The sequence below is a fragment of the Oryctolagus cuniculus genome, chromosome 8, assembly GCF_051225735.1.
Source record: "Oryctolagus cuniculus isolate XC-2025 breed Fujian yellow rabbit chromosome 8, ASM5122573v1, whole genome shotgun sequence".
In the NCBI taxonomy this organism is placed as follows: Eukaryota; Metazoa; Chordata; class Mammalia; order Lagomorpha; family Leporidae; genus Oryctolagus; species Oryctolagus cuniculus.
In genome coordinates this window covers 124,395,009-124,467,097 of record NC_142874.1, presented here as the reverse complement: position 1 = coordinate 124,467,097, position 72,089 = coordinate 124,395,009, and the positions used below count along the sequence as shown (strand labels likewise).

At 40.5% G+C, this 72,089-nt stretch overlaps 2 protein-coding genes across 2 annotated transcripts; one reads left to right on the top strand and one right to left on the bottom strand.

The window, feature by feature from the left end:
* The first annotated feature begins 31,592 nt into the window (after window positions 1-31,592).
* Window positions 31,593-45,597, top strand: ENAM (enamelin). Its single transcript, XM_002717035.4, has 8 exons — window positions 31,593-31,646; window positions 33,139-33,207; window positions 33,316-33,360; window positions 34,065-34,106; window positions 35,602-35,856; window positions 36,819-36,881; window positions 38,229-38,276; window positions 41,854-45,597. Exons 1-8 carry the CDS (start codon window positions 31,593-31,595, stop codon window positions 44,695-44,697), a joined length of 3,420 nt encoding a protein of 1,139 aa, XP_002717081.3. The 3' UTR covers window positions 44,698-45,597.
* Window positions 45,598-55,567: 9,970 nt separating this feature from the next.
* Window positions 55,568-66,874, bottom strand: JCHAIN (joining chain of multimeric IgA and IgM). Its single transcript, XM_008267769.5, has 4 exons — window positions 66,794-66,874; window positions 62,435-62,555; window positions 57,222-57,302; window positions 55,568-56,577 (listed from the first exon to the last, which is right to left on the bottom strand). Exons 1-4 carry the CDS (start codon window positions 66,855-66,857, stop codon window positions 56,367-56,369), a joined length of 477 nt encoding a protein of 158 aa, XP_008265991.3. The 5' UTR covers window positions 66,858-66,874; the 3' UTR covers window positions 55,568-56,366.
* Window positions 66,875-72,089: the final 5,215 nt, after the last annotated feature.

Genomic DNA, 72,089 nt, shown 5'->3' with positions numbered 1-72,089 from the left:
ATGTGTTGTGGAAAACTGCATAATTTCAAAATTTTTGCACTTAAATAAACTCACCTTTTAATTCTACTTTCCACAAATTTTTCAAAGTACCCTGGTAGTGTACTCAATCCCATAACACATGTGAAAAGTACTATGAAGAAGCCAAATATAGGTGCTCCTAGAACCACAAGGTAGAGGCACGTTACACACTTGCAGGTCACTGGAGGGGCTGGGAGACATTAGACGAGTTTTCTCGGAAAAGTTTCAAAGACAGCTACAGAATGAGGCCTCCAGGAGGAAGAAACACAAGCAAAACTTGGTGCCATGTGAGAAATAGCTCATTCCTATGGACTATGACATGGGAAAGGGGGAAGCCGCAAGTGATCCTTGTTTGTCACCAAGGCTAGGAGTGAGTCAGTTAGGGCTATATGCATAACTTATGAGGTTCCCAGACCAGAAATAGTCACCCCTGAAAAGTAATCTCCTATTCCCACTGTCTCCACTCTCTCCTAAGTTTCCCAGCCAGGTCTTAGCTCCTTGGGATTCAGACTCCTCTCCAACTTTTTTTTTTTTTTCTCTCCAACCTTTAATGATGAATCTGGGGAAACAGCCAGAAGAGAGAGCCCTGGGATGCCTCCCAGCCTGGGAAACTTCAGAAGCCTCAGCAGGAGAATGTAGCCTCCCTCTTTTTGGCAAAGCTCTGTTCAGCTCCACTCCATGGACTGGAGCTGCAGTAGACACACAGAAGATAAAGTCAACTTTCCTCCCTATAAGCTCTGGCAAAGGTGCAAAGATAGAAGAATGACTTTCACAGTAGCCAACAGGTACCTACTAAAACCCATCTTAGCATTCCAGATAGTCTCCTAAAAAACAGTAGGGTAAAAGGCATACACATAGGCAGATATGAGTTAAAACTTTGACATCACATCTTATCATTTCTGAGACTTTAGGTATGAAACTGAATTTCTGTGCTTGTGTTCTCACTGCCATATGGGCAAAACCTAGCTCACAGACTTGTTGTCAGAACTAAAAGAAAAAGTACACAGATGAAACTGCTGAATCATAGAAGTTTCCTTCCTTTCCAACTGATCCATTTCATCAAGTGAACTCAGCAAAACAGCAGTAGTAACAATGGCAGGGTAGAATTGTTCCCATTATCTGACAGATTTGTGCTTTTCCATTTACACACAATGCATTACCCTTTTGGTGCTTCTCCATAATTCAGAGCGTGCATTCATGAGGCTCCATATGAGGGTGAAAACTATCATATCCTAGCCACAGAGTGGACCTCTGCTGCGAGCAGGCTGGGCAGTTAATTGTGGTGAGAGCTAAGGTCAATTTCAGTGAAGACAGATATCATATTGTTGAGAGGTTGAATAACCCCTATCTCTGTTACCATAATCATTCTGTATACTGACCCACTGAGCAAACACCAAGGCCAGGGAAAGAAGTTAAATGTTGTGCTCAAGAGGGGCCGTCTTGATTATTGAGAATTTCCTCCAGCAGGCATTTACACAGAAAAAAAATTCTTATACGATGTCCCGTTCTCAGAGGTCTATCCCAGTAACCTTTCTTCCAGGCACTCCGTAGCATCAGTCTTCCAATTTTTTCCTTTCCCTTCCTTTCCACATGACCAGGTAACTTTCTCATACATTCCTGGGTCAGTGTAGTTCTGTATATCAGGCTATCTCTCTTACCACACAACATAGACAACCAGGTATTCTGAGAGGGGTTGTGGTGCATTGACTGCCTAATACCAGTTAATGCCAAAACAGCATGCAGAAACCCGTGAGCCAAGCACCTACTCTTTCCTCTCTGGTAACTGATATGAGACGAAGTGATCATATAATTGATCCTTGAAGCTGGAGCACTTTTGACAATGAAAGGGCTGACATTATTAATGATTGTGTTGGACAACAGGCACAAACTAATACTACCTAGGGTAAATCTGGACACCTGGTCATTCTACTCATATGGAACCCCCCATGAAGATAAATCTACAGATTGAGGGAAAGGCATAAATATTGCAAAGAGGAAGTATGTGGAAGTCTGAACCACTTGCTATGAAATTTACTCATGTCCTCTACACCTGATAAGTGGAGAACCTGGTATCACATTTATCATTTCCATTTACCATGGAATCCTGCTACTTACGTTCAATTTTATGGTTCAGTGAATCATGTATTACCTAGTGCATTATGAACTATTCAAATAGCAAGATCACTTGGCATCCCATAGTGGGATACATTGCTTTATCGGGGTCCAGTAGCAAGGCAAGAACTACTTTTCACAAAGAAGATTCTAAGGTTCTATGTTCCTATTCTCCTGCCAGGCCTGGCCACAAAGGTCCTGTACAGGAGGCTAATGCTTTCAATTCACTTGCCTTCTAGATCATGACGCCCAAGTGACATGGAAGCTTCCATCACAGCATGCACTCCTTTCATGCTGTAACTCCCATGCAAAACCACCAGCCTTTCAAGCTACACAATGGGTGCCATGTGTTACCTTCAAAACACAAGTCCAATGGGCACTGCATTTCTTTATTCTTGTAGTATGGTTCAAGAAGCAACAGCTTGCCCAACTTTAGCTATCCAACATGTCTCAGGCTACTGGACCCCTAGAAATGTCATGACACACTACAGTATTTATTTTTCACCCTCTGATTTGCTACTTCATGTAAATCAAATTCTGTTGCATTGTACCTTTAATATATTAGAGGGGTGTGGTATATAAAAATAATTAAGGACTGAGGACCATATTGTGACAAATTACAAGCTGGTAGAGATAGTCCTAAGGGGAGACACTATAAGTTGGTACTGTCTCTATCATTTTTACTTATTTTTTTCCCAGAAACCTTTTATTTAAGGTCCCAAAACTGTATACATTTCATAAATGCAAAGTTAGGAACATAGTGATTCTTCCCACCCACATTGCCACCCTTCTTCTTCCTCTCTCTCTTATTTTCATTCCTATTTTTTGTTAATATCTATTTTTTTTTTTGACAGGCAGAGTGGACAGTGAGAGAGAGACAGAGAGAAAGGTCTTCCTTTGCTGTTGGTTCACCCTCCAGTGGCCACCGCGGCTGGCGCGCTGCGGCCGGCACACCGCGCTGATCTGATGGCAGGAGCCAGGTACTTATCCTGGTCTCCCATGGGGTGCAGGGCCCAAGTACTTGGGCCATCCTCCACTGCACTCCCGGGCCACAGCAGAGAGCTGGCCTGGAAGAGGGGCAACCGGGACAGAACCTGGCGCCCCAACCAGGCCTAGAACCCGGTGTGCCGGCACAACAAGGCAGAGGATTAGCCTAGTGAGCCGCAGCACCTGTTAAGATCTATTTTTAATTGACTTTATATACATAAGATTAACCCTATACTAAGTACAGAGTTCAACAAATAATATTTTAAAAAACTTACTCAACAGTTGAGACAAGATGTCCCTATCTTTTAAAAGCAAACTGATTTTGAGTTTTCTTACTGATTGAAATAGAAAGAATATTCTAGATCAATAGTTACACATTAAGTACTATAGGCTATCCTGATTTGCTGCAATAAAGTTGCCATATCTGAAAATACATCTGCAAGTGGCATCATTGCCTAATTGAGTTTGCAATAATCCACTATAATTCCCTGTGTACAATCTAGCTTTTTCACCAAACAAGTGAGTTAAATGAGGAGGTGGTAGTTCACTGTCCCTGTATCTCTAAAGTCTGATGATTACAGTAATCTCTGTAATTTTCCCGTAGGGCTTCCTGTCCTGTTGGGAATGAGAAAGAGCACAATTCCAGGAGCTTGCTTGCACTTGGCCCTTCCTAATATAGTTTTTATTCTAATGGCATAGGAATCATTGCGGAATTCTTCCAGTTAGTAGATATACCTATTCCCAATTATACATTCTAGAACTAGAGAAATACCTACATGTTAAGTCCATTGGACCCACTGTTAGATGGATGTGGACCAAGATTCTACCTCTCATCTGATTTCTATAAGCTTTAGTCAGTAAATTATGATGGCTTTTCAGGTCAAGACCACATTCTAATAACCCCTAGAAAGTCTAGGTATTTCCCTTTCCACACCCCACCCTACTCAATCTATTAAATTACCTCAGGTCCCTCTAGAGAAAACTTAGGGATACTGCCATGGTTTATACATGTGGCCACATAGCAGAATCTAGGTCTAGGAGCCAGGTAATACACCACAAATACCACTATGGAGGTTTGAGTTGGGATCCATGACCCTAAGATGCTTTTGTCCTTTTATGTCAAGCAACACTTTAACAAGATGCCCATTTACCTTTTTTCTAGAAATCTATGATCAACTAATGACCACCAAGGAACCCTATCAGTCAAAACCCACTGAAGAGCATTCTGTCCTCTGTTACTGTGGATGCCCCTTGCCTCTGAGAGAAGAGCATCCCCACCTAGCCACCACTGTTCCAGATTCCCATCTGTCCCAGTGAGATTCCAAAGAAGCACCCTCATCAGCGTATCTGGCCTATAGAGAAGGAAACCACAGTGCTTTTAATTTTGTACTGCCTTGGAGAAGGAAAAGTTTTCTGGTCTCTTGTGTAGAGAGAAAGGTGGCCAGTGAATCTGGTATGGTAAACATAATAAATACATGCATTACAGCAGTATGTCAGCTGTGACACACCTACCATTAATATAAAGACAGTAATATTTATGTAGGACCTGAATAAACTTTTTATTTAAAAAGATTTATTTATTTGTTTGTTTGTTTATTTGAAAGTCAAAATTACAGAGGGAGAGAGCTCCGGAGAGACAGGGAGAGGGAAGGAGAGAGAGAGGGAGAGGGGAGGGGGAGGGGAGAGGGAGGGAGAGAGGGGAGAGGGAGGGGGGAGAGGGAGGGGGGAGGGAGAGGTAGAGGGAAGAGGGAGATCTTCCATCCACTGCTTTACTCCCCAAATGGATGCAATGGCCAGGGCTGGGCCAGGAGCCAGGAGCTTCATCCAGGTCTCTCACATGGGTGCAGAGACCCAATTATTTGGATCATCTTCTGATGCTTTTCCAGGTGCATTAGCAGGGCGCTGGATCAGAAGTGGAGCAGCCAGGACTTTACCAGTGCCCATATGGAATGCCAGTGCTGCAGAAGGCAGCTTAACCCACTATGCCACAGCGCATGCATCAGATCACCTTTTTCAAAACTTACAAATCAGTATTAAGATGGCAGGGTAGGGAGGTAGCTTACTTCTCTAGTCTAGAAGAAGATAATTCTTAAAACATGGAGACAGTGCAGTCTCAGGGAAGTTAGGGAGAAAATGGCAGAGGGAACTCCACACAAATTAGAGAGACACTATGGACCTACAGGGAGGGTGTGGATGCATACAACTCAGGTCTCTAGTAGCTGAAGTCCTCCACACCAGCTTTGGAGAGTGAGTTGAGACCAGTCTGCAGCAGTCCAAGCCACTGGTGATAAAGTTGTAGGAAAAGCCTGGAGGCAATCACGCTTGGAGCCCTGTGGGGGACAGTTTACCTGCTAACTTAGAGAAGAAAAATAAGGGAGGGGCATGTTTCTCTCTCCCCAATCACCCTGCAATGGCATCCTGAAACAAGCCAGCAGAGAACAGGCACCATTTTGGACATATGTAACAGCTATGTCAGCTCATGTCTGCACCCAGCAACCAGCCAAGCAGAGATTCCTGACAGAGGACTTGGTGTTCATAACTGTGGTAGGCTTGTGTCCTGGGACTATGAAAACACTGAGGCTACCTGGGGAGGGCTCAGGGTGTGCCTGGGCCTTTGGGCAGTCACTGTCAGAGGCTCCACGTGCTCAGGGCTCCCTGATTCCCTGGTGAGGGACACAGCTGTGGAATCTGGGCTTACTCCAAGGAGTGCACAAATCCTCTGTATGGTTCTCGTGGCAGTGAGGACAAAGATTATATCCACTGGGGCTAGCAGCCAGGCACTGGTGTCCTTTGAGGAGAGGAGGTGAGCTGAGCCTACACCAACGGAAAAAATAAACCTTCCCTCTGATTCAAAAAGAGAGAGAGAGGCCGGCGCCGTGGCTCAATAGGCTAATCCTCTGCCCGCGGCGCCGGTACCCTTGGTTCTAGTCCTGGTCGGGGCACCGGATTCTGTCCCGTTTACTCCTCTTCCAGTCCAGCTCTCTGCTGTGGCCTGGGAGTGCAGTGGAGGATGGCCCAAGTCCTTGGGCCCTGCACCCACACGGGAGACCAGGCACCTGGCTCCTGGCTTCTGATCAGCGTGGTGTGCCAGCCACAGCGCACCGGCTGCCGTGGTCATTGGGGGGTGAACCAACAGAAAAAAAGAAGACCTTTCCCTCTCTCACTATCCACTCTGCCTGTTAAAAAAAGAGAGAGAGAGACAGAGAAATTTACCTTGCCCAACCTGGTTGTCACCTTAACACTCCCTTCGCCCTGGAGCACTGAACAGAGCTCCCTGTCCACGCCTACCACATAGTTCTACTGAAAAAGTAGACACTCCATTAATCCACATAGGCATAGCCCAAAGGTAAAAGCCACCACAGTGAAAAAAAATAAAGAAACCATTAATATCTCCACAAATGTCAAATAATAAATGCACCAATTTAAGACACAAGAATAAGGAAGACAAAATGATAACTCCAAAGGAACACAGTACTCAATACTAGATTATGAAGATGTAGAGATTGAAGAAATGCCAGAAATAGATATCAAAAATTGATTATAGGATTACTTAAAAGTAATCAGAAGCAAATGCACAAATTGTGTAATCTGTACATGACATGAAAGAAAATTTCTCCCATGAAATTGAGATCTTAAAGAGAAGTTAAAACAAAATATTTTTTTTTGACAGGCAGAGTGGATAGTGAGAGAGAGAGAGAGACAGACAGAGAGAAAGGTCTTCCTTTGCCATTGGTTCACCCTCCAATGGCCGCCACGGCTGGCACGCTGCAGCCAGCGCACTGCGCTGATCCGATGGCAGGAGCCAGGTGCTTCTCCTGGTCTCCCATGGGGTGCAGGGCCCAAGTACTTGGGCCATCCTCCACTGCACTCCCTGGCCACAGCAGAGAACAGGCCTGGAAGAGGGGCAACTGGGACAGAATCCGGCGCCCCGACCGGGACTAGAACCCGGTGTGCCGGTGCTGCGGCTCAATAGGCTAATCCTCCACCTATCTATCACCGCTAGGTGGAGGATTAGCCTATTGAGCCGCAGCACCGGCCTAAAACAAAATCTTGGAAATGAAGAATTCAATAAAAAAAATTAAAAATGTAGTGGAAAGGCTTAACAACAGAATAGATTAAGCAGAAGAAAGAATATGCAACTTAGAAGACAAATCACAAGAAATTACACAATCAGACGAAGCACAAGAAGAAGAAATTAGAAAACTAAAACACACTTTTGGAGATCTACAGGATACTATCAAACAACCTAACATACAGGTTCTAGGAGTTCCTGAAGGCAAGAAAAGAGAGAAAGGATTAGAAGGCCTTTTTAGTGAAATAATAACAGAAAAGTTCCCTAATTTGGAGAAAGTAACATCCAAGTACAGAAAGCACACAGAACTCCTAATAGACATGATGAAAAAAGATCTTTACCATGACACATTGTGATCAAACTCTCCATGATAAAACATGAAAAGAGAAGATTCTAAAATGTGTACGAGAGAAATACCAAATTATTTTCAGAGGAACTCACAGTGGACTTCTCATCAGAAACCCTAAAAGCTAGGAGAGAATAGCTAGATATATTCAAAGTCTTAACAAAAAAAAAATTGTTAACACTGCAGAGCTTTCATTTAGGAATGAAGGTGAAATAAAGAAGCATAACAAACAGAAATTAAAAGAATTTGTCACTACTCATCCAGCCTTGCTAAGATGCTTAAGGATGTGCTGCACACAGAAACACAGAAACATAATCATCACAAAGAAAGAAAGAAAAGGGCAAAAAACCTCTTAGTAAAAGTACAAAGGAAATCCAATGTAAAAATTAGGAATATTTTGCTGGCGCCGCGGCTCACTAAGGCTAATCCTCCGCCTTGCGGCGCTGACACACCAGGTTCTAGTCCCAGTCGAGGCGCCGGATTCTGTCCCAGTTGCCCCTCTTCCAGGCCAGCTCTCTACTGTGGCCAGGGAGTGCAGTGGAGGATGGCCCCAAGTGCTTGGTCCCTGCACCCCATGGGAAACCAGGATAAGTACCTGGCCCCTGCCATCGGATCGGCGCGGTGTGCCGGCCGCAGCGTGCCAGCCGCGGCAGCCATTGGAGGGTGAACCAATGGCAAAGGAAGACCTTTCTCTCTGTCTCTCTCTCACTGTCCACTCTGCCTGTCAAAAAAAAATTAGGAATTTTATGAGAAAATGGCACAGGAAAGTCTATACTTAGCAATAGCCACCTTGAATGTAAATGGCCTCAACTCTCCAATTAAAAGACACAGACTGGCTGAACAGATTAAAAAACAAACCCATCTATTTTCTGCCTACAAGAAACAAATCTTAGCAACAGAGATGCATATAGACTGAAAATGAAGGATGAAAAATGATATTCATGGCCGGTGCTATGGCACAGCAGGTAAAGACACCTCCTGCAGTGCCGGCATCACATATGGGCACTGGTTCAAGTCTCAGCTGCTCCACTTCCCATCCAGCTCTCTACTATGGCCTGAGAAAGCAAAAGAAGATGGCCCAAGTCTTTGGGCTTCTGCACCCACATGGGTGACCCCGAGTAAGCTCCTGCCTCCTGGCTTCAGATCAGTTCAAATCCAGCCATTGCAGCCAATTAGGGAGTGAACCAGTGGATGGAAGACCTCTCTCTCTTTCTCTCTTTCTCTCTCTCTCTCTCTCTCTCTCTCTCTCTCTTTTCCCCCCAGAGTGTCTTGGCTTTCCATGCCTAAAATACTCTCATGGGCTCTTCAACCAGATCCAAATGCCTTAAGGGTTGATTCTGAGGCCAGAGTGCTATTTAGGACATCTGCCATTCTATGAGTCTACTGTGTTTCCCGCTTCCCATGTTGGATTGTTCTCTCCCTTTTTGATTCTATAAGTTAGTATTAGCAGACACTAGTCTTGGTTATGTGATCCCTTTGACTCTTAGACCTATCAGTGTGATCAATTGTGAACTGAAGTTGATCACTTGGACTAGTGAGATGGCATTGGTACATGCCACCTTGATGGGATTGTATTGGAATCCCCTGGCACGTTTCTAACTCCACCATTTGGGGCAAGTCCAATTGAGCATGTCCCAAATTGTACATCTCCTCCCTCTCTTATTCGCACTCTTATATTTAACAGGGATCACTTTTCAGTTAAAATTTAAACACCTAAGAATAATTGTGTGTTAATTACAGAGTTCAACCAATAGTACTAGAACAAAAAAAAATACTAACATGGATAAAGTATTACATTGTACATCAACAGTCAGGACAAGAGCTGATCAACTCACTATTTCTCATAGTGTCCATTTCACTTCAACAGGTTTCCCCTTTGGTGCTCAGTTAGTTGTCGCCGATCAGGGAGAACATATGATATTTGTCCCTTTGGGACTGGCTTAGTTCACTCAGCATGATGTTTTCCAGATTCCTCATCTTGTTGCAAATGACCGGGTTTCATTGTTTTTGACTGCTGTATAGTATTCTGTATATAGTATTGCTGTATAGTATAGTACATGTCCCATAATTTCTTTATCCAGTCTATGGTTGATGGGCATTTGGGTTGGTTCCAGGTCTTAGCTATTGTGAATTGAGCTGCAATAAACATTGAGGTGCAGACAGCTCTTTCATTTGCCAATTTCATTTCCTTTGGGTAAATTCCAAGGAGTGGGATGGCTGGGTTGTATAGTAGGGTTATATTCAGGTTTCTGAGGAATCTCCAGACTGACTTCCATAGTGGCTTAACCAGTTTGCATTCCCACCAACAGTGGGTTAGTGTCCCTTTTTCCCCACATCCTCGCCAGCATCTGTTGTTGGTAGATGTCTGAATGTGAGCCATTCTAACCGGGGTGAGGTGAAACCTCATTGTGGTTTTGATTTGCATTTCCCTAATTGCTAGTGATCTTGAACATTTTTTCATGTGTCTGTTGGCCCTTTGGATTTCCTCTTTTGAAAAATGTCTATTGATGTCCTTGGCCCATCTCTTAAGTGGGTTGTTTGTTTTGATGTTTGGAGTTTCTTGATTTCTTTGTAGATTCTGGTTATCAACCCTTTATCTGTTGCATAGTTTGCAAATATTTTTTCCCATTCTGTTGGCTGCCTCTTCACTTTCCTGACTGTTTCTTTTGAAGTACAGAAACTTCTCAATTTGATGCAATCCCAAATGTTAATTTTGGCTTTGACTGCCTGTGCTTCTGGGGTAATTTCCAAGAAGTCTTTGCCAGTACCTCTATCTTGCAGGGTTTCTCCTATGCTCTCTAATAGTTTGATGGTATCGGGTCATAGATTTAAGTCTTTAATCCACATTGAGTGAATTTTTGTGTAAGGTGAAAGGTAGGGGTCTTGCTTCATGATTCTGCACGTGGAAATCCAATTTTCCCAGCACCATTTATTGAATAGACTGTCCTTACTCCAGGGATTGGTTTTGGATCCTTGATCAAATATAAGTTGGCTGTAGATGTTTGGGTTGATTTCTGGTGTTTCTATTCTGTTCCATTGGTCTATCCATCTGTTTCTGTACCAGTACCATGCTGTTTTGATTACAACTGCCCTGTAGTATGTCCTGAAATCTGGTATTGTGATGCCTCCGGCTCTGTTTTTGTTGTACAAAATTGCTTTAGCTATTCGAGGTCTCCTGTGTCTCCATATGAATTTCAGCATCATTTTTTCCAGATCTGAGAAGAAGGTCTTTGGTATTTTGATTGGTATTGCATTGAATGTATAAATTCCTTTTGGGAAAATGGACATTTCAATTATGTTGATTCTTCCAATCCATGAGCATGGACGATTTTTCCATTTCTTGGTATCCTCTTCTATTTCTTTCTTTAAGGTTTTGTAATTTTCATCGTAGAGATCTTTAATGTCCTTGTTTAAGTTTATTCCAAGGTATTTGATTGTTTTTGTAGCTATTGTGAATGGGATTGATCTTAGAAGTTCTTCCTCAGCCATGGCATTGCCTGTGTATACAAACATTGTTGATTTTTGTGCATTGATTTTATACCCTGCTACTTTGCCAAACTCTTCTATGAGTTCTAATAGTCTCTCAGTAGAGTTCTTTGGATCCCCTAAATAAAGAATCATATCATCTGCAAAGAGGGATAGTTTGAGTTCTTCCTTCCCAATTTGTATCCCTTTAATTTCTTTTTCTTGCCTAATAGCTCTGGCTAGAACCTCCAGAACTATATTGAATAGCAGTGGTGAGAGTGGGCATCCCTGTCTGGTACCAGATCTCAGTGGAAATGCTTCCAACTTTTCCCCATTCCATAGGATGTTGGCTGTGGGTTTTTCATAGATTGCTTTGATTGTATTGAGGAATGTTCCTTCCAAACCCAGTTTGCTTAGAGTTTTCATCATGAAAGGGTGTTGTATTTTATCAAATGCTTTCTCTGCATCTATTGAGATAATCATATGGTTTTTCTTCTGCAGTCTGTTAATGTGGTGTATCACACTGATTGTTTTGCAAACACTGAACCATCCCTGCACTTGGTCTGGGTGGATGATCTTTCTGATGTGTTGTTGCATTCTATTGGCCAGAATTTTATCGAGGATTTTTGCATCTAAGTTCATCAGAGATATTGGTCTGTAATTCTCTTTCAATGCTGCATCTTTTTCCAGCTTAGGAATTAAGGTGATGCTGGCTTCATAGAAAGAATTTTGGAGGATTCCCTCTTTTTCGATTGTTCTGAATAGTTTGAGAAAAATTGGAGTTAGTTCTTCTTTAAATGTCTGGTAGAATTCAGCAGTGAATCCATCTGGTCCTGGGCTTTTCTTTGTTGGGAGGGCCTTTATTACTGTTTCAATTTCTGTCTCAGTTATGGGTCTGTTTAGGTTTTCTATGTCTTCAAATAAAAAAAATTTTAAAAAAACATGAGAAAAGATATTCCATGCTAACAGAAACCAAAAGAGAGAGCTGGTGTAGCCATCCTAATATCAGAAAAAAAATAGACTTTAACACAAAAACTATTAAAAGAGACAAAGAAGGGCACTATGCAATGATTAAGAGATCAATGCAACAGGAAGTTGCAACTATTACAAATGAATATGCATTTAATTACAGGGCAGTTGGCTATTTAAAATATTAAGGGACCTAAAGGGAGACATACAATCAAATACAATAGTCATGGGAGACATCAATACCCCACTTTCAGCAATGAACAGATCAACCAGGCAGAAAATCAGAAAGAATACAACAGAGTTAATTGATACTATAGGCCAAATGGATCTAACAGATATCTACAGAACTTTCCATCCTACAGTTGAAGAATGCACATTCTCACCAGTGCATGGAACTTTCTATAGGATTGGCTATATGCTAGACCATAAAGCAAGTCTCAGCAAATTCAAAAAAAATCAAACTCATACCATGCACAATGGAATTAAGCTGGAAATCAGGAGTCTCTAGAACATATGCAAATACATGGATACTGGATAACATGCTTGTGAATGAACACTGGGTCATTGAAGAAATCAAGAGAAATCAATAAATTTCAGGAAACAAATGAAAACAACATTACAACATATCAAACATATGGGATACAACAAAAACAGTGTTAAGAGGAAAGTTTATAGCAATAGTTGCCTACCTCAAGAAATTGGAAAGGCACCAAACAAAAGAGTTATCAGCTCATCTCAAGGCTCTAGAACAACAACAGCAAACCAAACCCAAAACTAGTAGGAGAAAAGAAATAATTAAAATTAGAGAAGAAATCAACAAAACTGAATCAAAAAAAAACAATATAAAAGATCAACAAAACGAAGAGCTGGTTTTTTGAAAAAAAAAATTGACACACCATTGTCCAAAATAATCAAAAAAAGGAAAGCAAACACCCAAATCAATAAAATTAGAGATGAAAAAGGAAATGTAACAATACACACCACAGAAATAAAAAGAATCATCAGAAATTACTACAAAGAGCTGTAACCCAACAAAAAAGGAAACCTAGAAAAACGGATAGATTCCTGGACACATACAACCTACCTAAATTGAGCCATGAAAACATAGAAAACCTGAACAGACCCCAAACCAAGACAGAAGTTGAATCAGTAATAAAGGCCCTCCCAACAAAGAAAAACCCAGAACTAGATGGCTTCACTGTGGAATTCTACCAGACATTTAAAGAACTAACTCCAGTCTTCTCAAGTTATTCAAGAACAATTTAAAGAGAGGGATTCCTCCGCAATTCTTTCTGTGAAGCCACTATCATTTCAATTCCTAAACATGAAAAAGGTGCAACAAAGAGAATTACAGACCAATTTCCCTGATGAACATAGATGCAAAAACCCTCAACATTATTCTAGTCAATTGAATCCAACAACACATCAGAAAGATCATCCAGGGATTTATCCCTGGTATGCAGGGATGGTTCAATGCTCACAAATCAATCAATGTGATACATCACATTAACAGACTGCAGAACAAAAACCATATGATTATTTCAATAGATGCAGAGAAAGCATTTGATAATATACAACACCATTTAATGATGAAAACTCTAAGCAAATTGGGTATAGAAGGAACATTCCTCAACACAATCAAGGCAATTTATGACAAATTCATGGCCAGCATCCTATTGAATGGGGAAAACTTGGAAGCATTCCCAGTGAGATCCCAAACTAGACAAGAATACCCACTCTCACCATTGCTATTCAATATAGTACTGGAAGTTTTAGTTAGAGCCTTCAGGCAAGAAAAGGAAATCAAAGAGATAGAAATTGGGAAGAAGGAAGCCAAATTATCCCTATTTGCAGATGACATGATTCTATATACAGCGGTCCAAAGGACTCCACTAAGACACTATTGGAACTCTTAGATGAGTTTGGTAAAGTAGCAGGATATAAAATCAATACACAAAAATCAACAGCGTTTGTATACACAGACAATGCCATAGCTGAGAAAGAACTTCTCTCTGACCTGTGATAATTAATAGAGCACCTAAAAGGCAACCTGTAGAAGTGAAATTGACATTTTGAGAAGCAATGACTTGAACAGTCCTTGTCTTTACTGTTAAGGAACAGGTTTTTTTTTTTTTAAATACTATTTGTTGAACTCTTTACTTAAGATAGATTTAATCATATGTTTATAAAATCATTTGAAAATAGATCTTAGTAAGAAATAAGAGTGGATTGGGGTAGTGCTGTGGCATAGCAGGTAAAGCTGCCACCTGCAGTGTCAGCATTCCATATGGGCTCCAGTTTGAGACTCAGCTGCTACACTTCTGATCCAGCTCTCTGCTATGTCCTGGAAAAACAGTAGAAGATGGTCCAAATTCTTGGGTCCATGCACCCACATGGGAGACATGGAAGAAGCTCCTGGCTCCTGGCTTTGGATCAGCCCAACTCTGTCATTGCAGCCATTTGGGGAGTGAAGCAGCAGATGGAAGACACCTCTCTCTCTCTCTCTCTCTCTCTCTCTCTCTAAATCTGACTTTCAAATAAATAAATAAATCTTTTTTTAAAAAAATAAGAATGAGAATAAGAGAGAGAGGAGGGGCTAGTGCCATGGCTCACTAGGCTAATCCTCTGCCTACGGTGCCGGCACTCCGGGTTCTAGTCCCAGTTGGGGCACCAGTTCTGTCCTGGTTGCTCCTCTTCCAGTTCAGCTCTCTGCTGTGGCCCAAAAAGGCAGTGGAGGATGACCCAAGTGCTTGGGCCCTGCACCTGCATGGGAGACCAGAAGGAAGCACCTAACTCCCGGCTTCAGATCGGCACAGCGCGCCAGCCGTAGTGGTCATTTGGGGGGTGAACCAATGGAAGGAAGACCTTTCACTCTGTCTCTCTCTCTCTCTCTCACTGTCTAACATTGCCTGTCAAAAAAAAGGAAGAATCAACATTTCCTAAATTTAATTATAAAGTATATGAAGTTTGTAATTGTAAAGCTAGATAGTTCTCCATACATTCCTACTGAATTACTTCTAAGGGTACAGTTTGCCATGGAACCTCAAATCCCCTTAAGCTAGGTGATAAAAATACCATCTTAAGTGTTAAAGTAACCATATGGATAGGATTAAGTGTTAAAGTGATCATATAGATATGATTAAGCGTCTGGTAATAATAATAGATAGAATTTTAAAAGAGTGAATACTGCAACATGGGAAGCAGCCCACACAACAGACTCATAGAATGACAATCACTTTAAGTAGCACTCTGACCTCAAAATCAACCCTTAAGGCATCCTCTTCTGGCTGAAAAAGCCCATAAGAGCATTTCAGGCATGGAAATCCAAGACACTGTGGCAAAAATATGTCCTACATGAAGGACCTAAGTGGGTGATATCACAGTGGAAAGAAGTGGTCATCAGGGACCGGCACTGTGGGGCAGCAGGTTAAAGCCCTGGCCTGGGGTGCTAGCATCCCATATGGGTGCCAGTTCTAGTCCCAGCTGCTCCTCTACTGATCCAGCTCTCTTCTATGGCCTGGGAAAGCAGTACAAGATGGCCCAAGTTCTTCAGCCCCTGCACCCACGTGGGAGACCCAGAAGAGGCTCCTGGCTCCTGGCTTTGGATTGGCACAGCTCCAGCTATTGTGGCCATCTGGGGAGTGAACCAGCAGATGGAAGATCTCTCTCTCTCTGTCTCTACCTCTCTCTGTAACTCTGTCTTTCAAATAAATAAAATAAAAATTAAAAAGAAAAAGTGGTCATCAAAAAAGGAGGTACTTTTCTCTGAAGGGAAGAAAGAACGTCCACTTTGTTTATGGCCTTGTCTAAATACTGACGGAGTTTGTGGATTCAAAAGGCTTATATAGCCTTGGCAGCTCATGTCAAGAGCCTCAGGGGATCACTTGTGTCATAAATAAGAGTGTTAATTGTTAAATTAACAACAGGAGTCACTGTACTTTAGCTTTCCATGCAGGACTTTTGTCCTCAAAGAGTTGTATTATGGGAGTTAAGAGTAAAATTTTTTCTCAAAGATTTATTTAATCTAGTGTATTAAGTGGAAGAAATTCTTATGTCTCATAAGTTTTAGTTATGCCTAAGTGTTCAAGTCTATTGCCTATTTACTTAGGGTCTTCCTTAATTAATGGTAAAACTTGTTCTCAAGGACTTACTTTCTTTTAATGTATTAAGTGGAGGATATTCTTATGTCTCATAAGTTATAGTTATGTCTAAGTGCTCCAAAAATATGTATCATTCTTAAGTGCTTCTTTAAAGTTAATTTAAAAAATAGTGAAATTGTGCCGGCGCCATGGCTCACTTGGTTAATCCTCTGCCTGAGGCACCAGCATCCCATATGGGCGTCAGGTTCTAGTCCCAGTTGCACTTCTTCCAGTCCAGCTCTCTGCTGTAGCCCGGGAGGGCAGTGGAGGATGGTGCAAGCACTTGGGCCCCTTAAACCCATATGGGAAACCAGGAGGAAACACCTGGCTCCTGGCTTCAAATAGGTGCAGCTCCGGCCATAGCGGCCATTTGGGGAATGAACCAACAGAAGGAAGACCTTTCTCTCTGTCTCTCTCTCACACTGTCTATAACTCTACCTGTCAAATAAAAAACAAAGTGAAATTAACTTGGAGATGCAATGACTTGAACAGCCCTTATCTTGACTGTTGAGGAACAGGTTTTGGTTGTGTGTGTGTGTGTGTGTGTGTGTAAATTGTTGAACTCTTTACTTATTATAGAGATGGTCTTTTGTGTATAAAGTTAAATAAAGTGTATCTTAGTGTAGAATGGGACTGGCATTGGGAGAGGGAGGAAGTGAAGGGGTGGGAGTGTGGGTGGGAGGGTGGGTATGGTGGGAAGAATCACTATATTACTAAAGTTGTACTTATTATATGCATGGTTTGTATTCCTTAAATAAAAGGTTTCTTTGGGGAAAAAACTTACATCAGGTGATGCTGATTTTCATCTACAGATATTAAAAAAAGCTTCCTTTTAAAATAAATTTTATTTTTCAATGTTTAGGTGAAAGAAAATATTAAGTTAGTAGTACAGGTTGTAGTCAGATAAGACAAAAATCATAAAGAGAATCTGTAAATGCCTATGAAAATGAATAAACTTTGGGAAAACACTGATTTAATTCAGTCTTCTCATTTATAAGTGAGAAGAGTAATGATGTCTTTTTTCAAGTTCTAAAAGGTATGAGAGGCTGAAGAACCCAGGTTTCCAGATTTCCCATTTGATGTTTTCCCATATACACTGTCCACAATGGTCAATCCTTGTTTCAAGTGTCTAATGAAAGCCATGGGTCACCTTCCCCAAAAAGTAAACAGAAAACACACAAAACTCTGTTCATAATTTCAGTGACTAATTACCACAAATTCTATGGATCTAAGGTTTAAAAAAAATACCCTAATTTGATCATTAAAATACCCACCAGTGTCTGGGATTGTACAAAAGGAAGTAAATATTCAAAATGCCCCGCTCAGAGTCTGAATTTTAAGAGAACTTAAATATACTCAAACTTGAATATGTCTCAAACACATAAAACCTTTAAACTTCTAAGTGTGTTCCTATTATATCCAAAACTGCTCAGCATGCAAAGGTTGACTCCTGAGGACAGCATGTGGCTACCAGTCAAGTGACATCAACAGACTATGCTGCATCGTGCCAAAAAGATCAAGACAGAAGTTCAGACGATTCCTTTCTTCCAGAAACAGTAGTGACTGCAGGGAAGTTGAAACAGTGCTAACCACATGCCATGGAAACCAGACATTAGAAACAGAAATTTTCAGCTTTGAGAAATGATTATTATGAAGCTGTTTGCCATAATATCTTTTGCTGATGTCTTTGGCTCCTTCCTTACCCTTTCATCTTTCCCCAAGGTTCAGCAACTTTCTACCCAAAGACCCCATCTAACAACCACCTTGATGATGACTTAAAGATAAGCTGCCTTAAGCACAGTGAAGGAAATGACTGTGGGTTTTCCAGAGTGGTTGGGGATTTACATACTAATCTATTCATAAACTAGACATGTATGGATGATAGAGGTATGTTTTGGGAAGAACTAGCATGAAAGAACAAGTCAACCCTGGAGTTATGTGTCTGGCATCCTCTGGATAGCATTTCATTTTTTTTATATTTTATCTTATTTAATGCAGATAAATTTCCAAAGTACAGCTTATGGATTACAATAGCTCCCCCCCATAACTTCCCTCCCACCCACAACACTCCCCTCTCCCACTCACTCTCCCCTTCCATTCACATCAAGATTAATTTTCAATTATCTCTATATACAGAAGATCAATTTAGCACATATTAAGTAAAGATTTCCACAGTTTACACCCACACAGAAACACAAAGTGTAAAATACTATTTGAGTACTAGTTATAGCACTAATTAAACACCTGAGAGTAATTGTGTATTAATTACAGAGTTCAACCAATAGTTTTAAGTAGAACATAAAAAATACTAAAAGGGTAAAGTATTAAGTTCTTTTTGTTTGTTTGTTTGTTATATAGGTTTTTTTATTTAATAAATGTGAATTTACAAAGTGCAACTTTTGTATTGTTGTGGCTCCCCCCCCTAACCTCTCTCCCTCCCGTGGCCCTCCCCTCTCCCTCTCCCTCTCCCATCCCGCCTTTCATCGAGTTTCCTTTTCAATTACCTTCATATACTGAAGATCAACTTAGTATATACTAAGCAAGGATTTCAACAGGCTGCACTCACACTACCGCACAAGGTATAGGGTATTGTTTGACTAGTAGTGTTGTTTTTAAGTTTCATAGTAAAACACATTAAGGACAGAGATCCTATGTGGGGAGCATGTACCCAGTGACTCCCGTTGTTGATTAACAATTGGCACTCTTATTTATGACGTCAGCAATCACCCGAGACTCTTGCTATGAGCTGTCTTGGCTATGGAAGCCCCTTGAGTTCACCGACTCTGAACTTGTTTAATCAAGGCCGTATCACAGTGGAGGTTCCTTCCTCCCTTCAGAGAAAGGCGCCTCTCTCCTTGATGGCCTGTTCCTTCTGCTGGGGTCTTGTTCACCAGGATCTTTCATTTAGATTGTTTTTTGCCACCGTGTCATGGCTTTCCATGCCTGTGAGACTCTCATGGACCTTTCAGCCAGATCCGAATGTCCCAAGGGCTGATTCTGAGGCAGGAGTGCTACCATTCTATGAGTCTGCTGTGTGTCCTGTCTCCCCCACAGGATCATTCTCTCCCTTTTAATTCTGGATAGCATTTCAACGTGAATGTTGAAGACTGCACTACCTTTAGGAGACAGAAGCTACAGAACTTGGCAAGCTACTCTTGTCCTCACCTTGGGAAAAAAAAAATGAAAGAATGAAAGAAATCCTGATTGAGACTATATCTCTGCCTTGACCTCTAAGGCTTTCGTTCACATCCTCCAGTGCTCAAGTTGACCCAGTTTCCTACTTTTCAAGTAAATTCATGAAATATAGTTTTCTCTACAAAGACGCAGTTCTAAAAGATACAGTTTCTGCATTTCGATAACTGTTGGTGCCAAACATATTTTTGGGAAAAATCCCATGCTGGTTCTGCAGATTGTTTTCTATCCCATCTCCTAGAAAACTTGTTCCATAAAAATTCAAGTGAAAACCTCATCTTAAGTACAGTTCTAGACCTTCAGAAGAGATCAGTAAACCAAACTACAAATTTATAATACTGTGTCAGGTCATGAAAAACCCTTAGAAGAAAATTAAATCAGGATGAGGAAAGAGGGAGAAGGGATGTTGGGACAGTCGCAATAACACCCTGAGGAATGGAGATTTGAATGTAACGACTTCAAAATGGAAAGATCCTTACGGGACAACTCATCAAATATTGACATTCAAAAACGAATGTTAAACCATCTAAATAACTTGTTCAACGTTGCACAGAGAGGAATATGAGACCCATAATTGAAAGCTAGCATGATGTTGCCCTGACCAAAGCTTATCCTGTCTGGTGTTCTGACTACCTTCTGCCCCGAGCTGAAGCATCTTCTTAGTCCTGGTGTTTCAACAGTGGGAGAAAGAAATGTGTAAAGCAACCCAAATGCCATGCCTGATTACATTAGAACTTGAAGATACTCCCTTTGATGAGAACACTAAACAGTAATGTAGCATAGTAGTTTAAATCCCACTTCTGCCCTTCCTCACTTGTGACTTTGTTCTTTAAATTCTGTGCCACAGTTGCCCTATCTGAAAACAAAATAATAACAGTAGAACCAATCCTCACGGTCCAGAAAAGTTTACAATTTAGCATGTGAAGAACTTAAAACAATGAGTTGCACATATTAAGAACTCAGTAAATACTAGATGCTGTTGTGCTGTTTAAAGATAGCATCTGTCATTACAATTACTAAATCTTTAAGATATGCCACAATGCAAGCCCATAAACTCTTTGATGGCAGGGACAGTGTTTGTCTTGTTTACTTCAGTGTCTTCAGACCCGAGAACAGAGCCTGACACGGAACAAGTTCTCCAAACATTTAACAAATGAATTTTTAAATGCATCTTTTCCATAGCCATTGGATAGGAGAGCAAAGCTGATGGAAAATTTGCCGGTTAAAAATTAGCAGTGCTCAGTGACTTACTGAAGTTCTGATCCAGAACTCTATTTGTTGTCACAAGAGAGGCTTAAGTTTGAGTCTAAATTTATTTTGTGTACTCAACTAAATGTAGTATACATAATGCTTCACTTCTTACTGCCCATAATCACTTTTTCATATTTATTTTAGAGACAGAGAAGAAGATATAGAGAAATCTCTCATCTGCTGACTTACTCCCCAGATATCTGAAACAGCCAGGGCCAGGCTTGTAAACAAAGCCATGGTCTGGAAACTCAATCTAAGTCTTCTACATGGGTGGCAGGAACTGTTGCCTGAGGCCTCCCAGGGTCTGCATTAACAGGAAGCTGGAGTCAGGAGCCAGAGCGTAGAATGGAATCCAGGCACTTCAATACGGGTCTTTGGTATCTTAATTATCTTAATCCCTAGGCTAAAAACCTGCCCACAAAATCACTTTTCATAAGAACCACACTTTAGTTAAGCTGTAATTGGGGCTAATTGAGCGCTTACTAGGCCTTGGCACTATGGATAAACATATGACACCAGCATAAATATGGATAAACAATGACATCAGCATAAATAGGAAACATGCTGTGGTAAATTCTACCACCAAGAACTGGACTCAAGGGACAAAGGCATGCAGAGAACAGAAAAGCTGAGCCTAATGGTAAGGGAAAGAAGGGGGAACCATCAGAGAGGAGAGGATTTTTGAGCTTGCCCTTAAAAAAATATGGAGGAACTGTCCACATCAGAGAAGTAGAGAGGGAATCTTAGACGCAGCAAACTTACACATGCAAATGGATAAAAAATGTGCAAAGACCCCGAGAATCTGGGAAGGGGGAATAGATCACTATGGTAATAATGTCAGGATGTCCAAGGAAATCATGGGTTGCTGTATTGTAAAAAAAAAAAAGAGGAGGCAGGTGGTGACTTGTATGCCAAGCCATGAAGTTTACATTTTGTTGTATTACTCCTGGGGAATCAACAGGGGTGCTATAGATCATAACAGGTTTAGGGGTAATTACTCTGGTACTAACAAGAAGGGTTGGAGGTTTGCTTGTCTGAAGAGTAACTGGAGGCATGAATCCAGGTAAGGCTGACTCTATCCTCTTCTTTCTTATTTCTGTCCCTTAACTCCGAGCGTGTGTGTGTGTGTGTGTGTGTGTGATTTTTATGCTATCTTACTCTTCTCCCATTTTCTCTATCACTCTGTGTCTCTTTGTTATTGCAGGGTATACTGACTCCAAAATCTAGAATGTGATATCAGTTTTTAAGAACTGTTCAAAACAATGTATCATACAGTAAAATATAAAATATAAATGTATCATGCAGTAAAATATAAACTAAACTGAAAGTCAGTGACCTGAATTCTGATCCTCACCAGTGGCAGATATCCTGGAAAAATCTATTAATCTCTGCTTAGTTCCCTTATCCACTCAATAAAGCAGCTGAATTGTGAGATTTTATTTAATTCCACAAATATTTACTGAGCATGTACTATGTTCCAGGTAGTAGGGATAGAATAATGAACATAATGGGAAAAAATTCTCACCTTTATGGAGCTTACACTGTAATAAAAGAAGAAAAACGGGCCGGCGCCGCAGCTCACTAGGCTAATCCTCCACCTAGCGGCGCCGGCACACTGGGTCTAGTCCCGGTCGGGGTGCTGGATTCTGTCCCGGTTGCCCCTCTTCCAGGCCAGCTCTCTACTGTGGCCCAGGAAGGCAGCGGCGGATGGCCCAAGTGGTTGGGCCCTGCACCCCATGGGAGACCAGGAGAAGCACCTGGCTCCTGCCATCAGATCAGCGCGGTGCGCCGGCCACAGCGCGCCGGCCGTGCCGGCCATTGAAGGGTGAACCAATGGCAAAATGGAAGACCTTTCTCTCTGTCTCTCTCTCTCTCTCTCTCTCACTGTCCACTCTGCCTGTCAAAAAAAAAAAAAAAAAAAAAAGAAGACAGACAACAAAATTGAAGTTAGGTAAATATATGTGAATTGGTAGTGAGTTCAGTGGAAAAAAATTAAGCCTTAAAGGTGATTAGGAAAGACGATGAGTTTCCAATGTTCTTTTAGATAAGGCCTCACTAAGAAGGTATCATCTAATTGAAGGCCTGAAAGAGGAAAAAGGATGGGCCATGAAGCCTTGGAGAAAAATATTCCAGACAAAAGACATGACTACTGCAAAGGTCCTGAGGCAGGAACATGCTTGGTATAATAAAGCAGAAAGGCCCACAGGACCATAACAGAAGAAGAAGAACAGAGACTAGTGTGAACCCAGGGGAGTGAGACAAAGAGCCACTGGAGGAAGGTCATGGTCTGCCTTCTGTTTTCCAAGGACCACTGGCTGCCATCTAAGAATCAACTGGAGGGGGCAAAGCACAGGATGTAGTAAGGTGTCATGATCGCACCGCAGTGGATGGAGACTTGCAGAGTGGGCTGTTTCTGGATCTGTGCTCAAGGTGGGGCTGACAGGTTGCCCGGCAATGACAGAAGTAAGGGATCAAGGATGAGGCCAAGGCTTGTTTCTATGGAACTGGAAAGACAGAGATGCACTCTTTAGATGATCCTTGAGGTCCCTTCTGACTCTGTGGTTTGGTGACATGGAAAAGCTCTCTTTCTTCATGGTAAAATTTCCCACTCATTCAGAAATGAGTCTCTAAAAACTAAAAGTATGTATCTTTTACATTTTTTTCCATTTTGAGAAGACTTTACAATAAAGTCTATAGCAAAAACCTTTGTTTAGAAAAGCATGAAGGAAAAACATCTATTGCTTCAAAACCCACTCTTTGCCAGTAACTTTGCAATGAGAGTATAATGGCAAACAGCACTCAGAGCAAGCCCCCCACTCTGTGTATCCTGAGCCCATGTTTATTAACCTTATCACCTGAGCCTCAATTTCCCCATGTGTCAAATGCATACTTTTCAGATCTGTGAGAGGAGGCCAACATGTCTGAAGCAAGAAGTCTTCACACATCCTGAGGGTGGGCTTATGAGATCCACTCCTTGCAAATGGGTGGGTGAATGAAGAAGGGACTGGTAGGAAGGGGAACGTAAGCAACACACTACCCAGAGGCTGCTCCCGTGTGCGGACTTGTTCAGGAAGAGGGGCTTGAAATGTGTGCATCATTGGAACACAGATGTGTCAGTGCAGGTGCTAACATTTTTGGAAAAAGTGATTAGATGGTGTCTAGTAAGAAATGATGTAATAGACTCAACCAGCTTCAACTTACTCAATTATGTAGTCTGCTCTAACTGTTTATTTAAAAGTTGATTCATCCTGCCCAGCAGGAACTGCATTTCAAATACTAAGAGAATATTTTCTTGTTTGAGAAGAGGGTTTTTTTTTTAATTTCCATGTAATCAGACTTTTTTTTAAAAAAAATCATATAATTCATGTTAGTATTTGGAAGTAAAATTTCATAAACTTCTTTCATTGAAGTTTATACCTCCTACTTCATTTTTACAGAGAAGGCTTTTGTAGAATACTGGTCTTGATATCTGGCACCACTGATTAAAACAAGTCTAGTACATATGTGAACACCATATGCAGTGAAATGGTTACCTGCACACAGAAACAGATTATACCAATTAGCCTTGATCAGCTTATCAAACTTCATCAAGATTCCATTTTTCAACAGTGCAATGTTAACGAGGGAATTAGTATCTATCTTACAAGGTTTTGCAAATGTTAAGGGACTCATCAAAAGTATTTAGCACAGTGCATGGCACAGTGCAAGTGAACATGTTGTTATGCTTTCCAAGGTGCTGTCACTGTCAGAGAGCAGTAAATTAAGTAGGGTTTGCTGTCACTACTTTATGTGATTAGCTATGTTGTTTATATCTTTTTCATCTCAAAAAGGTTTTTAGAGCAAGAAATCGTGATAAATTTGGTACAGGTAGAAGGTAGACACTGGAAAGAAGGAAGTTCACAGGCAAACTCAATACAGGGACAGAGGCAGGGTCATTGTCACACAAATGAAGCAGAACCCCTTCCATACACTAGGAGGGGCCCAGACACTGTGTTCACAAGACCTTGAGTCTATGTAGAATTTGTCCACAACTGATTAAGACTGCTGTCTCTCCCCACTCCCATGTTGGCTCATCACACTTCTAAAATCAAATGGGGTTGCAATAGCCATGGGCATTTTGAAGAAGATGAGATGAACAGATGCTTAGTGTTTTCGGGATTCACACTCAATTTCTGAGTGTAGTTAAAGGGTGTTACCAGCCATATGCATGTAGGAGTGGCTTCCAGGGATATTTCTACCTTTCATGCCTAACTATCAATGCCTACTTGTCCAGCATGTCACCAAAAACATAGGACCAAAGGTCATATTGTGACATGAATGGATCCTTCTCGGCCTAAGCAAGAAAAATATGGATAACAGAGGGGAAATTAGCCTTGCAAGGTACAAAATACAGTGTTACTAGAGAGGAATTTTAGGCAATTAGAAAAAAATTTTTTTTCTGGATGTTTTGGTATTTGTACAATGTCATATTTTCAAAATTCAAAAAGTATGTTGGGCCGGCGCCTCGGCTCACTAGGCTAATCCTCCGCCTAGCGGCGCCAGCACACCAGGTTCTAGTCCCGGTTGGGGCGCTGGATTCTGTCCCAGTTGCCCCTCTTCCAGGCCAGCTCTCTGCTGTGGCCAGGGAGGGCAGTGGAGGATGGCCCAAGTGCTTGGGCCCTGCACCCCATGGGAGACCAGGAGAAGCACCTGGCTCCTGCCATCGGATCAGCGTGGTGCGCCGGCTGCAGTGCGCCAGCCGTGGCGGCCATTGTGGGGTGAACCAACGGAAAAGGAAGACCTTTCTCTCTGTCTCTTTCTCTCACTGTCCACTCTGCCTGTCAAAAAATAAATAAATAAAATTAAAAAAAATTTGAAGTATGTTGCACCTTTTTTCTTACCAAAACAAATATTTATTCTAACTTAATTTTATTTTTTATAAAGACACATTAAAATTTTTATTAGCTTAGGCCTTATATTACCCAGATATTTATTGTTTCAAATTTAGCTCCAAGTTTCCTAGTAAATCAGAGTGATAAGGAAACACAAGATGTTACAACTTATTTTTCTAGGACAAGAGAAAATAAACCATAACAAAGTTTTAAGAAAAGTGATTGAGTATGTCATTTCCATGATGAGATGATGTTATAATCAGTGTATAGGAAGTATAAGAAACCTAACCCATCTAGAACATTCACTACTGTACAGGTACTACTGTAAACACAGTATAGACAGTACTGAGAACCCAGGAATAATGACATGGGATACTAGCATCCCAATCAGCATCTAAACTACTGTACCAATCACCTGCCCCAGTGCCAGGCATTTAATACACACTTATTTCATTTATTTCTTTGAAATATGTGTGGGGCAGGGAATATTAGTCCTATCTTATGGAACAGGAATTTGGACAGTTGAATAATTCATGGAAGGTTTAAATTCAGATATGGCAACTCCAAAACTCATCCTCTTTCTTCCACTTTTATCTTAAGAAATCAAGACTTTTCTGCTCGTGGTGGAGTAAAATCTAGAGAAACATGAGTAAAACCTAGTAATTGGAAGGAGCAAGAAATGGGGAGGTCACAGGTCCATGGAGGATATCAGTTCTCTTTCTGGAGCATGAGAGAGAATAAGCTTTTACACACAATGTAAATGCAGATACTTATATAAAGTTTCCCGAGTTTAGATGCAGATCACAAGTTAAAACAGCTTGCTTTATGGATAAAAAGGGAAATATAGAGGAGGTAAAAAGAGATACACTTAAAAATTTTTTAAATCCAGCCGGCACCGCGGCTCACTAGGCTAATCCTCCGCCTTGCAGCGCCGGCACACCGGGTTCTAGTCCCGGTCGGGGCGCCGGATTCTGTCCCGGTTGCCCCTCTTCCAGGCCACCCTCTGCTGTGGCCCAGGAAGGCAGTGGAGGATGGCCCAAGTGCTTGGGTCCTGCACCCCATGGGAGACCAGGAGAAGCACCTGGCTCCTGCCATCGGATCAGCATGGTGCGCCGGCCGCAGCGCGCCAGCCGTGGCGGCCATTGGAGGGTGAACCAACAGCAAAAAGGAAGACCTTTCTCTTTGTCTCTCTTTCTCACTGTCCACTCTGCCTGTCAAAAAAAAATTTTTTTTTAATCCAAATCATAATATGTTCACAAATGGTTGTATTTGTAAGGGAAAAGGATTTACAAAATAAATAGAGATCACTGGAGCCAGGAGGGGGAAGTCATGAGGGACTGGTTTCAGAACATTTTACAGAATTAAGCACTTATTAAAAAAAAAAAAAAAAGTTGATTGTTTTTGTAATCCAAGTCCACTCTTTCAATAGCTTGGTGGAATTTTGGGAACCTGGATTCTTTCATGACCACTAACAACCCTTGTGGCAAAGGGAACAAGGGTAAACAGAGGAAGTGATCAAAAGTGAGTTAGTGGCAATGCCCAATAATCTATGCTAAGGCCAATGTCACAGGCATTGGCCAGGCTCATCCAGCATCACAACTCCCACTTCACTTCCATGAATACACTGTCTGCTAGTACAACTGCAAATTTATCTCAGTGTACTCACAAGTTATAGCCACTTCTCAGTTTCCACAAAATCCAACAAAGGTCCCAGGCACGTGATCTTTGCACATCTTGGAGACATATAGGCTGAGAAGATATTTTTTGCTGAAGTCAAAGATTCCAGCTCAATTTTATTCTTTGTAGCACTCAATCTGGGGAGCAAAGGGGAGACCTGCAGTGTTATTTGGTCCAAGAGAAAGGACAAGGCAATTGTGATGCCTTGGAAGAACAGCACCACGTGCACCCACTGGATGGACCTATATACTGCAGTCATGCCAAGCAGTATTAGCAGACACAGGGATCTGTTCACTTGGGGGATTTCTCAGAGAAGCATTTCACACACTTGTGACAAATAAAGGAGACAGTGGGAAGATAGAGTTCCCCAAAGACTGTCTCTCAGAGAAGCAGTTTTCTAGGGCTTTTATAGCAAGGGTTAGGTGAGTATCCATCAAGTGGAAAAGGGCTCACAGGAGGACCCTTCCTGCTCAAGCAACAGATACCATACATTCCATGTTCAAGAGTCTCACTGACACCGGTCTCTTGCAGCTCTCCTTGTCCCTGGAGGTTTGCCCTCTAGTCCCGAGAACAATACTGCAGGATAAACTTTCCTGGAACATTCCCTGAAAAATAAGCTCAAGGGAATAAACTGCTTCAGATTCTCTGCCATGTTCCTGTGCCCTCTCCCTGCCTAAATTCTACACTCAGAGTAGGAAACTGGTTTTGACATCAAAATCATTCTTAGTTTTTAAATGCCAACATTAAAATAAGCAAACATCATTACAACAAATGTTTTCTGTTGTGGAGCCCTAAGAGAACAGCAAAGAGCAAATCGTGCTCTTGTCAATGAAAAACATATTGAGCCGGCACCGTGGCTTACTTGGCTAATCCTCCACCTGTGGCACCGGCACACCAGGTTCTAGTCCTGGTTGGGGCACCAGATTCTGTCCCAGTGGCTCCTCTTCCAGTCCAGCTCTCTGCTGTGGCCAGGGAGTGCAGTGGAGAATGGCCCAAGTGCTTGGGCCCTGCACTCCATGGGAGACCAGGAGGAAGCACCTGGCTTCTGGCTTTGGATCAGCGTGGTGCGCCGGCTGCAGTGCGCCAGCCGTGGCGGCCATTGTGGGGTGAACCAACGGAAAAGGAAGACCTTTCTCTCTGTCTCTCTCTCTCTCTGTCCGCTCTGCCTGTCAAAATAATTAATTAATTAATTAATTAAAAAGTATATTGGACCCATTTATTTAGAAGTGAAATCTTGATTATGAAAAGCCTCAGAAAAAAATAGTCCAGAACATAACCCCTTGGGTGAATTTCTCATGAGGCTGTATTATTATGTCTAGCTCAGAGTCCATTTGTCATTTTACCCAGCTCTCCTGAATTTCTGAATCTCTAATGACTAAACTATATGTAAGATCAAAACAACCTTATAGAGCAGAACTGTCTGGCCCAACAGCACAACTCCCAAACCAGCATCAGCCCAATCCAACCCAGAAAGAAAAGGGCAGTCATTGACCTTGCTGTGAGGCAGTGTCAACCTTTACAAATCACTCCAGTGCATAGGCCCACCTCCCAGCAGTGCACTCCCTCCAGCTTCTCAACACGTCTGACCCTGGCAGCCAAAGTTAAGAAACCCAGGGCCACAGCAATCCCTGGTGCTGTTGGAGAGCTGTACCCCAAGGTGGCCACACCGACCAAGTGCCACACCAACATGGCCTCGTTTGGCCTGTACCAGGCCACAGCCAAGGGCCAGACAAAGGAGAACTTCCTGCTGACACCCATGGTCATGGCCTCATCACTGGACCTCATGCCACTGCGTGGAAAGACAGTCACAGGGCAGGCCTGAGTGAGTTGTTACACCATGACCTGGAAGCTGAGTAGTCACCAGCCTGGACCCACCGTGCCAGCCTCACTGACCATTTTTTTATGCAGCAGCAAGTAGCACCACAATAAGCAGGTAGTTCAAGGTCACCTCCTATACCCACTAAAAGATGGTACCCTGCTCCTCAACATGTTTCTGTCATAAGATAGTAGAAAACCAAGGTATGGTGGTGACTCATTCCTGTACCGTGGGTTTCATGATGCTGCACTGGGCAGGCCCCTAGAACTACTGTGCTGATAACAAGAAGAAGCTGCAAATCAGAGGTGTCCAGTCCACCTGCAGGTGCTCTCACACCTCATCCTTCTCCTCCACCACCAGGCAGAGTCCCTTGGGCACCCTGAAGAGCTGCTAACCAGGAGCAGCTGAGGATCTGGGTGGGGCTGCTGCAGAAGGCAGCTCTGACCATACTCCTGCCCCAGGGTGTGATGGAGGTGACCAATGACGTACAGAAACACTTGGCTAGGTGGGCCTGACCATTGCCACAGACAAGAACAAGGCAGACTTATTGGGCATGGCCATGAGAAGAACCTACAGCTGCCCACCCTGTTCCATACCACCCACTTTGAGTGGGACCCAGAGGGTAGCTCCTTTCTCTGGGACATCTACAAGTGCCAGGAGCTGCACCGCCCTAAGCTATTATTCACTGAGCAACCCTTTATCTCCCTGATGTGAGAACACTGGAAGGGGGTCCCTGGCTCCCTGCCTTGGCCGGCCAGGGTGACAAGAAGGGAGATGCACTGTAGCACCCCAGAGTGGGTATGAGAGGCGAGAGGATGCAGAAGACTCTTGGAACATGAGTCCTCTTTTGGGAGTTTGGAGAAATAACCAGATGGGGATTCTTGGGTGTGGGGATGAAAAAATAGACTAGATTCTGGTGTGCCTGAGCAGAACTCCCCAGATAAAAATCATTCCTCTTGGATACGGGTTCCCAGATACCATGATGCTAAGACTCCACGTCCTTAGCACTTGGGTCTTATTCATACTGCCCTGCCCTCAAAGTCCCAAATGAAGCCTGCTACTCGATCAGTGTGCATTTCACAGCTATGTACTCTCCCACCTGTGAGAAGAGCTCAAGCTCGGGACTCAACCCAGCCCTCTTCTGGGCTCTACCTGGCTCTACCTCAGCCCATTGTCAACTTCCCCCATCGACAGGATTGACTGCTGCAGCACCCCAGGACCACGCACCCCACCCCAAAGGGTGCTGCCCTTGTGTGGAGGATGGGGAAATTAATTCATAATTAATTCATAGCTCCCAGGAGTAGCTTCTGGCAGCCTGTGGTCAAGAACAATGGCACCAGGCCTCAGGGTGGGGTGCACTTTAGTGTTCATTTTTCCCTTTTTTAGTTTTTCAAAGATGGGGAGTGAAAGGAGAACATAGGCCTTTGTTATTGTCAAACTGAGAATTTACTTGCATTTTTTTTTCAGTAAAACTTTTCCAATGGGGAAAAGAGAAAAGAATATCATGTTCTGATAGCCTTATACAATACAAATCAAAAGAAGTCACTGAGTTGTCCATGGATCTCACATTCCAGTTCATTTTAATTACATGTTAAATATATTAAATTAAATACACAGATGCCTACCTTTTCATGATGGCCAGTGATTTATGACAATAGCAGATAGTTAATATTCACTTTGGTTCATCTTAGTATAAACAAAGTTTCTATGCTTCAAAATTCAAATTCACCAAGCAAAGCATCTTCTAAATCTTACTGCTGTAAGCTCATTTTCCCAGACTATTATTATACATAATAAGAGACTTCATTTGACTGTTTCTATAATAACACATTATCAATTTTACACTGGATGTGTTTTTTAAGCGTAAATTCTTGTGACGGCAAAGTCATTTTCCTTACACCTGATTGGTTGTGCATGACTACAGCAGTGCTTAAATGTGACCTTGCAGTGCCAAGCTTTCTGACAAGGAAGGATCTTTTTATCTTAAGCCCTTTGGGTACTGAACATGACATCTCCATGAAGACTTTTTGTTTTGTCATTAAGAAATAAATGTGCCTTGCTCCTTGAGATCTCCCAGGCTTCAGCAATTTAGTCATTTCCATTACAGACCATTAAGAATGTATTTCAAAGACAGGCTAGCAAAGTTCAAGTAAAAATTATTTTTCACATATTGCTGCTTCTAACTGGCATTGGGTGAGTATTTAAGATGACCAATATGTTATATAGTACCGAATAATGAACTTAATTCATAGGTATTTATTTCCTTATTGCATTTCTTGATGTTAGTTATGTAATCACTGCTTGCAGACTAATCTTTGGACAAAACCTTAAACTCCTTAGTTTATTAGGTTTATTTGCTTTTCTTAAAGTTTTCTTCCAACCTATTCATACCTCCTTTAAAACAGTGCTTTTGTCAACAGTGCTCTCTAGAAGTCTCTGTGGCTGTGTCATTTTCTCTCTGATTTAACTTTTGGGCTAATCTTAAAATGACAGAAGACTAAACTTAATTTTGAGGACCTTCTAACAAGCGTAGGATAAGATGAAATAATTAACACAATATGTGCTATTTTAGAGCTGCAGCTTCACCAGTTATTTACTTGTTCCATTTCTATATTTGAGTTTCTTCTCATGCTAAATCTTTATTTTCATAAAGGCTTATGAAAATTTTGGTGAAAAAATGTTGCTGCTTTGGTACAGGAATGGAGCCTCTTTTCCTGAGCTAGATAACTTGGTGAGTATTTTCATTCATTTTTCATAGTACACTTAGTCAAACAAACGAGGTGTCATCAAGAGTATACTTTAGGGGACAAAACTCTATTTAAAGATGTCAGAACTGAAGAGCATCTGTATTCACAAATGAGAGAGAAGGAAGAACTTAGAATCATCGCACTTTGTAGTGATCCTTACGAGTGTTATCTTCAGTTCAACATAGTAATACATTCCATCCAATCATGTACTTTGAGAGATGGGGAGGGTCTTAAGTCATCCAACATAATGCATCAATTTTACAAATGAGAAAATGAATAGCATTTTATACTTGGTAAATAAAGGCCACATCTTCCTTTATGAGCACGCAACATATCAAGAACCTCTGACATCCACCATAGAGATGAGAGAGACAATTAAGCAAAAAGGAAGTTAAACAACCCAAAGTTCACCAAAATCTTGGACCATAATCCTAGACATATATAAAAGGAAAATTTTCTCCAACATTTTCTTTAATAGCTTTCTTGTGTAGTCTTTCCTAAACACAGTAGCTTCAGCTGTTATTTACCAAATAGATAAATTTACATTTCTGCCTGTTTCTTCCTATTGTGACCAATCCTTGCACATAAGTGATTTTTTAAAAAAGATTTACTTTATTTATTTGAAAGGCAGAGTTTCAGGGACAGGGAGAAACAGAGAGAGAAGTCTTCTATCCACTGTTTCACTCCCCCAAATGACCACAATGGCTGGGCCAAGCAGAACCTAGAGCTGGGAGCTTCTTCCGGGTCTCCCATGTGAGTATAGGGTTCCAAGATTGGGCCATCGTTTGCTGCTTTCCCATGCATGTTAGCAGGAAGCTGGATCTGAGGTGAAGCAGCTGGGACTCGAACTGACATCCATATGGGATGCCAGCAGTGCAGGCAGCAGCTTAACCCTTTGCCACTAGGCGGCCCCCATAAGTGATTTTTAAATGGTAAAATAATAATAGAAAGAATAGAAAAAGAAGGAAAAATAGAATTCTGGAATATTTCTGTTTATTTATTATAAGCCTCTATTGATGGATGTCTGAAACTCAGAAAGCAGTGCTAAATCCCGGCTTTGGAGTGTGTGATCACAGAAACTGAGGATACTCTATACCGTGAATGTAGTCAGACATAACTGTGCCTTCCTAAACCAGTCTGGCAAATGGAAACTCAAAACCATCAATATTCCTAGAGTTTGGTAGCCTCCTAATTTCTGGTTTTCACATTCTTGTACTGCGCTCTATCTCCTCTTGCATCATTGCTCCCCCCTCCTTACTTTACCTTTCATTTTGAGTGGATCCTTCTGTCAGCTTGGACTAGCACCAGGTAGTAACTCCATAATCCTTTCTTAACATAAACTAACAAGGCTGCAGTGGCCCTTTTATTTCTGTAACTCTTCTTCACAGACAAGGGGGCTAGAACCTATATGAATACAGAGTGGCCTGAGCATAATTATTCCACAGTCCAAAAATAAAATTTAGCTTTGTGTTCCAGGTACCAAGTGGAAAAATGAAGATTCTCCTGACCTTTCTAGGTCTGCTTGGTAATGCCATGGCTATGCCCGTGAGTATTTTTCAGATTGTAGGCTTTCTCTTTCTATGCTTGGGGACAAGTGTTGAGCTCATTTCAACTGCTGTGCTGCATTTGTCACTGATATGCTCTCATTTCCAGATGCACATGCCCCGAATGCCTGGATTTAGCAGTAAAAGTGAGGAGGTATGTATATTCAGTGTCAGGGAAGGAGCTTTCTACACGCCCTTCCTAGAAGTTCATTAAAAACAAGAATATTGGCAAACTTTCTGACACATAAACTTTCTCATGAAAGACATGTAAGGAGGAGAGTTGAAAATCTTAAACTCCAAATCGAAGCAAAGTAGTAATTTCCCCCGTGTCATCCTTCCCAAATGCTTCAATATTTCTTGTCAAGGTAAATGTGGATTTGTGTTAAAATCTAGTTGACATTAGCTTTTTTTGCTGACTTTTTAAGCTACGAAATATAGCCACTACTAAGGATCGAAGTCGATGTTTAAAGACATGAACATTTTTTACATCACTCATATCAGGGGTCAATAGACAAATTCAATACACATCAAAAAGAATCATCATGTTGTTGTGGAGCTATTATCCAATCATAAACTCCAAATGAACAGAATTGAAAAACTTCAAAGTAGACCACACGTTTATCTATCATTCTATAGTGATACTGACTCTTCTCAAAATAAAAATCTAACTTAAAAATTAAAGTGCCTTAAAAATTTTTAAATGCACTCTTAGTTTAAATGTATGTATAACAACTAGTGAAAGACATTATGACCACTGTGATTTAAAATCAGAAATTAAACTTATTTCTTGTGATTTGTGAGTGGATCGAATAAAAAATTTTCACTTTGTGCCATATTAATGGATTCCTTTGGTTGCAGATGATGCGGTATGGTCCATTTCCCTTTATGAACTACCCACATGTAAGTTCCTCTTTATCTTATTTCTGAGGATTTCTTGTTTATATTCAGATAGCTACATTATAAGGTTTGTCTTAGCTAAGTAGACATCAGTAGCTATCCCTATGCGTTATTTACAATATAATCATAACAGTTTCAAGAGGGAAAAATCATCCTACCTGTCCCCTCACCCCAAATTTTCCCCTTACACATTATTATTGCTCTTTCACGTAACTCGAAGTCATTTATTAATTAATTATTAAATCTAGAAAAAATTGGTTCCAGGAAAAGATCATACAAGTAATGAACACAAAAATTGCTTAATAAATATAGTTTGGGAGTAAATTTTATTTTATCTTAAAAGCTAAGACTAAAATTGTGAAATAAGCTTTTTATCTTTTAACTGAATTTGGGCTGTTATTTGTCCCTGTGTTTTAATCTTTGGAACAAAATAATGAATCAATTATCAGTTGGATTTTTTTTTTTTTTGCACATAACTTTTCTGTCAATGTTGTTGTATTATTGTGCTATCATACACTTTGGATTTTTGTGGCACGACCATGAGGGCCAAGGGTGGGGGGGAGCGGGAATTGAGGATTTCATTGATTTCTCTTAATTCTTTTCATTTAAATCACTTTCTTTTAAAGACCCTGACTTAAAATCATTTTCAATTTCCTCTCACTCAACTTTTTACTGATGTAACTTTTCCAGCTTTCACTCTTGGTTGTAATTACTGAGTGTGATCTGAAATTTTCACCAACTTAATTGTCAAGAAATCCTGCATCTTAAAAAGGACTTGCAATTTTACCTTCCATCAACTCCCAAAACATTGCACTGGGACTGGTGCTGTGGCGTAGCGGGTAAAGTCGCCAGCTGCAGTGCCCACTTCACATATGAGACCCAGCTGCTCCACTTCTGATCCAGTTCTCTGCTGTGACCTGGGAAAGCAGTAGAAAATGGCCCAAGTCCTTGGGCCCCTGCACCCATGTGGGAGATCCCGAGGAAGCTCCTGGCTCCTGGCTTTGGATTGGCGAAACTCCAGCCATTGCAGCCATTTGGGGAGTGAACCAGTGGATGATAGACCTCCCTCCCTCCCTCCTTCTCTCTCTCTCACCCTCTCTACCCTTCTCCCCCTTTGCCTCTACCCCTGCCTCTCTGTATCTCTGCCTTTCAAGTAAAATTAAAATTAAAAATTTGCACTATATTATGGGTACATCATCCAATAGTTAGAGACTGATTAATAAAGACTGCAGATAAGAGAGTGGTGTTAAACCAGGAGAGAAATGTTCATATAGAGACTAATGTTGTAAGACCAATGTCAATTCATAAATTAGAATTTTCAGATTAAAGCTACTTTTGCTTACCTGTCCAACCTTCCTGTTGTGAATATTTTGATGATGAAAATGGAATTACTAGGAATTTATCAGAAACCAAAAAGTATAGGCACTATACCCTCATGCTAGAAGGTAGAGAGAGCCAGACTGCAATGTGATTTCCATGCCTTTTGCTACTCTTTCAGATGTCACCAATGGGCCCTTATGGAAATGGTTTCCAATTCCCTCAGCAGTTCCCACCGTACCAGATGCCTATGTGGCCTCAACCACCACCTAACATGTGGCTCCCACCAAAACCCGCAGGATTCAGACGCCAGAGCAATACTGACCAAGCCCAAGAGACCCAGAAACCCAACGAGACTCAGACAAAAACAGAACAGCAGCCTGTAAACCAGCCACCTACCCCAACTCCAGCCAAAGAGGAAACCCCGCCAACTCAGGTGAGGCTTATTCAGAGAAATTCCACATCTGAGTTATCAGTGGCCTCAGAGAGATCTGGAGAGTCATGTCCTTCCCTCCCCTCCACATAAACACTTCCTCCAAGATGCAATACAGGTGCTATTACATGGCAATGCAAAATGTAGTTTGGACATTTATCCAAAATGCCTGGAAAGTCATTTCTAGCTTTGTCTGGTTCAAAATTATGCTAACACCATAGCCTCCAAGAATCTCCTTCTGAAATACAGAGTCAACATGGTACAATAACATGCACACTAATATAAGAATCAACAAAGATTCTACTCCCAGCTCTTATCATTTATATGATCTTCATCAAATCATATCTCCCCATAAATAAACCAAATGGCCTCCAAATACCTCCCAGATCTATGATGCTCTAAAACATTGTTCTGAAATTAACACTGCCTCTAGTACTTCAGGACAACATAACTGTAGTCTTGACACAAAGCAAGAGGTACAAATGGTTTTTTCAGATCTCGTCCTGTGTGGAGTCTCAAAAATAAATGGCTTTCAGTTATTTAATATCAACCAGCACTAGATATGTAGGAAACACAAAACTGAATAAAAAGACACTCCTGGATTTGAATCCGGGTTTCGATAATTCCCTTGCCTTGAGATTTTGGACAAGTGACTTAACTTTTCTCAACCTCAAATTCTTAGGTAACATGAGAATGATAGTAGTACATATCTTCTATGGTTATATGAGTATAAAATGAATTTAACAATATAAAATGCTCAGCACAGAGCTTGGAACATAAGTATTCAGTAACTCTAATTGCTATTATTGTCATTACAATTATCATCTCTACCCTAAAACACACACACAGTTTAATGTAAAGAGAGATATAGACCACATATGATTCAAATAATTTTATTTAGTTGGTTTATTTTGTTTTTCATTTATCCTTATCATTTCCACAAAACTGTGATTCTTTCTCTCTAGACATTCCCACCATTCAACAATGGACTATTTCCCTATCAACAACCACCATGGCCATTTCCACAGGTAAGAATTTTTTTTCTTTATACTAAAATGAAAAATAATACTACCATGTTTTATTTTAAATCAATATCAGTCCATGCACTCTACTAAATCATATATGGCATTCTATTAGAGAGTATCTAACAAAATCATCACATCAGTCATTATGCAGGAGAGAGATAAGGAATTTTCAAACGGCTTTTTTGCTCAGACTAATTAGTGGCATGAACCCAGCTTAAATCATAAAAGAGCTACTAATAGCTTAGAAATAAGTTAACTTCAGAGGTTTATACTATTTTATTACTATTTATCCATTTTCCTAAGAGATTGGAAAATACTAAGATGACCCTCATTTAATGTAATGAGGAAACTGGGACAAAATGGAGTTTGAAAACCATCACATGAACTATGGTTAGGCTAAGATCTCTTATTATATATTATTGTTTCTAGCCATAGGTATATCATCCTAAAGAATCTTATAAAATTATGTTCATAACAATTCTCAAATAATTCCTTAAATTCTTAAAATTATTAAAATAAATCAAAACATTGAAATTGTATCGTAGGCATTAGAATATGAATGACAGGGGTCAGCATTTAGCCTAACAGATAAGATACTGGTTAAGATGCCCATATCTCATATGAAGTACCAGGTCCAGAACCTGGCTACAGCTCTTCACTTCAAGTTCCTGCTAATGCAGACCTTGGGAGGTATCAGTGATGACTGAAGTCACTGAGTTCTGTTACCCATGTGGGACACCTGGATTGAGTTCCCAGCTCCTGGCTTCAGCATGCAGGCATTTGGGGAATGAAGCAGCAGATAGGAGGTGTGTATGTGTCTGTGTGTATTCAATAAATAAGTTAAATAATTTTTACAACAAATAAAATATTTACAATATCATATAATCTCTATTGTTAAATGTTCTAATATGGATGATTCAACCACAATAGCACTGAAATTCTCTCTCCTCCCACCTGCCCAACTCCCTCTCCCACATCCTCACCACTCCTCACCTCCCCACCCTTCATCATCCTCTGTGTGTGTGATTGAAGAGCAAGGAAAATGGGGGGAGGGAGTGTTAATGAGTGTTGGAGGGGGTGGGGTGGGGCATTCCTAAACACACAGCCATACAGGGAATTTTGAGTAGAATAAGCCAGGAACCAGATGACACCTTTGTTTTTACCAGTATTCACTGATGAATCATAACTCTTAATAGCTACACTGTGAGAGCTAACAACTCAAAGGCCACACACTCGCACTGTTACCGCCCTGTCACTGATTTGAGCTAGTTTAAGACACCTTGAAGCTTACACACAAGGGGTAGCACAGAAAGTGGTTCTCTTGTGTTCATTTTGTTTTTCACCTTGCAGAGGATGCCACCACCAGGTTATGGACGTCTCAGCAATGAAGAAGGTGGGGTAAGTAAACAGCGTTCCCCATCAGGAACAACAATTTAGTAGTCTCTGTTTTGTGACCCACATCTAATATGAAAGACAAAACCTAACACATAAACCCATAGCTCAAGCTTCAAAGATTAAAAGAAAAGTGAAACAATAAAGACAGTGACCTAGGCAGGCGCCATGCCTCACTTGGCTAATCCTCCACCTGTGGCGCCAGCACCCCGGGTTCTAGTCCCGGTCAGGGCGCTGGATTCTGTCCTGGTTGCCCCTCTTCCAGGCCAGCTCTCTGCTGTGGCCCAGGAGTGCAGGGGAGGATGGCCCAAGTCCTTGGGCCCTGCACCCGCATGGGAGACCAGGAGAAGCACCTGGCTCCTGCCATTGGATCAGCGCGGTGCGCCGGCCGCAGCAGCCGTTGTGGGGTGAACCAATGGAAAAGGAAGACCTTTCTCTCTGTCTCTCTCTCTCTCTCTCACTGTCCACTCTACCTGTCAAAAAATAAAAATTAAAATTAAAAAAAGACAGTGACCTAAAAAAAAAAGTGACACATCATTTCTTCTTCTGCTCCACATGTATTGAAATCTCTCTCCCTCTCTCAGATAAGAAACTTTGTCAAGGTTGATGCTAGACAGTGATAAACAGAAAAGGAAGTATAAGTATGTTATCCTCAGTAGTCATCTAACTTCCCAGTTGTACAGAAAAATTGAAGGTCAGAGAAGAGAAATTACTACTTAATTTCACTTACTGAGCTAGTGGATGATCTAAACCCAGAACTCACATCTTTAGAGACCCTGTCCAATTGCTTTTCCCCATATCAACAAAAAGAATCAAATGTGTCACCCAGTAATATACCTGTAAAATACTCTGGCACTGTGTCAACAGTCATTTTAGTGATTCTGACATAGCACCCCAGCCTTGAAGCTTACTCTCTGTTTTCCCCTAAATGTATGATATGGCCTCAGTGAAATGCAGGGAACTGATAGGTTGGCAGAGGGAAGAGAGGGCTAGGTTTTTCTTAAAATAATTGCATTAAAGTCTACTATGTCACTAATGATATAAGATGCTTTCTAAAACATCATTCTGAAATAACTCCAAATAAAAATGAGTCAAGTAATTATATGCAACCTAGACTGGCATTTCAAATTTTCATAAACATAATGTAAGAAAGTAAAACAGAGCAACCAGGTAGTTGGCACAAGTATGAAGAAGTTAAATTCTTCCTCTTGGGATACTACCTGATTTCCTGTATGATGTTGGAGATATCACTTCACCTATCTCTCTCATCACCTCTATCTGCAGATGGGGATAAAAACATTTTTTCTCCAGAATGCATTTGTTTTTAAAGAAAAGCTAAATGACCTAAATGCTTTACAAATGCCTAACAGAGTGACAGAGCTCATGATGATGAAATCATCCATTAAATGAAAATGTACCAAGCACTTCTCACTGTGGTAGGTACTGGAAAGCGAAGATGGAAAACATAATTTTTTCATTCAAAAAGTTTCTGCGGGAGAATCCCAGGAAAGTAAGAAGCTGAAATTCAGTGGGATGATGGTTATGATAGAAGTCTGTATTGCTGTCAGCATCTAGAAGTACAGTCCAGTTATGGCCACAAAAGTCAGGACACAAAGGTAGCAGTCAAGCTGAGTTCTGAAAGATGAGTCGAGTTTGCCACAAGAGATTAAGTGTACAGGTGGAAGAAGTTTTGATGTTAAAGAAGCCACGATGCAAAGGTACTGAAACACAGAGAATTTAGCATCCAGAAAACTAAGAACAACTTGATTTCAATTGCATAAAGTACAGTGGATAAGAAATGAGGCTGACTGTAATAGTTATGGCACAGATTATTTCTTTGAAAGATTTAATTATTTGAAAGTCAGAATTATACAGAGAGAGGAGAGGCAGAGAGAGAGAGAGAGAGAGAGAGAGAGAGAGAGAGAGAGAGAGGTCTTCCATCCGCTGGTTCACTCCCCAATTGGCGGAGCTGCCCCGATCCAAAGCCAGGAGGCAGGAGCTTCTTCTAGGTCTCTCACACAGGTTTAGGGACCCAAGGACTTGGGCCATCCCCCACTGTTTTCCCAGGCCATAGCAGAGAGCTGGATCAGAAGTGGAGCAGCCAGGACTTAAACCGGTGCCCATATGGGATGCCAGCACTGCAAGCATCGGCTTTACCCACTACGCCACAACAACGGCCCCAATTATTAAAAATTATTATATGTAACACTTAATTAGGCATTTGCTAAGTGCCAGGCACTGGGTCTTATATATTGGACATACATTGGACTTTCATGACAATCTACAAAGTCAATATTTTATTATTATCTCCATATTACAAATGAATAAATTGAGATTAGCCCAGAGTCACACTACTAATATTAATAGGTAAGGATTTTTACCCATATCTGTCTAGAATCCCACTGTTTAACATCAAGATGTGCTGCTTAATATGTCATTCTGGCTGGCGCCGCGGCTCACTAGGCTAATCCTCCACCTTACGGCACCGGCATACAGGGTTCTAGCCCTGGTCGGGGCGCCGGATTCTGTCCCAGTTGCCCCTCTTCCAGGCCAGCTCTCTGCTGTGGCCCGGGAGTGCAGTGGAGGATGGCCCAAGTACTTGGGCCCTGCACCCCATGGGAAACCAGGAGAAGCACCTGGCTCCTGCCTTAGGATCAGCGCGGTGCGCAGGCCGCAGCGCGCCAGCCACGGTGGCCATTGGAGGGTGAACCAACGGCAAAGGAAGACCTTTCTCTCTGTCCCTCTCTCTCACTGTCCACTCCGCCTGTCAAAAAAAAAAAAAAATGTCATCCTAAGGGGTTTAGAGTTTATCCAATAAGATAAGAGAATCTTTAAATACATACTACAGCAGAAAGTGGCAGGATTCCCACTTACCCACCCCAAGCCTCCACAACTGTGATGTAGTGGCAAGGCAAGAGTAGACGATCTGGTAGGTAGATTATCTAGTAAAATAAATAATCCATCAAAACCCAGGGAGGATTCACAGTAGCCAGCAGGAGCACTATTGTGAGAATTCAAGAATACTGAGGGCTCCAGTTGCACAATCGGTAGCACATGGTACTTATAAAAGTACTGAGGTTAACAGCAGAGGGGACAAGGATGAGAGTTTAAATTCCATAGGGCTTGGCCATTAATTGTCTAGGAACATAAAAGACAGAGCAGAAACCTGGGAAACTGAGTAAATATTGATAAGAGTTGCTTAGATATAAATCACCAGAGAAAGAGGTTTGGAGGAGAGGGGCCCAGGTATGGGTACAATCAACTAGAAGTAATAATGAGGCCAACAGAAAAAATGAGGACAGAGGATGGAATTCCTTAAAAACAAACAAGAAACCTTCAGATTTAGGATCCCCTAGGAAGAGAAAACTGAGAAGTAAAGGACAGAAAATGTTCCAGAAGAGAAAGCCACAAGACTGTAGAGTCACACAAACCAAGGAGTCAAATTTCGAGAAAGAATACATAGCCAGTGGTGGTAAAATAAGCAAGTGGCTTGATAAGATTTCCCTATTACACAAAAAAATTCCAGTTAATATCATAGGGAGAACCCAAGAACAATTATTGATTTCCAATTTCTTTCCTACAGAATCCTTACTTTGGATTTTTTGGATATCATGGCTTTGGGGGCCGCCCCCCTTATTACTCAGAAGAGATGTATGATGATATTGAAAAACCCAAAGAAGAAGATCCCCCTAAAGCAGAAAGTCCAGCCACAGAAACGTCAGCAAACGCAACAGTAAATGAGACTAATTCTACCCAACCAAACGCTGGAGGGAGTCAGGGAGGAAATGACACCAGTCCAGTAGGAAACGGTGCCCCAGGGCAGAACACTGGGAGCAATCCTACAGCTCAGAATGGAGTCAACCCATCCCCTGCAGTTAATACTTCAGGCCAGGGAGCACCCAGGAGTCAATTCCCATGGAGACCAAGTCAGCCAAATATTTATGAAAATTATCCAAATCACAACACCCGAAATTTTCCTTCAGAAAGACAATGGCATCACACTGGTACTGCTGTGGGGCACAGACCAAATGGGCCTTTTTACCGAAATCAACAGGTTCAAAGAGGTACTCAATGGAATTCTTTTGCTTGGGAAAGCAAACAAGCCACACGGCCAGAAAATCCAACTTATCGCAAAACTTTCCATTCCACTACCAGAGGCTATTATACTAATTATGCAGGAAATCCAGCAAACTTTAGAAGAAGGCCTCAGGGACCAAATAAAAATGTTATAGGAACCAATGTTGCCTCACTGGGTCCCAAACAAGGTAGTGTCGGCCACAATGAAAAAGTCCAGAATCCAAAGGAGAAGTCAATAGGTCAAAAAGAAAGGACTGTTGTTCCCACAAAGGATACAACTGGCCCCTGGAAAAACTCTCAGTCTTATGGAGTGAATAAACGATATTATAAACTGCCTTGGTCTGAGGGTAACATTCAAGGCCCAAATTTTAATTCTATTGGTCAACAAGAAAATTCTTATAACCCAAGAGGAGATTCCAGAAGAATCCCAAATTCTGGTGTACAAATCCAAAGCCAGAATTTGCCCAAAGGGATTGTTTTACAGCCAAAAAGAACTCCATATGAGCCACAAACTAATCAGCCAGAATTAAAGCACAGAACTTATCAGCCTGCATACCCTAAAGAAATCCCTACTTCTACAAGAGAACATTTTCCTACTGGAAGAAATACTTGGAATCACCAAGAAATCTCTCCACGCTTTAAGGAAGATCCTAGGTGGCAGGCAAAACGTTTACCTCCTTCTCCGCCTCCTTCTCATGGCTCTAGAGGAAGTGTTTTCTTCCAGAAATACAGCCCCTATGATCCCAGGGAAAATCCGCCTTATCGTAGGAGCAATATGTGGGGTGAGATAGTTGATCCTCCTAGTACTATGCGGCAACCAGAAAATCCAAAGTACCCCATGAATACTCCAGACCAGAAGGAGACTTATAATGAAGAGGACCCTATAGATCCAACTGGAGATGAAATTTTTCCAGGGCAAAGTACATGGGGTGAGGAAGAGTTGAGCTTTAAAAGAGATCCAACAGTTAGGCAGTATGGAGGTGGACAATATGCCTTAAATCAGCCAAAGGAAATTTTCCCTTATCCAGCAGATAATCCATCAAAACCTAAGGAGGATTTTCCCTATAATGACTTTTACCCCTGGAGCCCAGATGAGAATTTCCCATCATATAATACAGGTCCCACTGTAACCCCACCTATGCAGAACAAGGGTTATTATACTACCAGTGCTGCTGAACAAGAAGAAAGCACTCTATTTCCATCATGGAACTCCTGGGACTACAGTTTTCAAGCTCAAGAGGAGAAAGAAAAACAGCCATATTATAACAGAAATTACTGGGATCAGGCAACAAATTTACAGCAAACCCCAGCTAGTATACCAGACCTGAAAGAGACTCAGCTCTATTACACCAGTTCCCCAGCTGGGCTTCAGAAAAACCCTGTGTGGCATGAAGATGAGAATTTGAATTATGGCATGCAAATCACTAGTTTAAATTCACCAGACAGGGACTATTTGACTTATTCAGATTTAATCACTCAAAATTACCCATCAAGTCAAAAAGAAATACATTTATATCACCAAAGCCAGCGGGGTCCCTGCTGTACTGGAGGCTCCACAGGGCCCAAGGACAACCCACTGTCTCTACAAGCCTACACATCATCCTATGGTCTTGCGCCAGAGGAGAAACAAGACACCAATCCTCTATATACAGAAAGTAGTCATACCAATAATCCAAGCCCTATTGTCTCCCCAACAAGCATTCTGCCTGGCCAAAGAAACAGCTCAGAGAACAGACTTCCTGGAGAGATCCAAAGCCCAATTTCTTTCAGAGATGATGTGTCTACTCTAAGAAGGAATATACCATGTTCTATGAAGAATCAACTGAGCCAATTGGAAATTATGTCCAATTCCCCTCAGTCAAAGAATACACCTTGTCTTAAAAATGATCTTGGAGGAGATGGGAACAACATTGTGAAACAAATGTTTGAAGGCAATCAGCTCAATGAGAGAACTGTTGCCCTTACACCTGAGCAGCTCATTATGGGTACACCTGATGAAGGTCCCAGGCCAAAAGGTATCCAAAGTGAAGTCCAAGGAAATGAGAGTGAAAAGCAACAACAAAGACCACCAAGAATCCTGCATGTACCATGCTTTGGTTCCAAATTAGCAGACCATCACTCTGTCAGCACTGGAACTCCCTCTACCAGTGGAAAACAAGACCCAACTGATGGGGATCTAATTATGCCTACTGGAAATCCTGGTACATCAGTTGGGTTAGCTACTGGAGAACAGTTTAAACATATAAATGTAAACTCATTTAATGCAAATGAACACACTCCATATGAATCCTTTCAAACAGGAACCAATCCACAAGACCAGGTACAAGACTGCTTATTACTTCAGGTATAGGGATTATCTAACCAAGAATCCCTGGGAAAGGAAAATAACTGACATTCAATATCAATGGTTTCCAAACATTTTTTCCAAGACTTCATTATCTGACCCTCCTACTTACCCTTAAGCTTATCTTCCTCTCAGAAATAGAAATAGTGGGGCAGACATTGTGGATTAAGCCACGACTTGGGATGCTGGCATCCCATATCAGAGTGCCTGGGATTGAGTCCCGCCTCTGCTTCTGAACCAGCTTCCTACTAACACACACCCTGGGAGGCAGCAGGTGATGTCTCAAGTACTTGGGTCCCTGCCACCCACATGGGAGATCTGCATGGAGTTCCTAATTCCTGTCTTTGGTCTGACCCAATCCCAGTTGTTGTGGGCGTTTGGGGGAGCAAACCAGTGAATCTATCTGCCTTTCCCTTTCCCTTCCTCCCTCTCTGTCACTTTGCCTTTCAAATAAATAAAAATAAATAAAATTTTAAGAAGAAATAAAAGTAAGACCCAGGTGGAACTAATGATTTTGGACCACTGGAGGTGGCTACATCCAATACTATCAAAATTACTGCAGATCTACAAAAAGGCAGGCAGGCTGTGATCAATCTTGCCTTGCAACTTGGAAGACACTTGTCTGGATTAGTTGTTTTTTTTGTTTGTTTTTGTTTTTGTTTTTGTTTTTTGCTTATCCCTCCTTTTTCTGTCAAAGTTGCATACTTAGAAAATTGTCTGATTTTCCTAGACTGGAAGATGAATGTCCCATGTTGCATATGCAGATCTACATGTTGGTATAACCCTAATGCACTGTACATTTTTTCTTGAGTTGGTCTTTATCAGGTTTTATTCCTGGTTTACATTCCCTTTTGGCTTTTTTTTTCTTCTATTGCCTCTACTTTACCATTTCCTTTCTTACCATCCTTCCTTATTCTCTGTCCCCCAGAACCACCCTATATTTAGCTTTCTACTTTTCCACCCCTTCTTTTGTTCCCAGTGTCAATTCTTGCATTCTAAGCTAACTATCTTTAACTACCATTAGTCTTTCCTTTAAGTTTATATTCTCTGTTATGTCTTCCTCTATTCCTATCATACTGTCTGTCTCCTAATGTGTCACTCGTCCATTAACCCCTCTCTTTGCTGACTCCTTCCTTCCCTTCAATTCTTTTTCCCTGCTATGCCATTTTCATATCTTAACACTGCATGTCACTTTCTCCCTTTTTATATCTATTTTCTAAACTCTACCTAAATTTTTTCTTGACCCAGCCTAACCATCATTGTGGAATATATTTTGGAAATAGTACTGAATGATATCTACTTTTTTTCTTATGGTATCTACAAGGTAGACACAGCTCAGTTAGAGAAACACATTCATGGAGAAGGGGAGACAGGCTAGTTACCAGAACTAGCATCCTAGGGGAAAGGCTTAGGAAAGCAGCGAATGGCAAATAGAAGAAACTGCCACTCTGGGACTGAACATCGAGAAGAAAAGACATGGACTTGCCACATCCTGTTACCAGCTCGGAATCTGCAGGGTCTATGGGAGGCATTTTGGAAAGTACTCTTGTAAACAAATAAAACACTCACTATTTAGTGTTTTATAACTATTGCAGCCTATGTGATTCACCATATATGCTACTACTAATAACTCATTCTTCATATCCTTGTAGAATTATTCAGACACACTTTCCTGGTGCCTTGATTACATAGTGTAAATTATTTTGTAAAGTAGTATGTCTTGCTTAAACTATATCCAGGTTTTTATTATTTTTATTATTATTAATATTGTTAATGGAATTTTGATCTGTTCTTTGAATATTCCTAATCTAGAAGAGAAAATTCTCAGAATTACATAGAAAGTTTCCTTCTAACTCAAAGGAATCTCTTTGGAGAAAATTTGGGGAGAGATTTCAAAAGATCTCAGAAATTTGGGGAAATACCATATTGAGAACTTGAGGAGAAAAGGAATCTTGCCTTTGAGTCTTCTAAAGTACCTAGCACAGTGGTTTTCACATAAAAGGTATTCAATAAAGGTTTATTACTTGGCTGATTTTTGAATGGCTTTCAGAGCTCCCATGAAAAGACCACTCTGTTTCTCCTGTAGTGAACTGTCTGGGATGCTGATTGAGGCACCACTTTCAGTAGCTTGATATATTCAGCAACATTTGATTTATAAAATTTCAGATGACCTATGCAATCCACAAGTTGTTTAATGTCCTCCCTGCCCCACCAGTCTTATATTTTAAACACATGTTGAAAATCATTAACTTATTCTCTAAGAATTACCCACTCAAAATAAAACTACATTTATTATTATGTTTCACTACTTTTTTCAATTTTTTTGGAAATCTCAATATGAATACTTTCATTGCAAAACACTCTCTTCTTATATTACACCAAAATATATGGGTCACTCGGTGATTTTGGCACATAAGCTGACACTTCTGAGTCTATGACAGGCTACTACTTAAATTAACATCTGAGACCTCGGTAATGCAGAAAGTAAGCCAAAAATATCTACTGAATTTGAGAACACACAAGTAGAATAAAAAGAAGGGGAACTGTTCCTGTAGAAAAAGACTCTTCATCCTATCAGCTCAGGAACGCTTTGGAAAGCCTGCATCTTCCAGACCCAAGTTCCTCCCAGTAAAGAAATCATTTATTCTATGTGTCCTAGATAAGCTATTGATAAAGCTTTTAAAGTCTGCTTTAAAGTTAAGGTAGGGGTGAGCATTTGGCATAGCAGTTAAGATACACAACCCAAACTAAAGCACCTGTGCTAGAATCCCAGCTCCACTCCTGATTCTAGCTTCCTGCTAATGGGCACCCGGGCAGTCAGTAGGTAATGGGTCAAGTACTTGGGTTCCTGACATCCACATGGGAGACCTGGATTGATTTATTGGCTCCTGGCTTTGGTCTGGTCAACCTCTGTTTGTTGCAGACATTTGGGAAGTGAACCAGTAGATCTGCCTGTCCCTGTCTCTGTATGTCTCTCTGTTTTCAAATAAACAAATAAACTTTTTAAAAATAAATTTAAAGTGCACATGGTAGAGATGGGGAGATTCTGAACATGGTCTTCATTGTCTCGAATATCCCTACCCTTGACTACTGCTTCGTTTCTATGACAAGTTCCTATGTCTAGGGGTCATGTCACTTGCTGATTCTAAAACAGCTGGTTATAGCCTACAATGTCTTTAGTTGATAATGTAAATAAAGAAGAAGGAAATGGTATCTGAGGACTACATGAACATGAGATAATCCAGGAAGCCTCATACACACCTGTCTTACAGGCTTCCCTGTTGCACAGCCTCAGACTTCTCTTCGTTAACAGTACCCAGCTGGCTGTGGGAAGTCTCGCACAGCCTCAACTCTATGTTGGAAGCAAAGGAAGGAGATGAAATGCGGGCTCCAGCAAACTCTACACAAACTCAGCCTAGTAGCCACCATAGTTGAGAGTTGTCCTCTGGCTTTTTGAGGCACCTAAAAATGTAGAAAATGTTTTACATTGGGTTACTTACATCAGTCTTAACCTTAAAAGAAATTGATAAGAAATTACCTGTAAGAATTTTAGTAGTTGTTTTTTTAGATCTCTGCCCATTTGTTTCTTCTTCCCTTGCTTACTTATCCCCATCTCCTTCAGTCATGTCCTTAAGAAACCCAAAGAAGATCCATCTTGTCTCCAGAAAATCAAACTTCTCTACCAAGAACCAAAAAGGGAACCAGAAAGGTTGAACTTAAAAGCAGCAGCTCTTTTCCCTGCTTCACAAAGCCTCAAGGTTTTGCTGTGACTCGAGCCAATGGCTAATTAAAACCCAGCAGAAAGCCACACTTGATGGAAAACAGGTGGTCATTGTTTTAAAGCAGAGGAGAGCGTTTGCTTTCGTCCACCTGTCTTCCTTGCCTCTGCACCTCACCCCTAGCCTAATGATGTCAGCTGCTGGACATTTTTCTTTCAATTTGTATTTATCAGTCAATTTCATTTAGAAACATGTCTCAGCTGGTTGCAGGCAAAATTCTCTGCTGGAAGAGGAAAATCTCCCAACAAAGAAGCACGGAGGAGGCCAAGATGTCATTTGACACACATGTAATTGTGAAACAGATGAAGCTGCTGCCAGTGCCCATTACCTGCCCAGTTAAGGTCCTCTTGCCCTCACCTGTCTGGACACCTAGCACTTTCAGTTCTGAGCTTCATCAGAGCCTGGACAGTAATTAGCTCTTAGCTAATCCAAATAATCATATATCATTTCTTTCTGCACTGTATAACTTGGCAAAAACTTTTTTTCTCAAATGTTGACTAATACATAGTCCTCCCAGATCATGCACCATTCCCTAGAGTGAGTGTAGGGGCCAGTGTTTTTAGCACAGCAGGTTAGGCTGCCACTTGCAACGCTGGCATCCTACATTGCAGCACCGATTTGAGTTGGCTTCTCCAGTTCTGATCTAGATCCTGGAAAAGCAGCAGAGGATGGACCAAAAACTTGGGCCCCTGCCACCCAGGTGGAAGGCTCAGATGAAATTCCTAGTACCTGGTTTACACCTAGCCCTGACCTGGCTGCTGCAGCCAGCTGGAAAGTGAATTCGCAGATAGAAGACCTCTCCCTCTCTCTGTCACTCTGCTTTTAAATAAAGAAAATAAATCTTAAAAAAAAAAAAAAAAGGACTGTAACCATGGCATACCTGGAGAACGATAATGTGATAAAATTTTGTTTGCAAGAGACCTTACCAGTCCTTCCATTGTTAAACCACATGGACAGCTGCCTCCTTTAATCAGGGCTCAGCCTGGTCTGACAGTGTTCCCTGCCATACTGGTCTTTCACACGTTTTGATGCACATATGAAACTTGTTAAAATGCAGATTACCATTTTGAAGTTTTTTGTTTTTGTTTTTTTGACAGGCAGAGTGGACAGTGAGAGAGAGAGACAGAGAGACAGAGAGAAAGGTCTTCCTTTGCTGTTGGTTCACCCTCCAATGGCCGCCGCGGCTGGCACATTGCGCTGATCTGATGGCAGGAGCCAGGTACTTATCCTGGTCTCCCACGGGATGCAGGGCCCAAGCACTTGGGCCATCCTCCACTGCACTCCCTGGCCACAGCAGAGAGCTGGCCTGGAAGAGGGGCAACCAGGACAGAATCCGGCGCCCCGACCGGGACTAGAACCCGGTGTGCCGGCGCCACAAGGCGGAGGATTAGTCTAGTGAGCCGCGGCGCCGGCTATTTTGAAGTATTAACATGTCTCCAGTGGATGATGATTCAACCAGTTGGTGGACCAAGCCTGGGGTGGCAAAGTGCTAAGCTGTTTCCTGTAAATGAATGACAACTGAACACTCTTCAGTAAAGAGAAAGGTCTTTACTACTGGAAAAACAATTTCACCAATTTGAAGGAATGTGTGTAAATGAAGCATATAAGTGAAAGACTTGATGGAGAACACAAAGAGGAGCAGACTGATCCTGTCTTTTTCCTTGATTTATGTTGTTCCTTCCTGTTTGCCTGGCAAACAGTTCTAGAAAGTTCCATAGGCTTATGCAATTAACATCTTCTCCAAGATTATCCCCACGGCAACATTCCTAGCTTCTCTGGAATCCTGCAGCTCACTGTCTTACATTTAATCATACATTAGTTTATGTCATGTGCCAAATTTTACCTTTGTTACTTTTGCCTATAGAAGAAGTAGGTACATTCTTAAATATCTCATAGCAGCTGACACTACTGAGGTAGATCCTAAGTAAACATCATTCATTCTATATATATGCACATGAAAATTAAATTGGCACATGAGTTACCTAAATCCCTATGTTTATATCAGCTTAACTCACAATAGCTAAGAATCAATCCAGATGTCCGTGAACTGATGACTGGATAAAAAAAAAAAAAAAAAAAAAGATGGTATCTATACATGATGGAATACTCCTGAGTCGTAAAAGAAACAATGAAATCTTGTCTTTTGCAGCAAAATGGATGGAATTGGAGACTATTGTGCTTAGTGAAACAATCAGTCCCAAAAAAGACAAATACCATGTCTTCCCTGACTTGTGGTAACTATCTACAGAGTACAAAAGAAAATATAATGCATATCAGCCAAATTGACATTTTGAGATTTGATTATTGTTTATAGTCCTTGACTGTACTCGTTATTTTTTTGGGGGGGGGGGGGACAGGCATAATGATACTTCCCATCCTACTCTTTCTCCTTCCCTCACTTCCACCCTCCCTCTTCCTTTTCTTATTTTTCTTTTCAGTTTTACAATGACATACTTTCAATTTACTTTATAATCACAAGCTTAATCCTCCAATAAATAAAGAATTCAACAAGTAGTAAGTAGAAAAACCACTGTTCCTAAAGAGTATAGTTGGCTGGCGCCGCGGCTCACTAGGCTAATCCTATATGTTCCTTTATACGAAAACTTTTATGAAACTTATATGAAAACTTTATATGAAACTTTATATGAAACTTATATAACTTAAATAAAATATATATTTAAAAAGCTGCATATATGAAATACCTGAAATTTGTTTGCTTTATATAAATATTAAAATGTAAAAATTAGAATTTCACAAAGCTTATTAAAATTACAACTTAATTTATAATATTAAATATTAAAGAACATTTGGAAAATACTGAAAAGTAAATGGAAGCAAATAAAAAATAACATCTAGATGATTTCCTTCAAGTCTTTTCTCATGTATGTGTAGGGGATGTTCTTAAGGTCATTTTTTATGTAATCTTATATTTTCCTCTTCATATTGTATAAGTAAGTTATAAAAAATTAAGAATATTCAAAATTGGGAATGGCATTGTGGCATAGCAGGTTAAGCTGCCAGCTGGGATGACAGCATCTCATATAGGAACTGTTTCACTTCCCAGCTGCTCCACTTCCCATCCAGCTCCTCGCTAATGTGCCTAGGAAAGCAGCAGCAGATGACCTAAGTATCTGTGCCACTGCATCCACATGGGAGACCCAGATGGAGTTTCTGGCTCCTGGCTTACACCTAGTCCAGCTCTGGCCATTATGGCCATCTGGGGAATGAACCAGCAGATGGAAGATTTCTCTGTGTCACTCCTTGTCTCCCTGTAACTCTTTCAAATAAATAAATAAATATTTTTTAAAAAAGAATATTTAAAATTTCATCTCTGCACAAATGTGCAAATACACAGATGTGTGCATAACCATATGCATACACACACATAATAGCTGGCCTGTCAGCAGTGGGGTAGGATAAGCATCCTTGAATATTCTTTCCAGGTCTTGGCATTGGAACACCAATGTAGTCTAATGGATAAAACCATGGCCTGAGTTGGAATATATACTCTAAATGGCTAAGTGATACTGGGCACAGAATAGAGAACCCAGAAGTTAATGCATGCACATACAGCCAATTGGTTTTTTACAAAAGTGCTCAGACTTTATATTGAATTAAAAAATAGTCTCAACAAATGGTGCTGGCAAAACTAGATGTATAAATGCAGAAGAATGAAATTAGATCCATACCTCTCATCATATTCAAAAACCAATTCAAGATGGATCAAGGACCTGAATTTAAGATCTGAGACTATTAAGTTGCTGGAAGAAAATACAAGGTAAACACTCCAAGACATTGATGTAGGTGACAATTTTTTTGGATAAGAACCCTAAAGCACGGGCAACAAAATCAAAACAAAACAAATGGGATTATATCAAACTCAGAAGTTTCTGCACAGCAAAGGAAATAATCAACAGAGTGAAGAGACACCTAACAGAATGGTAAAAAATATTTGTGAGCTACCTATCCAACAAAAGATTAATATCCAGAATATATCAGTAACTTTAAAAACTCAACAACAACAACAAAAAACAGTCCAGCTAAGAAACAGGCAATGAGGAGCTGTGACACAACAGGTTAAGCCACAGCCTGCAGTGCCAGTATCCCATCCTGGCTGCTCTACTTCTGAACCCTGCTAATATGCCTTGGAAAGCAACAGAGGATGACCCAAGTGCTTGGGCCCCTGCACCCACATTTGGGGAATGAACCAGCAAATGGAAGATTTTCTCTCTCTCCACCCTCCCCCTTCTGACTTATAAATAAATACATATATAAGTAAATAAATAAATAAATCTTTTTTAAAAAAAAGAAATAGGTGAAGGACCACAACAGTTTTCAAAAGAAGAAATACAAATGGCCAGCAAATGTATGGAAAATGCTCAAGATCAATAGCTGTCAGGGAAATGAAAATCAAAACCACAATGCGACGTAACCTCACCCTTGTCAGAAGGCTAAAATTCAAAAGACAAAAACAAATGCTGGAGATGATGTGGACAAAAGGCAATACTTATATACTGTTGGTGGGAATGTAACGTCCAGCCACTGTGGAAAAGGGTATGGGGATTTCTTAAAGACTAGAAATAGACTTGCCAGATGATTCAGCAACCCCACCATGGGGTATATACCCAAAAGACATGAACACATTGTATCAAAGAGATACCTGCACCATCATGTTTATAGCAGCACTGTTCACAATCACCAAAATATGGAATCAACCAAGGTGTTCATCATCAGATCAATGGATAAAGAATATGTGGCATTTATACACAATGAGATATTATTCAGCTATTAAAAAGAATGAAATTTTGGCTGGCGCCGCGGCTCAACAGGCTAATCCTCCGCCTAGCGGCGCCAGTACACCAGGTTCTAGTCCCAGTCGGGACGCCGGATTCTGTCCCGGTTGCCCCTCTTCCAGGCCAGCTCTCTGCTGTGGCCAGGGAGTATAGTGGAGGATGGCCCAAGTACTTGGGCCCTGCACCCCATGGGAGACCAGGATAAGTACCTGGCTCCTGCCTTAGGATCAGCGCGGTGCGCTGGCCGCAGCACGCCGGCCACGGCAGCCATTGGAGGGTGAACCAACGGCAAAAGGAAGACCTTTCTCTGTCTCTCTCTCTCTCACTGTCCACTCTGCCTGTCAAAAAAAAAAAAATGAAATTCTACCATCTGCAGCAAAAATGGATGCAACTGGAGGATATCATATTGAGTAAAAAATCTGTACACAGAAAGACAAATATTACATGTTCTTCTCATGAATCTTCATAAACACAAACACCACAGTGAAAAATGCTTCTATTCTTTGTGGGAGTTTTCTGATTATTTCCTCAGGAGTTGCACCTCTGGGACATGGTCTGAAAACATGCATGGACAGGACAACATACAAATGTTATGAGATCATCGGCCCTGGAATCCGATTGTCATGGATCCAACAATCAGTTCTCCATACATTACCTGTAAAACTTTAAGCAGATTACTCCTCATTACATCTAAGTCTTCTCATTTGCAAAATGGAGGTAGTGCTTATTTCATAGGCTTCTTGAGAATTAGGTGAAACAAATGTTAAAAATGCATGTTCATTGTATTTTGTAATTCAACCACTAGGTGGAAGTGAAGGTTTATCATTCTAAAGCGTGCGTCCCAAGCAATTCTCAGTGTGTGAGAACTGCAATTTTCCCAGCTGCATCCCAGAACGACTTACTCAGCATCTCTGGGAAACGGCTCATGTACTCTAGAAAAGTTTTTATTCACTTATTTATTGAGAAGCAGAAAGAGTAAAGAGCTCCCAACTGCTGATTCACTCCCCCAAATGCATACAACATCCCACACTGGACTTATGTTGAATGCATTAAAATTTATAAAGCACTGAGTTTGATGCTTTGCACATAGTAAGTACTAAATTATACTTAACATTGTGGTGTTACAGTTAATGACCTTATGAAAGAAGGATGACCTTCAGGACTATAAATTAGCAGTCCTCTTCCAGCTAGCATTTAATGAGGCTGAAAAGGCTGGAATAGGGGTCTTTTATATAAGAATCTGCAATGTGGTAACAAAAAAATTTCCCACTGGGTCCACAGAGAAACTGAGGCAAAGATGGGTAGGGAGTGGAGAGGCCTCTCCTACACACAGTGGTTGTGAGTGAGCAGAGTGGAGAGGCCTCTTCAGCAGCAGTCTCCCTTCAACGCCAGCATCCCTATGGTCACCGGTTTGAGTCCCAGCTGCTCCACTGCCAATCCAACTCCCTGCTAATGGGCCTGGGAAAACAGTGGAAGACGGCCCAAGAGCCTGGGCCCCTGACACCCAGGTAGGAGACCTGGATGGAGTTCTTGGCTCCTGGATTCAAACTAGCCCAGCCCAACCCTCACCACTATAGCCATCTGGGGAGTGAACAAGTAGATGGAAAATCTCTCTCTCTCCCCCTTTCAAATAAATAAATAAATATTTAAAAATAATAAAATAAGGGGCCAACGCTATGGCTCACTTGGTTAATCCTCCACCTGCAGCGCCGGCATCCCATATGGGCGCCAGTTCTAGTCCCAGTTGCTCCTCTTCCAGTCCAGCTCTCTGCTGTGGCCCAGGAAGACAGTGGAGGATGGCCCAAGTGCTTGGGCATCTGCACCCGCATGGAAGACCAGGAAGAAGCACCTGGCTCCTGGCTTCGGATCGGCGCAGCGCTGGCCGAAGTGGTCATTTGGGGAGTGAACCAATGGAAGGAAGACCTTTCTCTCTGTCTCCCTCTCACACTGTCTATAACTCTACCTGTCAAATAATTAAAAAATAATAATAATAATAAAATAAAAAAGGAAACAGAATGTCTCTTCCAATCAATCTCCCATCACTTAAAATCCAGAGTCAACATTTACTTGCCATAGTGTCCCTAAATGTGTCAATTAGCCTTGGCATTCTGCCATAAAGGAGTTTTAAGTGCCATGAAGACTTCGCCTTTTAACTTTATGTGTGAAATGACAAAGCCACCACAATACAGACAGACATGAATGCAGTGATTAATGAAACTACATCATACTTACAAACTGTTCATCAATAACAAATTATATTTAACTTACAAAAATTTAACACAAGCAAACTATTTCACACAGATATATGCTTATAAATCTATTTAATTGTTCAACTGTGTTAGAGAATACATATGTTGGAATACATACTTAGATTTGGATATAACAGAGATGATTTCCAATAGGAATTTCTTACAGTAACATGATTATCAAAACAAAAATTGTCCATAAAAATACAAATCTGTATCATCTGCTGCTAAGTCTGCATATGAAGTCAAAATATCATTTTCAATTATGCATTTAATTACATCACTTTTGGTTAATTGGTTTCAAAAACATTAGTGATCTCATTTTAAATTATTTTTACAAGTAGCTCCAAAATATGTTTTGCAATAATTATTTTTCTCAGGAAGACAATTAATGGACCCACACATACATTTTCTCTACACAGTGAAAAGTTTTTAAAGAGAATAGCAGGGAACGGGCAAAGCTCTGGCTCTCCAAGGCAAAGGCAAATGCAAAAACAAAGAGAGGTGGGTGCAACATTTAACTATGCCTCCTGACTTTCACTTCTTGAGTTTCATTTTCTCCCTTTGTGTATTTTTTGAAATGCTAGAAACCATTTTCTGAAGGAGGCATACCCTTTCAGACAAACATGATGATTGACAGATTTTAATGCTTAAAAGTAGGAGCATGTGGTTCAGGAGTAATTACCTAATAAAGATAGCAATGGTATTAATTCAATTACCTTGGGGAGAGGGGGGTAGTTTTACAACACCTAAAAAAATAAATCTTGCTTTCAAATTCACTGGTAGTAAATTTATTAACTTTCTGGATCAAAATGGAGAGCATCTCAAGAGTTGTGGATTGTCAGCAATCCCTTGAGTTAGTCAGGATAGCAGGAATCCGGGGTCAAGGTTGCCTTAACCATTCTGGTCACACCCCTATGAGTAATTGGGACCAAAGTTGTGTAGCACTTGTTTCTGTCGTAAGTGTAACAGGTCTCAGAATAATCGTCATCGGGACAGATGTTGCTTTGGCTAGCAGTAAACACCTGATTGTCCAGCTCTATTTCCGTAGGATCACATTTTTTACAGCTGAAAGACAGAACAAGCACATTAGACAATCCCTAGCAAATGCTGTATCAACATCTGAGTGACTACACATTTTTTCTAGTCAATTAATTCTTGCAGCAAATGATGATTCCTTTCAAACCTAAACAGCTCTACAACACGGCATAGTTTGCGATATATTTCAACTGTCAGTATACAAAAACTAGTTGAAAGTAAGCAGTATAATATATGATATATGATTGCTTTATTTACATAATACAGTCAGTTCTACTGTGTTAAAATTTATTCCCAATTGTACACTTAAATAAGCAATAAACAAGAAAGGAAGACCTTTTTAATAAACTGTTTGATATCAAATTATATCATTTCCAAAGAAACATCTGCATGTTTATAAGCTAAAAACACTTACTGAACTATTAAAATAAATTGGCCCTTCCTTTATGAATGGCAGTAATTTCTTCTTTAGAATAAATTTACAGCTAATTTTAATCTGTGACAAAATTATACAAATTTGATAACTAATAATTAACATAAGAATAAATGTATTTGAAAGTTCAGATTATATTTGTAACTGTTTATATCTGAACATATCATCAAAAACCTTCTGACTAACAAGGTTAAAGTTACTGACTTCCACAACGGTATTTATATGAAGGAAAATCTCTTACAGGTTAGCCAAATTATACTTGAATTCGGTTCTCAATGGTGAGGTGGGATCAGAGATATTCTCCCTGGTGTTCAGAGGAACGCTAAAAATAAGAGGGAAAAAAAGGAGTAAAATGTAAACATTGTTATTTTTGGTAATAGGTATATTGCTAGAACAATACTATATTGCAATGGCACTAACCACTGCATTTATATACCATATAGTAATACCATTACTCAATTTTTACAATAATTTGCACTATTTTAAATATTTCCCATTTCAAATAAACCTCAAAGCTGCTCCTCTGTCAACTATCTTTGTTTACTTCACAAATCCCTGTTTTCTTTTAAAAATCACCTCAAGTTTTACCTCTGTGAGATTACCTTGATCCTCTTTCCACCCTTCAACAAATTTTTCTCTCTATGGTCTCATTAAATCTCACATATATGTATTGCAACAAATGCCATATCATAGTTGCTTATCTATAACTTGGATGCTTCTCTAGCTACATAAGTTCCTTGAGGCAAAATACATTTAGGTATTCTTTGTACCTGGCTAGATGTGTGGCATGTGGAATATATCCAATATTTGTGGGATGAATAGACATTTTATCTACATTTCAGAGATGCAAACCCTGTAAATCAGAGAGGCTATTGACCTACCCACAACAACTAAGTAGCAAAGCTGGAATTTTTTTCATGCTGATATCCCAAGGAAAATTAGATAATGGTTATCAGCTAATTCAAGTGATTCCCTTAACCTTTTGCATTTTTTTCATCTATGTCATTATCCCTTCTCATATGTATCCCTCCCTGACAAAAGAAACAAAGAAAGCCAGTGCTGCGGTGTAGAGTGTAAAGCCGCCACCTGCTGGGCCAGCATCCCATATGGGTGACAGTTCAAGTCCTGGCTGCTCCATTTCTGATCTAGCTCTCTGCTATGGCCTGGGAAAACAGTGGAAGATGACTCAAGTCCTTGGGCTCCTGCATCCACGTGGGAGACCTGGAAGAAGCTCCTGGCTCCTGGCTTCAGACTGGCACAACTCCTGTCATTGGGGCCATCTGGGGAGTAAACCAGCGATGGAAGACCTCCCCCACCCCCCGCCTCTCTGTAACTCTACCTTTCAAATAAATAAATAAATATTTAAAAAAAAAATAAATGGAATTATAAAAGAAACAGAAAAATTTGTGTTTCCTAACGCAATATTTAGCAATACCATTCACACATGTATCCAAGCCAAAAATCTAGATGTCAGCCCCTATTCTCCCTCCTTATGAGGCCTCTATCTAGTCAATCTCATAGTCCAGTTGATTCTCTTTCCTTGTATGTATGAAACCTATGCACTTGTCTCTTTTGTCTCTCTTCTCATTATGACTGCCTTGGCTCAGTATACCACACCATACCCCTCCAAGATCGCTCCAAGATCGCAGCAATACCCTCCTTTTGTCTTGATGCCTTGGCTTCATTATTGCCAAAATGGCCCTTCTAAAATGCAAACCTAATTTCTTTCTCTGGTTAAAACCGACAGCAACTCCCACAGATAATAGGGTGTCCTTAAGAGAGCACAGGAGGCACTTCATAATATGCTCCCAACTCAGTCTCATCTCTCACCACACCACCCTCTTCTGGCAGCTGTATACAACTGCTTAAGGAGTTCCACAAACTGGGGTCAGCGTTTGCTGCAGCAGTTAAGCCCCTACCTAGGACAGCCTCCTCCCCTATCCAGCGGGAGTTCCTGGATTTGACTCACAGCTTTGCTTCTGAATCCAATTCCTTACTAATGTGTGCCCTGGGAAGCAGAAGGTGATGGCGCAAGTATTTGGATCCCTGACACCCACAGAGAAGACCTGGATTGAGTTCCTGGTTCCCAGCTTCGGCCTGGACTGGCACAGACCCAGTTATTGTGGGCATTTTGAGAAATGAACCAGTGGACTGGAGATCTCTCTCAGCTGCTCAAATAAATGAAATAAATAATTTTAAAAAGGAAATTCTATAAACTGACCATGCTTTTATCATTGCCAAGTGGCTTTTATCATGGCAATGATAAAAGCATGGTCAGTTTGTAGAAACTACTTAGTGCGTAAACTACTTAGTGTGCCTGACACTAAGCTAAGTATGTTACATGAAGATCTCACCTATTCCAAACACATCCTTCCTGCCTCCCATCCCATTATCACACTCCTTCCCCCCAATACTAACTCTGTCCCAGGATTGAACTCAGTGCCCTTCCTCAGTGCCCCTATAACATCTATGCCTTCTTTTATCATACAATTTACTGTATTTGATTGCCTTTTTAAAAATGTTTATTTATTTGAGAGGCAGAATGACAGAGACAGACAGATCTACCCACTGGTTCACACCTAACATGCCTGCATTAGACAGGGCGTGGGCAGACCAAAGCCAGGAGCCCAGAACTCCACCAAGATCTCCCACCTGCGTGGCAAGGACTCAAGTACTTGGGCCATCACCTGCTGCCTCCCAGGATGGATATTAGTAGAAAGCTGGGTTGGAAGTGGAGTAGCTGGTACTCAAATCAGACATTCTGATCTGGAATATAGATGTACCGAGCAGCAATTTAACCCACAATGCCATAACACTTGCCTATGGTTGCCTTTTTAATTGTGTAAAATTTCCTCTTAGATAGTAAACTCTGTGTTTAATATAAACTGTTGTATTTCCCAGCCTAGTACAAACCCTTAATATTTGGCATTTGCTAGACAAATACTTATTGAATGAATTAATGAATAAATGTGCCTACTCCTTATTAGGTTGTAACAGCTTTAGTAAGAGGCTTTAAATAATGAGAAAGGCAAGGGAATAGACATTTATGAGGGTCTACTATAAGATGAACACTATTCTTTTATGAATTCCTATATTTAGTCACCCTCACAACCCTATAAATTATATGTGTACATATTCATACATAGATGATTCTCTCTTTCTTATAATTTAGGAATCAGGGTCAATTTACTGAAGTACTTCCCCAAAGTCACATCATTTTAGTAAGTGATGGAGTTGGCAATGATGCCACAGTGACACAGCAATGTTAATGTACTTTGAGAAATGAGATCAAGAAAGATTAATTTACATCAGGCAAAGTGGCCTGAAGTAACAGAACTATCAGTAAACAATACAAAACAGTTTTTAAAAATGTCATAAAAGAAGAAGATGAGTTAAGCATCATGGAGGGCTGTTTTTAAAACTCTCCACCTAAGAGTGGGCAATTGGCTCAGGGTTAGTTAAGTTTGCTTGGGATGTCTGCAGGACACATTGGAGAGCCTGGTTCCAGTCCTGGATACTCTGCTTCCAATCCAGTTTCCTGCTAATGCGCACTAGGTGGGAAGTGACAGATGATGGCTCAGGTACTTGGATGTCTGACACACACATGGGACACCCAGACTGATCTCAGGGCTCCTGGCTTTGGCCTGGCCCAGCCCAGCTGTTGCAGGCAGTTGAGGAGTGAACCAAGGGATAGAAGATTTCTCTCACGCTCTCTCTCTCTCCATCTCTTTCTCTCTGCCTTTCAAATATATCAAATAAAATAAAAATGAATAAATTCAAAACTTCTTAAAATTTCCCCCTAGAGATATTCACATTAGTTAGACATTCTTCTTCAACATGGCTTAATTGCCAGTGTCATGAATGCACCCCTTCCAAACCTGCTTCTCTAATTGTCCTGTCCCTAACAGGGAGCTTGTAGGGCAAGGCCTTAGAAGGAGTGATAGCTAAACTAAGACAAACAGATTGGAGAGAAGAGAATCAGGCTGAGAGAGCCAGAAGAAAGAGTTCCTTAGAGGAACCCATAGTTGTAAATATAAGAAAGGAATAAAGCACCACAGGATTGCTGGATGTTTAAAAATAAAGGAAATGTGGCAATGGATCATCTTGAGAATTATGCTAAGCTTTGTAGGTTAGGCCAAAGATTTGTAACATAACCTAAGAACAAGGTTGGTGAAGTCATCAAAAGGATTTTAAGCAGGATAATGACATAATAACTGGCACATAGATTAGGTGAACAAACAATAGCAAATATTTTTGAATATGTGTCAGAAACTACACAAACCATAAAAGGAATAGCTAAGCTCCATTTTTTATAATAACCCTACAAAATGGCAACTATCTTCCCCTTGTTTAAAGATAATAAAGTTGTGGTGGCATTGTGGTGCAGCAGGTTGAGCTGCCAACTTGGGATGCTCATACCCTGTATTGGAATGTCAGTTTGGGTCCTGGCTACTCTATGCTTCCCATCCTGAGTCCTGCTAATGTACCTAGGACCCAGTAGACAGCGACATGGGAGAACAGATGGGATTTCTGGTTCCTGGTCCAGTTCAGTTAATTCAGGCATTTGGGGAGTGAACTTGCAGATGGAAGTCTCTCTCTCTCTCTCTCTCTCTCTCTCTCTCTCTCACTCTTACTCTGCCTTTCATGAAAGCATGAAATGAATAAATAAATCTTTTTGAAAAAGATGATGAAGTTTACAGTGAATAAGGAACTTGCATATAAGAGCTATTTGGTGACCCAGTCTGAATTTGAAACACAATTCTTAAACACATTAAACTTTTTCCCATCGACTGAATAAGATTAAATTCTATGTTCTCTTTTTATAAGAGGTATTTGATTGAGGAGAAACTCTTAAGGAAGGAGTAGTTCACAAGGAAATCTTATTACTGATTGGACTACATAGAAATGTCATGTCACAAATATTATTAGTAGTCTTGCCATTGAGTAAGAGCTACAAAGCATATAACTGCACTGCTCACTCATACATGGAAAATGAAATGAATAGCTGAAGTCCATTTTACAAGTGAAGATTGAGTCTATTAGTCAGTTTGATCACTCCGCCTAGTCTTCATGCAGATATTTAAGTGAAGGGTAAAATACTCAGTAGTCCACAAATGATACAAAAGGAGGCTTTTGTGTTATCTGAAGTTTCAGTTTTAACTGACCAATGGCAATTATAGCTCTAATTCAAATAGGAGCAACTCTATAGAAGCAGAGCAAGTGGATGACCACATCACAACCTTTGGTTGTAACTTGATCTAGCTGTTTTAATTGCCTGCAATCCTTTGATCCTGCCCTTAACTTCTACAAAATCACCTCAAGCTCACTAATAATGTTGAATCTCATGTAAGATGCTGTATATCCAAATGGAGAGTAAAGACATTCAAACAATGCTTAACGTTGGAAAGTAGCTCTGCTTACAACGGGAAACAGAAAGCATAAGATGCCACATACATAATTCTGATGTTTCTCTCCACAATGTCCTCACTGGGGTTGTCGGGATCACGGATGATCCTGGAAGTGATGCGGACACACTGGCATTTGTTGTCAACAAGAACAGTGCTTTCGTCTTCACCTTGGGATTGAGGGTAAAATATATTAAGAAGAAGAGAAAACAACAGTATATTTATATAATCATATTGAATTAATTTATCTTTCTTGCCTGCAGAAAAAAAGATAAGTTTTATTGTTGATCAGTCTCACTTTTTCCCATGTATTTTCTTTATAATCTATAATAACTAAGTGGAGTCTCACATCATAGTGAACGATATCCCAGTGTGCTCTAAAAGGAATTTTCTCTTTTCCTGGGACCAGTCTATGAGAAAGAATCTGGTCTGGGAGGATTCTTATTTTCAGATAATGCTTCTAATAGAGGCAAAGTTTTCTGAATGACGTGGCCTTATACATCAGTGGCAAATGCCAAAGTGAGTGAGAAAACACAAATCTAAACTGGATGTCTCCCAGACCAAAGGAATTCATTAAAAAATGAACAAGAATTAGCATTAGCCTTTATAAACCCAATTTGAAATGTCACATCCTTCTTAACCTTTTATTTGTACTTAAAATGTGTGTGGGGGCTGGCGCTGTGGCACAGCTGGTAAAGCTACCACCTGCAGTGCCAGCATCCCATATGGGTGCTGGTTCGAGTCCTAGCTGCTCCACTTCCAATCCAGCTCTCTGCTATGGCCTGGGAAAGCAATGGAAGATGGCCCACGTCCTTGGGCCCCTGCACCCAGGTAGGGGACCCAGAAGAAGCTCCTGGCTCCTGGCTGCAGATTGGCATAGCACCAGCTGTTGCAGCCAGTTGGGGAGTGAACCAGCAAATGGAAGACCTCTCTCTTTGCCTCTCCTTTCTCTCTGTGTAACTCAGACTTTCAAATAAAATAAATAAATCTTTGAAAAAAAAAGTTAATTGTCAGAATTGTTAATGAAAAATGTGTGTGTAATGCTTTAATTGCATTACAGCTAAGAACAGGCATATTTATCCCCAAGATAAACTTATTTTGTAGGATTTTTAAATATTCTCCACCACAACTTTCCTAATTATATTCTTTTTTCTTCTCAACAATCAAATTACCATGGTACAATGATTCGATCGAGTTGAAAAAGGCTATATTAATAATAGTGCTTTTAAGAATTATTTTAAAAGGTAGACTACATTCAGAGTACTGGAAATTTGTAAAAGCAATTTAGAGAATACTGTGTGGTATAAGCTCAACTTAATAGGAATAAATGAACTAATACACAGGTGCCATTTAAGCTTTCATTTTTGAGTATCAACATTTATTGTCCAGATTCGGTGAATGTAAAATGAATAAACCAAGAAAAGTTCTTATTTTCTGAATCTGGAGCAGTGAACAGGTTACCTATTAAGCTTTATTCATTAGTGCAAATAAAATAATAATTTTATTAAATATAAATTTATTCCTATAATTTGAGCTGACCTTTAAACATTCCTTCCATTAAGCTTCAATTAAAAAATATTTGGGGCCCGGCGCTGTGGCACAGTGAGTTAACGCCCTGGCCTGAGGCATGAGAATCCCATGTGGGCGGCCGGTTCGAGACCCGGCTGCTCCACTTCCCATCCAGCTCTCTGCTATGGCCTGGGAAAGCAGTAGAAGATGGCCCCTGCACCCAGGTGAGAGACCTGGAAGAAGCTCCTAGCTCCTAGCTCCTAGCTTCGGATCGGCTCAGCTCTGGCCACTGCGGCCAACTGCGGAGTGAACCAGCAGATGGAAGACTTCTCTCTCTCTGCCTCTCCTTTCTCTGTGTAACTCTGACTTTCAAATAAATAAAATAAATCTTTTAAAAAAACATTTGGTACACAAATTCAATTTCAAGTTAAATGACCAGGATAGATACCATCATAACTGAAAGTCTAATTCCTCCAGAGATGATGCCCAGAGCAGAGAGGACCTCCTCATTGTAGTATTGCAGTCTTTATGATAACAGCCATTACAATGACATTTTAAAACCAGTCTTGCTATACTTATAATTGTCTGAAGTACTTTATAATGTACTTTATTATTCATAGTTCTTAATAAATCTCCAGACACGAGTCTATATAGTATTAGAGAAGAAACGTTATGGAGACATTCAAGGTAATGATAGGACTCTTATTAACATTCTAAAAAGAACAAATGATTCTAATGATATCTCCTTCCCTGCTTCTGAATCCATGAGCCATCAATTTTCCTCAATAAAATGTTCACTAATATATGACCAAAAATATAGATTGAGTCAAGTAAGTGACTTAAATACTTAGTATAAGATAGAAAATGTTACAGTCTATTATGGAATATAATTTATTTCTTTACCAGAAACTTAGAGACTATCAGTGCTGTTTTTATATAAGAATATCAAGCTGGGGTTGGAGCTGTGGCATAGAGGGAAAAGCTGGCACCTGCAGTGCTGGCATCTCATATGGGCGCTGGTTTGAGTCCTGGCTGCCTCATTTCAGATCCAGCTCTCTGCCATGGCCTGGAAAGCAGTAGAAGATGGCCCAAGGCCTTGGGCCCCTGCACCCACATGGGAGACCTGGAAGAAGCTCCTGGCTCTTGGCTTTGGATGGGCCCAGCTCTGACCATTGCAGCCATTTGAGGAGCAAACCAGTGAATGGAAGACCTCTCTCTCTTTCGCTGCCTCTGCCTCTGTAACTCTGACTTTCAAATAAATAAATATTTTTTAAAAAATAAAAGGATATCAGGAAGCCTAATATATGTACTAAAAATGTACAAATAGTTTGAATTTGCCAAGACACTTTTAAAATTCTCTCTCACTGATAGGTACTGTATCTTACTTTATTCCAGGAATAGCTGAGACAAAGTATGTGCTCAATAAATGTGTTATATTTAATTCAGTTTTCAAAAATAAGAAAATAGGCTTAACATTACAATGCATTACAATGCATGCTAAATATGACCACAATAAGTTTATTAAAAAGACAATTCCCTTATGCCCACAGAATAGGACAGTAATTAAGAAGTTTGGGCTACAGGGTCAGATCACCTAGGTTCTATCTACCACTTGCTGTTTTGTAACTTTAGCTAAGTTATTTCACCTCTCTTAAGTCTCAACTGTCTCAACTATATGTTGGAAACAATAATAGAACCTATCCTCATTTGATCATTATAAGCATTAACAGGAATACTATAGATTAAGCAGTGTAATAACAGAATATAATATTCAATAAATGATAGCTGTTTTATATATTACTATATTTTTTGCAGATATTTTTATAGGCAAATGGACATGTTTCTAAATATATATAATTTATATATCTATATACATAAATATATTATATATGGTTTATTACTGTTTTATATTGCTTTATATATTTTAAAATATTAGAAAGCTATTATTCTTAATGTTTAGTATTAAAATATATGCAATGATTATTTTTATATTTTCTTAAAGTTTTACTTATTTTGAAAGGCAGAAAGAGAGGCAGAAAGAGGCAGGCAGAGATTTCCCATCTGCTAGTATACTTCCCAACTGCCCATAACAACTGGGACTGGGCCAGCAAAATCCTGGAGCTAGGAACTCCATCCAGGTCTCCCACATGGGTGGCAGGGATCCAACTACTTGAGCCATCACCTGCTTCCTCGCAGGGTGCCCATAAAATGATTATTCTTAATTATATTTCTACTATGCTCTTTCCTGAAATAAGAATAGGCTCAATAAGAGAAACAATCCAAATTATATCACTTTTAAGTCATGTGCCCTTTTATATGAAAATCATTTAATACTATAGTTCTATTTTCAGAATATATTCTAGTTTCTACAGTTGTTGAGCAAGTCAATAAACAAAACAAAGAACATCAGCCAGCAAGTTCTAGGCAACCTGTATACCATTAAACATTATTAAAGGGCCATCATAAATCTGTGGGCTCTGATCCAAGAAAGTTGTTAGGTCTGATGGCAGCGTCTCTGGGGAAATAAAACCCCAATGTATCATATATTGTATTTACAGTAATTATTACTTCATTTCTCTAGAACACTAATTAAAGAGACTCAAGGGAAATATTACTGATTTTTAAGTCAATATGGACATTGACAAAAATATGGCTAGTCACCCACAAATAACTATTTTTTATTCTGTAAGTTGTAATAGGAAGAGAAAGAAAGAATAAAAAGAATCTCTTTGAGTCTTGTCTGTGTCCAGTTCACAATTCACACAAAGTGCAAAGCATGTTACAAAATAGTGGCTGGCTAACTGGTCAACCAAAGCATGCCCATAAATCTTAAAATCAGAAAAATAGATCTTTGCTGTATTTACCCTTTTTCTGGGTTCTTCTTCTAAATACTACATACCTGTGACAAGAACAGCCTGAACAAAAATGGCCAGGATGCCCCAGAGAAGCAAATGGCTCTTCATCTTGACTTCCTTCTTTTGAAAAGCTGTAGCCAGAAAGTCGGGGTTAAGGTGTGTGATCGCTAAGGAGTGTGCAAATGATGGTGCTTCCGCTTTCTTAAAATAACACTCCTGGCAACTAACAAACTAAAAACAATCACAACTGCGGTTGAAGTCTGAACTTTAAAGGCTGCACTGGAAAGAAATGTATGATTCACATTTAAGTTGTTCTTCTAAGGCAGCCCCTCTCCCCTAACCCCACCCTCCAGAAAAACTACCATGATCTGATGCAATCACTTCTATTTTACATTTATGTTATAGAAATGTGTAAACTAGAAGACCAATAGTCATTTCACATCAAAAGTCCATTCAAGATGTTTAAATAGGGGTTCTTAGCTCTACTACTTAGATATATTCACATTGGACTTCCAACCAAATATCTGACATTTGTTGTGCCGAGAACAATGATTGCTGGGAATGGAAGGGAAGTAATGAAGTAAGGGAAGAAATGAAAGCACTGTAAGGTCCTAACTGAATCTATGTCAATTTTTACTAGTAATATTTAATTAACCAAACTAGTGGATTTAAATTTATAATGTATACTCTACTTTCAGCTATTTTATAAGCTCAAATATGGAGTTGGAATTAGAAACTGGTGGATACTAGATAAATCGATTGCCATGTTCTCATTTGATAAAAGGCAGACCTTATATTTTCTCATCTAGTAACACCTTTCAGAATTGTAAACCCATGAGATTTGTATTTGAGATGTCACAATAGAAAACTGAATCACTACAGAATTTTGTGTAACTTTTTTAGCTTATTTTTTAAAAATATAAATAAAAAACCTTAAGCTTTTAGACAGAGCACTCCTACCCCTTACCCACAACCAAACATGCTGGAACTTCTAGTCTCCTAGGGAGGGTTGGTTCCATGAATATGCTGGTTATATTTATATGCAACAGCACCAAATCTGATTGACTTTTTTGTCCTCAGCTCTAGTTTTTCAAACACTTCATATAGCATAAAGTAGGAAATGGCAGAATGAAAGAGATATTAAAAGCTAGTATGTAATTGTATTCCTCTAAAGAACATGTATTGAGGGGTAAAGTCATGGCTTGGGATACCTGCATCCCATATCAGAGTGCCAGCTTGAATCCTGGCACCTCTGCTTCAGATCCCACTTCTTGCTAATGCATCCTGGGAGGCAGCAGATGATGGCTCAAGCACTTTAGTCCCTGTCACCCACATCAGAGATCCACATGGAGTTGCAGGCTTCTTGCTTCAGCCTGGCCTAGCCCTGGTTATTGCAGAAATTTGGAGAGTGAATGAGCAAATGAAAGATCTTTCTCTCTATCTCTCTCCCTCTCTCCCTCCCTCCTTCCCTCTGCCACTCTACATTTCAAAAATAGATAGATAGATAGATAGATAGATAGATAGATAGAAAGAAGGGAGTAGGTTCAGCAGTGCTGTGGCAGAGCAGATAAAGTCACTGCTTGCAGTGCCGGCATCCCATATGGACACCAGTTCAAGTCTTAGTTCCTCCACTCCAATCCAGCTCTCTGCTGTGACTGGGAAAACAGTAGAGAATGGCCCAAGTCCTTAGGCCCTTGAATCCACGTGGGAGACCCAGAGGAAGCTCCTAGCTCCTTGCTTCAGATCAGCCCAGCTCCAGCCATTGCAGCCATTTGGGCAGTGAACCAGCAGATGCAAGACCTATCTCTCCCTCTCTGCCTCTGCCTCTCTGTAACTCTGCATTTCAAATAAATAAATAAATCTAAGGAAGGAAGAAAAGAAGAAAGGAAGGGAGGGATGGAGGGAAGGAAAGAGGGAGGGAGGGAAGGAAGAAAGATAGATAGGGGCCAGTGTTGGGGTGCAGCAGGTCAAGCTGCCACTTGTGACACTCCATCCCATATTTGAGCCCCAGCTACTCTGCTTCTGATTCAGCTTCCTGCTAATGTGCCTGAGAAGACACCAGAAGATGGCCCAAGTGCTTTGGACCCTGCCACCCATGAGGAAGACTTGGATGGACTTCTCAGCTCCTGGCTTAAGCCTGCCCTTGACCTGCTTGGCTATTGTGGCTATTTGGGAAGGAACCAGCAGATAGAAGATATCTCTGCCCCCATCCCTTTATCTCTATGTGTCATTCTGCCTTCCAAATAAATAAATGAATAAACTTTATTTTTAAAAAAAGTATGATTCAAATTCCAATAAGAACAAAGTGCCAGGTACTAGAATATGGAATATTATTATACTGCCAAAGTTTATTCTCATTTTCATTGCTACTATCTATATATGACTTAGACACTACTGGATTTAAGAAAAATACCTTAGAGTCACATGAACAATTTTGTCTATTAGAAAAAAGAAACAGATCTGAAAGCACATTATTTTAGTTTGTGGGCAGGGTGTCAAAACAAATATAAACCGCTTGAAATATTGCTTACACCTAACTGTAGTTTCTGATTTATTCTACCATTCCAGAACCAAGAAAAGGAGTAGTTAAAAGCTAGCTGGGTACTTTTTTAAGTCATTATTTCCTTGAAAATAAACCTAAAGCTGAACTGCCTTCTTAAGACAAACTGGTAAGTCCTTGGGAACTAATTAAAGCTTTCCTAAAAGCTTCTTTTTTTATAAAATTAAAGACTATTTAACAAATAATTACCAACCTAAACAAAAATTCTATATTTGGTGTTTTTTCTTTCAATCTTGCAGTTTTGTGTTTCTGTTTTGTAAACTATGTCTCTAAAAGATATTAATTTAATAAAAATAAGATGTGACACTTTTTTCACCAGAAGAGAGTCACCTGCACACAATATAGGATCAGGACCAGTGTCTGAACTTTGTCTAGGATTATCAACCTAGAATCATTTAAAGGATTGGTTAAAATACAGACTTCCTAGCTATATTCACAGAGAATTCTACAGTCTTGCAATATATATTTTCAAAAAGCATCCCAGGACATTTGGCACAGCAAATGCCTGCATCCCAATTAGAAGGGCCTGGGTTCACATTCTGACTCCACTTCCAAGTCCAGCTTCCTGTTAAAGCATATTCTAGGAGGCAGCAGATGATGGCTCAAGTACATGAGTCCCTTGCCACCCACATGGGAGACCAGATGAAGTTCCTAGCTCCTAGCTTCGGCCTAGACCAGAAATAGTTGTTGCAGCCATTTGAGGAGTGAACCAGGTGATGGAAGATCTCTTGTATGTCTGTCTCTCCACCTTTCATCAATCATCTGGTTCACTCTCCGAATGACTGCAACACAAAGCTGGGCTAGGTCAAAGAGGGGAGCATCCTGGGAGATGTTAGCCTTCTGTAAATAATGATGTTCATGATAAGAGACTTTTCACCTTTCCTTTTAACTTTGGGAGAACAAAAAGTAGGGAATTTTTCCTCTCCCCAAAGTCAGTGAGACAGAGAGCTTCAAGAACATTACTCAAAGAGATCAGGGATTCTTTTTTTTTTTTTTTTTTAATCTTTTATTTAATGAATATAAATTTCCAAAGTACGACTCATGGGTTACAATGGCTTCCCCCCCATACAGTCCCTCCCACCCACAACCCTCCCCTTTCCCACTCCCTCTCCCCTTCCATTCACATCAAGATTCATTTTCGATTATCTTAATATACAGAAGATCAGCTTAGTATACCTTAAGTAAGTATTTCAACAGTTTGCTCCCACACAGAAACATAAAGTGAAAAATAATAGATGATTTTTTTTAAATGATGATGAAATCAAATCAGACCTATTGTCATGTTTAATCCCAGTGAGAGTCAAGTTGGGAATTGATAATTTCTTTCTTTTTTTTTTTTTTTTTTTTTTTTACAGAAGATCAGTTTAGTGTACATTAAGTAAAGATTTCAGGGATTCTTAAAGCAGGAGAAATTGAAAAGCAACACAGCAATTATGCTGTTAAGCTAAGAAAAAAGACCCCTGACCCTGACTGGCTGGGTTTATCTGCCAATCCTACCATTCTCCAGCTATGTGATAATGGACAAACTTTGGACAAATCACTTAATCTATTAGAATTCCCCTCCCTGTCAAATGGGGAAAAATAACAAAACATGCTTCATGGGATTCCTGTGAGAGTTAATGTGTAGTATTTCGTGTGAAGAAGTTAGCTGGCACTGAGGTGCAGTGGGTTAAGCCACTGCCTGCAATGCTGGCACCCCATAGGGACACTGGTTGCAGTCCCAGCTGCTCCACTTCCAATCCAGCTGTCTACTAATGGTCTGAGAAACCAGCAGAAGACGGCCCAAGTGCTTGGGTCCCTGTACCACTATGTGAGACCCGGATGAAGCTCCTGGCTCCTGGCTTCATCCTGGCCTAGCCCTGGTCATTGCAGGCATTTGGGGAGTAAACCAGTGGTTAGAAGATCTCTCGCTGTGTATCTCTCCTGTAACTCTACTTTCCAAATAAAAAAGTAAACTTTAAAAAAAAGCACTAGTTATTATCATCACCAGCAGCAGCAGCATTGTATCTTTAGCTCCTTGCTGAGTTGCAGAAAATGCATACCCAACCTGCAGCCCCCAAATGCAGTGCAGCTTGAGGAAAGTGTTCCTGGAAGAGTCTGACATGTCCCCTGGGGTTTCAGGTATGCAGAAACCTGGAAGTTGACAGGTGCTCACACTATACAAAGTATGATGTCTATTTTACCACTAAAACAGGGTATTTTTGCTTTTTTACTCATGAAACTTCTTATTCATTAAAGTATCAAGCCTTTTTTTTACTGCAATATAAATTTAAAATGTTATCTCCAAAAGTAAAAGAAATAAAGAGAGAAGGAAGGACAGGAAGGAGAGAGGTGGAGGGAGGGGGCAGGAAGAGAATATCATTGTGTTCTCAGAATTTTATCTACAAAGCACACTGAATCTGTGAAAAACTAATTTAAAATTAAAAATTTTTAAATTTTAACAAAGAAAAACAAGAAAATATTCCGTTTTTCTAACAGGGTAAGTGAAGAGAAAAGACACTGGGAAAAAGTGCTATCATTATTTGTAGTAGCATAAAGTTGGAATCAATCTTAGGGTACATAAACATTGGATATAAAAATTGTGCCGTATCCATTAATCAACAATAAAAATGAATGAATTTTTGATACACCATGACTTACTCTCAAAATAACTATTCTGAGGGAAAGTACTAAGACACAAATATTAAAAAGAGGGGCCAGCGCTGTGGCATAGAGGGTAAAGCCACCACCTGCAGTGCCACCATCCCATATACGCACCTGTTCAAGTATAAGCTGCTCCA

Bases quoted from the DNA above. Each gene is read 5' to 3' on its own strand.
- ENAM (XM_002717035.4), top strand. From the start codon at position 31,593: ATGTTGCTGCTTTGGTACAGGAATGGAGCCTCTTTTCCTGAGCTAGAT. The intron at 33,208-33,315 runs GTGAGTATTTTT...TCTCATTTCCAG, and splicing joins GTAATGCCATGGCTATGCCC to ATGCACATGCCCCGAATGCC. The intron at 35,857-36,818 runs GTGAGGCTTATT...CTTTCTCTCTAG, and splicing joins AGGAAACCCCGCCAACTCAG to ACATTCCCACCATTCAACAA.
- JCHAIN (XM_008267769.5), bottom strand. From the start codon at position 66,857: ATGAAGAGCCATTTGCTTCTCTGGGGCATCCTGGCCATTTTTGTTCAG. The intron at 57,303-62,434 runs GTATGTGGCATC...TCTTATTTTTAG, and splicing joins GAGAGAAACATCAGAATTAT to CGTTCCTCTGAACACCAGGG. The intron at 56,578-57,221 runs GTAAGAGATTTT...TCTGTCTTTCAG, and splicing joins AAGTATAATTTGGCTAACCT to CTGTAAAAAATGTGATCCTA.